Source organism: Pan troglodytes, chromosome 5, assembly GCF_028858775.2.
Source record: "Pan troglodytes isolate AG18354 chromosome 5, NHGRI_mPanTro3-v2.0_pri, whole genome shotgun sequence".
NCBI classification, from domain to species: domain Eukaryota; kingdom Metazoa; phylum Chordata; class Mammalia; order Primates; family Hominidae; genus Pan; species Pan troglodytes.
In genome coordinates, this window is record NC_072403.2 from 78,457,133 (window position 1) to 78,529,221 (window position 72,089).

Consider the following 72,089-nt stretch of genomic DNA (forward strand, 5'->3'; position numbering starts at 1 on the left):
GCAGTCAAAAATGCCCACCCCACTCCGCTGGCAAAAACTCGCTTCTACTCAGTGCTCTGTGCTTCCAGCTGCTTCAGCGCCTTCTCCATGCTCATGAGGGACCCATCTACTGCTGCCTGGGTTTCCACCAGAACCCATCCTCGCAGCACAGCTGCCACTGGGGTGCCACAACCCATGTTGTGGCCACATGGTTACTCCGGAATCAGTGGGGAACGAAGGCTCACCCAGCTTGGGATCCTGTCAACTATGTCAAATGTCATGCCAAGTGTCAGGTTCCAGCTCAAGCTGAGGACTGAGGGGAGTGGGTGGACGAGTTGTGGGCAGCTGAATGAACACTCAAGGAATTGAAGGGAGTTTTGACATGGGGCTTTACTCTTTTCCTGGGCTCGCATGCAGAGAAAAAAGTGAGTTAAAAAAAGAGCAGGAAAAAAAAAAAAAAGGTAAAGCCATGTCAAAACTCCCTAGGATTCCTTGAGTGTTCTTTCAGCTGCCCGCCACTCAGCCACCCACTACCCTTGGTCCTCAGCTTGGGCTGGATCCTGATAGTGACACTGTCTTGTAAGTAGATGTTATTTTTTAGAACAGTTTTACATATACAATAAATTCAGAGTATCTGTATGTCCCACACCCAGTTTCACCTTGTCATTAACATTATACATCAGTATAATGCATTTGTAACATTTAATAAAATAATATTGATGCATTATTATTATTACTAAGGAGGAATCTATTTTTGGTTAGATTCTACTCATCCTTCAAGACTCAGCCCATGCCCAATCTGCTTTATAATTTTGTCCTCACTCATTCACTTAAAATTCAACAATTTTTAAAGCACTTAATATGTACACCGAGAATTATTTTCATTGTTGAAGATAAGGCAGCAAGACATAGATACCAAGTGTTGCTTATCATAAAAATTAAATTTTAATAGAGAGGGTCAAATCACAAAGAAGAAAATAAATGCATATAAATATAATTTTACAGAGTAACAAAAGCTACAAAGATCTAAAAATAGTAAAATATAAAGGTCATTAGAAAACTGATAAACTTTGAAGAGGATGGTCTATTGCGGGATCTGGCCAGCAGCCCATAATGCAACGGGGCTCTCTCTTTGTTCCCAGGCAGATCGGCAGGTTGAGAAATAATAGACACACACAAGATAGTGAAAGCTGGGTCCAGGGGGGGTCACTGCCTTCTGGTCCTGTGGTGCCAACAATGCACTGGATGTACCAGCATTTATTATTAAGTTTAGTGAGGGCGGGGGTAGGTTAGTGAGAGCTTTAGGGTCATTTAATTATGAGGTGAGATGGTCACATGGGGATGAAGTAATTCTTTAACATAACATTTGTATGTAGAAGCACAGTACATTTGTATGTAGAAGTACAGTATAATTTACAATATAGTGTGTGTGTCAGTAATTTCTAACAGGGCCTTAAAACAGAAACACAATCTTTCCATAACCTATGATTAGCAAGATATTAATCAGCCTTAACAATTGCAACAAAAGCAGGTTACAAATAATCCATGGAAACAGGACGTGAAGCTAGACAACCGGTTAGACCAGAAATTCTCAGAAGGGAGTATGCCTTAACCCTAAAGAGGCCTAGAAGAGCCCTGGCAAGATGAGGGTGTTTATAGTCCTATCTTATCCATATGGACAGGCGCCTCCCATGCATCCGTTTATGGGCTCTCCACAAGGGTTGCATTCCATTCCCAGAGCTATGAACATCTGCTTTTCTGGGATAAGAATCTTGGTGATGTGAAACCTCCCTGACTGCACGTCCATTCATAGGCTCTCTGCAGGGGGAAGCACATCATGTGCTGTTGGCTCGTTCTGGCAGTCCAAACTGGCATTGTCTTTACACAATCCTGCATGCAATTTTGTATTTACAATAATCAGGAGCATTTCATCTTTTATTCCGTAGCAATAGTTTCAGGGGGTCTCCCTACAATGGTCTATATAATAGTTCTGTGCAGCATCACTGGAACTGACATCTTAATGGTTAGAGTTAAAGGGCCAATTGGCCATACAAAGATCTGAGAAATGGAAAGCCCAGGCAGAGGAAATAGCAGTTCCTAAGAGCATAAGGTATATTTGATGTATGTGAAAACAGAAAGAAACTCAAAACGTCTAGAGGGAAAAAGGGAGAATAGTGTTAGATAAGGAGGGGAGCTTATGCAGAAGCAATCTCATAAGGCTGTCAGGAGAGAGAAAGCAGTGCTGAAACCATTTTAAGCCCAGTGAGAAATCAGTAGGTACTAATAATTAGGGGATGTAATTCAGGGCATGAAATAAGGTGATTAACTTCTAAAAATATCATTCTGAAGAATAAAGTGGGTTATGCAGGAATGGCAGGAAGGTAGAGAGAAGAGATGACTGCCTGATGCTTATCTTTTAAACTGTCTTTAGCCCCTGTTTCTATTGTATAGACTTATTTTATTTCTTCTTATAATGAGAGCTGTTTATGACAGGGGCCAAGTCTAATAATTTTTGTTCTCCAACTGATAAGCATAATGTTTGATACATAGCAGGTACTAATTATTGAAAGAAAAAAATTAATGATTTCTAAAACCCAAAAGCTAGTTAACACCAAGTCCAACTGTTTTTATTTTTAAATGCAGAATACTCAGCAAATCAAATTTCTCATAATTTCCATTTAAATCATCAACTACTATATAAACAATCATGTTCATCAAATCTGTTATGTAATTTAATATTATGTTATATTCTCTCTCAAGCCATTTTTTCCCTAATGAGTTAGAACAAAATTTAATTATTTAAGCATTTTCTGCTTGTTTTTATTTCTAAGCTATTAAATTATTTGCAGATTTTCTTACATTTCTGCTAATTCATCACATTCTTTTTAATATGTACATCTCAGAAGGAAACTAACAAATGTACAGAACGGAAAAGTGTGCATATTTTATTATGATGTAGTTTTTGTGTATTGACAGATTGTAATAATTTAAATTTAAAAAATGATATAAAACGGTATATGGCACTAATGTTTAATAAGTGATATAATTACATCAAGAAGGTGCTAGTGCTTGTCATGAATATAAAATAATAGAATAACGCTATATTTTGGCATTGTACAGATAATTGCCAGCTGAATTTTCTTTTACGTAATGAACTATCTCAAGGTATGTATAATCTAAAGGGAAGTAGGGATTGAAGGGGAAACATTTTGAAATAATTAATTTTAAACTTCATTCTGTTAATGATTGTTGCTAAAATAATCACTATCACAGAACAAAATGGCAGTAGTTTAGTAACAAGAAAAGTCTACTTCATAGTTAACAATACAATGTCAGTGTCTTGTTGGCAGGCTGCCTTTATCCACACGATGATCCAGGATCCCAGCTCCTTTCATTGTGTGGTCCATCTTCCCTTAGGGCCTTGTCAGTCTCTTCATCTAGCCAGCAGAGAAGAGAAAATTTGGAGAAAGCGCAACAGATACTTAAAATCTGGTTCCACAAATACAATATTTCACTTTCCCTCAAAGGAAAGTTACTTCCATAGCTAACCTCGATATCAGGAGACTGGAGAATTTGGTCCCGAAACTGGATATTTTACTTTTGAGTGACAGTTGTATACTATAGAATATCAACCACAGTACTCACATGGAAACTTTCACTATTCTAACCATACTCAAAGCCTTCTTTTTATGATATTTAGAATCAACAAACTATCATTTGTCTGAACATGTGGATGTATTTTTTTGTATTCATATCTTATTATGGATTATCCTTCCCCTGCCAGACCTTTCTTGAAAGACGACATACTGTCTTGGTTGAAACACTCATTTTATTAAAGAGAAGATTGAAATCTAGAGAAATTAAGTGGCTGCCCAAGGCCACATATTTAGTTAGTAACAAACTCATAATTAAAATCCTTTTTTGGGCTGGGAGCGGTGGCTCATGCCTGTAATCCCAGCACTTTGGGAGGCCAAGGCTGGCAGATCACTTGAGGCCAGAAATTCAAGACCAGCCTGGGCAACATGACAAATACCCATCTCTAGTTTGTAATCCTAGCTACTCTGGTGGCTGAAGCATAACTATCATCAGAGAGGCAGAGGTTGCAGTGAGCTGAGATCACTGCCATTGCACCCCAGACTGGACAATAGTGAGACTCTGTCTCAAAAAAACAAAAACAAAACTGATTTTTGTTGTTTTCTCAGTACCTCACCAATCCTAATAATTAATTTCAGCAGAGTAGTAAATAGCTAATACATTGATTTTCAAGTACTTAGCAGCAGATGTCCCATATTGGAGAATAATACTTATTATTATAATAAAACTATTGCTTTATTGGTCAGTTTCCATACATTTTGGAAGAAAACTACTTCATTAGTTTAGTATTTCTGGGGCAACTGCATGTTACTGCAGGCCCTATAGAGTTTGTACTCTAAAGGACTAGATCACTCTAAAATATATATTATTTGAATTATACATACTAAGACTATGTAAAGGAATGTACAAAAATGGTGAGTCTTTTGTTTGACTTCTTGGGAAACAACCTAGGAGATGGATGTTAGTACGCAGGCAGTTTATTAGAGAGTGTTCTAGGTATAAATACTTGTGGAAGGGACAGGAGGAAGCAAGACTCAGTATGGGCTTCAGTCCACCCATACAAGGGCCTCAGCTGTGCTTATTGGTAGCTCCGATGCTGGGATGATACTCCAAAGTTGTCTCAAGTTGAAGTAAGGGTTGGGCTTTTATATCTCAATATTAATCACTCATTGGAAGAAAGGCACCTCATGAAGAAATTACCACCTTGGGAAAGGTGTCTTTCTTCATCTATATTTGAAGGAGGCTAGAAGCTGAGAGCTGTCCTTGCAGAAACTGGGTATACCAGTCATGAATTTCAATCTGGGTGTTACCTCACGTTGTCCACTACAGAAGTTTATGTAGTGGAGCTCCCTGGAGGAAAAAAGGGTAGGAGAAGAGCCCAGATAGCTTTGTCTAAATCTTAAAATTGTTGACGCATTTTTATTCCAGAGACTAAACTAAAAACAATATTTATTTTGGATAGATTTCAGAAGAAATATTCATCCATTACAAAGTCAATCTTACTTTTATAACTATTCATTTGTTTATGTATATATTTGCAATTTCATTCTATAAAGGGTATGAATAGTTTATCTTACTCTTAATTTTTACCTAATTTACATTTTTGGCCTACTGTGTTGTTTCACAGATTAAAAACTATAGTAGTATATTTGCCCCTAACAGACAGATGCTACAGAACAGTTTATTTTTCATTTATGGAACTTAGACATGAGTCTCTAAAGGAAAATAATGCAAAATGCCTTGCACTATATAATTCAACAAAAACGTATTTTCTTCGTTTAGCAGTTGGAACTACTTTACTGGCCATTACAGTCTGTTCTAGGTTTTCTAAAATATTCAAATATTATTTTACGTATAGTAAATTCAATTGCTTTAGAAATTTACCAATGTATCATTGCTATTGCACCTGTGTATGTAGGAAAAGGTATTGCACAGTAAATCTAATATTAATTATTTCCTTCTAAATTCCTTTAAATTCTTGTTTATATTTAGCATAACACAGGAGGCATAAATGTATTTTATCTAAATCTGAATAATGTAATGTAACAAGTAATTACACCAATAACTCTATGTGGTGTTTTTATTCAATGTTGATTTATCTAATATTTAATATAAAATTTTAGTTTTCTGTTTTTACTGAACTATTTTTTTCTAAGTCATATAAAATGAATAGTTTGAATTAACTTTAGGTATACGGCTTGTCCATTAAAACTTGTTGGAAAAAAAAGGCATTTCATGAAAAGAATTATAGCACTACTGATATTAGAGGAGGAAGTATATATATTATATATTATGTGTATACGTGTGTGTGTGTGTGTGTGTGTGTATAGATATATTCTGCTTAACATTCAATCTGTTTTTAAGGGCATAACAGACATATTTTCAGATTTTGGGGGAATGGTTGGATTTTATTGTATCAATTATGAACATCTATTGAATTGAAATTTGAGGAAAATTATTGTTTCTGAAATGTGAAGAATAGACTAAAGAAGGATAGAGGAAAACACTATCAGCACAGTTAGCAGGACATTACAGCAATGTAAATATGATGATAGAACAAGATAAGTGGAACTGGGGATGAAATATGCAGCCCTAACAGCCACTTGGGAGGCAAAATGAAAAAGAAAAGTGGAGAAAGAAAAAGTCAATATACTTTACTTATCTATACCTGAAATCATGCAAGAGATGCATTATGTTAGTGGTTTATATTCTTGATTCTCCTTTGCAACACTAAAAAATGAGAAGATCACTCAACACTTATACCAGAAAATAAAAAAATAATAATTCTAGGTCCTGCTTTATTTACCCTTAGCTTGTGTTAGTAGGTCAGAACACAAGTTAATTTCGATATACCACTTAATCATGGCCCAAAATTTTAAGCTTCCTGACTCACAACATTGTGAAGAGCCTCAAAGAAATGATGTCTGTGAACTATATACTAGTTGAATATAAAAATATAAATTGTTGTCTTTCTCAGGATAGTAGAAAAAGTGTTAAAATAAATGAAAAATCGAATCGCATTCTGAAAGCTACCAAGGAGTAGAGGCTGTGACAGTTTTTAAGAATTAAATTCTAATCTTCCTCACAAACAGAATGTTCCTTATTGTATTCTCTCTGTTTTTCTTCTTCTAACGTATGCTAATTTCTCGTGAAGCTTTATTCTGTGAAAAATGATACCAATTGATCAGCATTTTTGTTACAAGCATATGTTATAAAAAATAGTGATGACCAAGGGAAGATAAATTTGGATAAAATGCTTGAAATATACCCATGGAATATATATTACTAATTACATACAATATTTACTGTAGCAGAAATGTGCTCACACTATTGATGTATAAAATTGGTATTTACCTCGATAACTAGGTATATGTCTACTTATGTAAATGAAACTTAAAGTGCACTCAAAATTGGTTTAGAAAGTAAAATTAATTCATGATTGAGTCATCTATGTCATATATCATTTATTCTTTTAAAACCTAGTTATATTCTATGTATTCAACATATATATCAGCATAATGTAGAAAATAATTTGTAAAAAAAGAAAATAGTGTATACCAAAGTTGGATAGTTGGGATTAGGCATTTATTTGTTTTATTTATAATATGAAGTATAATGTAGAAAAATATCAGAAATAAATTCCTTTCACCTTGACAGATACTATACCAGAAGGCTTGGTTTCATAGTTAGATGTAAGTTCACCACAGTCTCAAAGTTAACAGAGTTGATCAGTGTTTCCTACCATGATTTTCTATGTATGTTTCATTTTAAAAGCCATAGACTTATAGCTGAAAGAAATTCTAAGTGAGATTTCAAATTATTTTTAAACTCTGCCTTTGGAAAATTGTAAGACAAATGAAAGACCTTTGTTTGAAAAGCTCATAAGATAATACATTCAGAATGTGATAATTAGGAAAAAGTGGGCAACTAGCTACCTAGTGTGTGGGACAGGAAAACAAATAGTAAGTCCATTTGGTTCTCTGTATCCACAGGATCCATATCTGTAGACTCAAACAATTATGGATAAAAAATATTTTTTAAAAAAGAGGGGTTGGGCAAGATGGCCAAATAGGAACAGCTCTGGTCTGCAGCTCCCGGCGAGATCAACGCAGAAGACAGGTGATTTCTGCATCTCCAGCTGAGGTACCTGGTTCATCTCATTGGGACGGGTTGGACAGTGGGTGCAGCCCATGGAGGGCGAGCCAAACCAGTGTGAGGCATCGCCTCATTCGGGAAGCCAAGGGGCTGGAGATTTCATTTCCCTAGGCAAGGGAAGCTGTGAGAAACTGTACCAGGAGGAACGGGGAACTCTGGTCCAGATACTGCACTTTTCCCAGGGTCTTCACAACCAGCAGACCAGGAGATACCCTCCAGTGCCTGGCTCAGTAGGTCCAACCGCCACGGAGACCAGCAAGATAAGATCCACTGGCTTGAAATTCTCACTGCCAGCACAGCAACAGTCTGGGATCCACCTGGGATGCTCGAACTTGGCAGGCGGAGGGGCGTCCACCATTGCTGAGGGTTGAGTAGGCAGTTTTATCCTCACAGTGTAAACAAAGCCGCTGGGAACTTTGAACTGGGCAGAACCCACCACAGCTCAGCAAGGCCGCTGTGGCCAGACTGCCAGATTTCTCCTCTCTGGGCAGGGCATCCTGAAAACAAGGCGGCAGAACCAGTCAGGGACTTATAGGTAGAACCCCCATTTCCCTGGGACAGAGCATCTGGGGAAAGGGGAGGCTGTGGGTGCAGCTTCAGCAGACTTAAATGTCCCTGCCTGATGACTCTGAAGAGAGCTGCAGACCTTCTAGCACAGCGTTTGGGCTCTGCTAAGGGTCAGACTGCCTCCTTAAGTGGGTCTTTGACCCGTGTGTATCCTGACTGGGAGAAACCTCCCAGTAGGGGTTGACAGACACCTCATACAGGAGAGCTCTGGCTGGCATCTGGCAGGTGCCCCTCTGGGATGAAGCTCCCAGAGGAAACAATAGGCAGCAATCTTTGCTGTTCTGCAGCCTCCACTGATGATAACCAGGCAAACAGCGTTTGGAGTGGACCTCCAGCAAACTCCAGCAGACCTGCAGGAGAGGGGCCTGACTGTTAGAAGGAAAACTAACAAATAAAAAGGAATACCACATCCACTCAGATACCACATCCAAACGTCACCAACATCAAAGACCAAAGGTAGATAAATGCACAAAGATGGAGAGAAACCAGCACAAAACGGCTGAAAATTCCAAAATCCACAATGATTCTTCTCCTCCAAAGGATCACAACTCCTTGCCAGCAAGGGAACAAAACTGAACAATGAGATTGACAAATTGACAGAAGTAGGTTTCAGAAGGTGGGCAATAACAAACTCCTCTGAGCTGAAAGAGCTTGTTCTAACCCAATACAGGGAAGCTAAAAACCTTGAAAAAAGGTTAGACAAATTGCTAACTAGAATAAGCAGTTTTGAGAAGAAAATAAATGACTTGATAGCGCTGAAAAACATGGCACGAGAACTTCGTGAAGCATACACAAGTATCAATAGCCAAATTGATCGAGCTGAAGAAAGGATATCATAGATTGAAAATCAACTTAATGAAATAAAGCGAGATGACAAGATTAGAGAAAAAAGAATAAAAAGGAACGAACAAAGCCTCCAAGAAATATAGGACCAAATCTATGTTTGATTGGTGTACCTGAAAGTGATGGGGACAATGGAACCAAGTTGGAAAACACTTTTTAGGATATTATCCAGGAGAATTTCCCCAACCTAGCAAGACAGGCCAACATTCAAATTCAGGAAATACAGAGAACACCACAAAGATACTCCTCGAGAAGAGCAACCCCAAGACTCATAATTGTCAGATTCACCAAGGTTGAAATGAAGGAAAAAATATTAAGGGCAGCCAGAGAGAAAGGGTGGGTTACTCACAAAGTGAAGCCCATCAGACTAACAGTGGATCTCTCGGCAGAAGCCCTACAAGCCAGAAGAGAATGGGGGCCAATATTTAATATTCTTAAGAAAAGAATTTTCAACGCAGAATTTCATATCCAGTCAAACTAAGCCTCATAAGTGAAGGAAAAGTAAAATCTTTTACAGACAAGCAAATGATGATTTTGTCACCTAGGCCTGCCTTACAAGAGCTCCTGAAGGAAGCACTAAACATGGAAAAGAACAACTGGTGCCAGCCACTGCAAAAACATACCAAATTGCAAAGAGCATCGACACTATGAAGAAACTGCAAGTAATGGGCAAAATAACCAGCTATCATCATAATGACAGATTCAAATTCACACATAACAATATTAAGCTTATATGTAAATGGGCTAAATGCCCCAACTAAAAGACACAGACTGGCAAATTGGATAAAGAGTCAAGACCCATCAGTGTGCTGTATTTGGGAGACCCATTTCATGTGGCAAACATAGGCTCAAAATAAAGGAATGGAGGAATATTTACCACACAAATGGAAAGCCAAAAAAAAAAAAAGGAAGGAACTGCAATCCTAATCTGTGATAAAACAGACTTTAAACCAACAAAGATCAAAAGAAACAAAGAAGGGCATTACATAATGGTAAAGGAATTGATGCATCAAGAAGAACTAACTATCCTAAATATATATGCACCCAATACAGGAGCACCCACATTCAAAAAGCAAGTTCTTAGAAACCTGCAAAGAGACTTAGACTCCCACACAATAATAGTGGGAGACTTTAACACTCCACTGTCAATATTAGACAGATCAATGAGATAGAAAATTAACAAGGATATTCAGTGCTTGAACTCAACTCTGGACCAAACAGACCTAAAAGACATCTAGAGAACTCTCCACCCTAAATCAACAGAATATACATTCTTCTCAGGACATCATCACACTTAGTCTAAAATTGACCACATAATTGGAAGTAAAGCACTTCTCAGCAAATGCCAAAGAATGGAAATCATAACAAACAGTCTCTCAGACCACAGTGCAATCAAATTGGAACTCAGGATCAAGAAACTCACTTAAAACCCCACAACTACATGGAAAGTGAGCAACCTGCTCCTGAATGACTACTTGGTAAATAACGAAATGCAGGCGGAAATAAAGATGTTCTTTGAAACCAGTGAGAACAAAGATACAACGTACCAGAATCTCTGGGACACATTTAAAGCAGTATTTAGAGGGAAATTTATAGCACTAAATCCCCACAAGAAAAAGCAGGAAAGATCTAAAATCGACACCCTAACCTCAAAATTAAAAGAACTAGAGAAGCAAGAGCAAACAAATTCAAAAGCTCGCAGAAGACAAGAAATAACTAAGGTCAGAGCAGAGCTGAAGGAGATAGAGACACGAAAAACAGTCCAAAAAAATCAATGAATCCAGGAGCTGGTCTTTTGAAAAAAATCAACAAAATAGGTAGACTGCTAGCCAGAAGAATAAAGAAGAAAAGGGAAAAGAATCAAATAGATGCAATAAAAAAATGATATGGGGGATATCACCACTGATCCCACAGAAATAAAAACTACCGTCAGAGAATACTATAAACACCTCTATGCAAATAAACTAGAAAATCTAGAAGAAATGGATAAATTCCTGGACACATACACCCTCCCAAGACTAAACCAGGAAGAAATCAAATCCTTAAATAGACAAATAGCAAGATCTGAAATTGAGGCAGTAATTAATAGCCTACCAACCAAAAAAAGTCCAGGACTAGAAGAGTTCACAGGTGAATTCTATGAGAGGTACAAAGAGGAGCTGGTACCATTCCTTCTGAAATGATTCCAAACAATAGAAAAGAGGGAATCCTCCCTAACTCATTTTATGAGGCCAGCATGATCCTGATACCAAAACCTTGCAGAGAGACAACAAAGAAAATTTCAGGCCAGTATCACTGATGAACATCTTTGCGAAAATCCTCCAAAAATTTCTGGCAAACCAAATCCAGAAGCACATCAAAAAGCTTATCCAACAAGAACAAGTCAGCTTCATCCCTGGGATGCAAGTCTGGATCAACATACATACACAAATCAATAAACATAATCCATCACATAAACAGAACCAGTGACAAAAACTACATGATTATCTCAATATATGTAGAAAAGGCCTTTGACAAAATTCAACACCCCTTCATGCTATAAACTCTCAATAAGCTAGGTATCGATGGAACATATCTCAAAATAATAAGAGCTATCTATGACAAACACACAGCCAATATCATACTGAATGGGCAAAAACTGGAAGCATTCCCTTTGAAAACCAGCAAAGTAAAGGATGCCCTCTCTCACCACTCCTATTCAACATAGTATTGGAAGTTCTGGTCAGGGCAATCAGGCAAGGGAAAGAAATAAAGGGTATTCAAAAAGGAAAAGAGGAAGTCAAATTGTCTCCATTTGCAGATGACATGATTGTATATTTTGAAAACCCCATAGTTTCAGCCCAAAGTCTCCTTAAGCTGATAAGCAACTTTAGCAAAGTCTCAGGATACAAAATCAACATACAAAAATCACAACCATTCCTATAAACCAATAACAGACAAACAGAGAGCCAAATCATGAGTGAACTCCCATTCACAATTGCCTCAAAGGGAATAAAATACTTAGAAATCCAAGTTAAAAGGAATGTGAAGGACCTCTTCAAGGAGAAGTACAAACCACTGCTCAAGGAAATAAGTGAGAACACAAACAAATGGAAAAACATTCCATGCTCATGGATAGGAAGAATCAATATCGTGAAAATGGCCATACTTCCCAAAGTAGTTTATAGATTAAATGCTATCCCCATTAAGTTACCATTGACTTTCTTCACAGAATTGGAAAAAAACTACTTTAAACTTCATATGGAACCAGAAAATAGCCTGCATAGCCAAGATAATCCTAAGCAAAAATAACAAAGCTGGAGGCATCATGCTACCTGACTTCAAACTGTTTTACAAAGCTACAGTAACCAGAACAGCATGATACTGGTACCAAAACACATATATAGACCAAATAGAACAGAACAGAGACCTCAGAAATAACACCACACATCTACAACCATTTTATCTTTGACAAAGTTGACTCAAAGAAGCAATGGGTAAAGGATTCCCTATTTAATAAATGATATTGGGAAAACTGGCAAGCCATATGCAGAAAACTGAAACTGGATCCCTTCCTCACATCTTAAACAAAAATTAACTCAACATGGATTAAAGACTTAAATGAAAGACCTAAAACCATAAAAACCTTAGAAGAAAACCTAGGCAATACCATTCAGGACATACACATGGGCAAAGACTTCATGTCTCAAACACCAAAAGCAATGGCAACAAAAGCCAAAATTGACATATGGGATCTAATTAAACTAAAGAGCTTCTGCACAACAAAAGAAACTATCATCAGAGTAAACAGGCAACCTACAAAATGGGAGAAAATTTTTGCAATCTATCTATCTGACAAAGGGCTAATATCCAGAATCTACAAAGAATCTACAAATTTACAAGAAAAAAAAACATCAAAAAGAGGGCGAAGGATATGAACAGACACTTCTCAAAAGAAGACATTTATGTGGCCAACAAACATATGAAAAAATTCTCATCATCACTGGTCATTAGAGAAATGCAAATCAAAACCACAATGAGCTACCATTAGTTAGAATGGCAATCATTAACAAGTCAGGAAACAACAGATGCTGGAGAAGATGTGGAGAAATAGGAATGCTTTTAGACTGTTGGTGGGAGTGTAAATTAGTTCAACCATTGTGGAAGACAGTATGGCGATTCCTCAAGGATCTAGAACTAGAAATACCATTTGATCCAGCAATCCCATTACTGGGTATATACCCAAAGGATTATAAATCATTCTACTATAAGACACATGCACATGTATGTTTATTGTGGCACTATTCACAATAGAAAAGACTTGGAACCAACCCAAATGTCCATCAATGATAGAATGGATAAAGAAAATGTGGCACATATACACCATGGAGTACTATACAGCCATGAAAAGGATGAGTTCATGTCCTTTGAAGAGACATGGATGAAGCTGGAAGCCATCATTCTCAGCAAACTAACACAGAAACAGAAAACCAAACACTGCATGTTCTCACTCATTAAGTGGGACTTGAACAATGAGGACACATGGACACAGGGAGAGGAACATCACACACTAGGGCCTTTTTGGATTTGGGGGGCTAGGGGAGGGATAGTAGATGTCAGGTTGATGGGTACAGCAAGCCACAGTGGCATGTGTATAACTATGTATCAAAACTGCACATTCTGCACATGTATCCCAGAACTTAAATTATAATAACATATATATGTATATATGTATATATGTGTATATATGTATATATGTGTATATATGTATATATAAAGAAAACCATTAAAAATAACTCAAATTTAAAAACCAATACAGTATAAGTATTAACATAGCATTTGCATTGTATTAGGTATTATAAGTAATATAGAGATGATTAAAGTATGTGAGAGAATATGCATGAGTTATATGCATATACCATGATATTTTATGTAAGGGCATGAGCATCCATGGATTGTGGTATGCATGAGGGTTCCTGGAACCAATCCCTTTTGGATATCAAAGGACACTATTCTGAAGCAAGGTTAAAATATATATGTGTGTGTGTGTGTGAGTGTGTGTGTGTGTGTGTATGTAATGTCAACTTAAAATAATCAAAAGAAGCAGAATCTAATTCAAAGAGAGTTTATTCAAGTGAAGTGTGAGGATGGACCAGCTGGAAACACTACTCCAAGAGTCAGTGTTTCAAAGTAGAAAGGTAAAATTTCATTTTATATAGTCAGAAACAAGTATTCAGCAGGGCTACATTATTCATACAAGGTTGGAACATATGTGTAGCAATTTGATTTGTTACAGGCAGTGTTTCTTTTTGGGAAGGGTACATTTAACCTATTTAACAGAAGGTGTAATAATCATAGATTTTCTGTTATCTGGTCTAAGCTAAGTAAAATAACAAAGGGAAAGTTAATCTATAACAAGGGTTACTAACTAAGAAGATGGGAAGTTTTTGTCCCTGACTTCCTTTAATTCCCTGTAGTCATTGTACAGAACAAAACAAATGAGAAAACAACTTAATCTATAATCTGAGAATAGAAGTTTTAAATATATGTGACACAGATTGCAGTAACATTTCTCTCAAAGCTTAAAGTGATTATTGTGGTTCCCACAGCTTATAAATTTTATTTTTTTCACATCATATATATACATGTTTAACCAATGTTTGTAACCATGATGAAGCAGAAAAAATATTTTAAAGTATGTAATTTATACAATATATTAAATGTTTTCATTTTTCTTGAAAAATGTGTAGATTAAATAAAAGAGAAATATTTACTTTTTTGAAGTGGAAACAATATTACACTTATTAACTTAAATTTTGTTTTTATTTTATTTCAGTTGAACCATGTTTTCATTTAGGGTATACAGCTTTCATTTTCAGAATGGAATTACGTCAATGGAGAAATGCAGATGTAGGAAAATTTGGATCATGGGGGAAATGTACAAGGATAACTAGAAGAAGCTGATTGGATAGTTATACATTTAATTCAATTTGGTAATCTAATTTTGGAAAAAGGGCATATAAACACAGAGCATTAAAAGCGTTAACTGAACACACACTTCTGTCTTCCAACTTGTTTTAACAAAATCTCTAAGGTGGATGGGGCAGAAATAAAAAGTACCTCTTTTGACATCTAAGTTAGAATAAATGATCCAATATATTTGAGGATTTCAGCTATATATACAGCTAAAATATGGTTCATTTATATATATATAAATATGTGTACCAGAAACTAAAAGGAAAATATTATGAGCAGTTCCTTTCTTGGACAAAAAATACTGTCTTTTATCTAACCAATTCACACTTCACTTACCCTGAAATATCACTAACTTAAACTCATGATAGACATGGTCAGGAGAGCAGTTGGCTAAATGTGATGCTCCATTTGTTCACTGCTGCCCCCTGTCTATTATTCCAGTCATTTACCCAAGTCTTATCTTGCTTGACATTTAAATAGTCTGTTCTAGTGGCTGCTACTTAATCTCTCATACCCTAGGCTGAAGAACTTGATTCAGCCTTTCATTCACCATATGGTTAAAGCTCCTTATAATGAACAACGATGTGTTCCCATGGAATCTGTAAAACCATTGTGAATGACAGATTTTTAATAAATATGTACATATATGTGGAATTATATTTCCACCCTCTTTTTCTAGCATTTTAACTTCAGTAGCGGATCTCACAGCTTTTCCTTCTTTTTAAAAATCTGCTTGTTTCAAGAATTTCAACCTGACCCCATCATGATCTCTAACTTTGGCTTTAAATGACTGATTTCTTAAAATAGACCAGGCTTTAATTTTGGTATACTTTAAAAATATTTCTTTAGGTAACCAAGGTTCTGACCTTGACCTTAATTGTCTTTTTCCATCTTGTCTCTTGAATACTGAGGAGAGGCTGTCTAATCTCAAGTAGTCAATTTCCCATATCCATGGGTTCTATATCTATGGATTCAACTAACAGCAGATAGAAAATGTTTTTAAAAAATATATCAATATTGAACATGTGCAGATGTTTTCCCCTTGTCATTATTCCCTAAAAAATACAGTGTAACAACTATTTACATACCACTTAGAGTGTATGAGGCATTATAAGTGATCTAAAGATGATTTAAAGTATGCAAGAGGATGTCCATAGGGTATATGCAAATACTACACCATTTTATAACAGAGACTTTAGCATTCCTGGATTTGGGTATCTGCAGAAATTCCTAGAACCCATCCCAGATGCATACTGAGACATCACTGTATGTGTGTAACAAGCCCTTGATAATTACGTAGCTATCAATGATTTTTCAACTTTGAACATGTGTGGGAAAGGGAGAATGTGAGTCACAGAACATAAAAGTAACTGATACAATATCACTAATAAGAGGCAGATTCTGGATTAAAAGCCAAAGGAGTCTTGAAAAACCCATACTCGTTGGTTCTCTTTTATTATGATATCTTAAGAAATTTAGAACTTGAGTTAAAAGGTAAAAAGGCACAGTTTAAAACAGGTTAATGTAATTGCCTAAATAAAGTTATCAAATTTGGTGTCATGAATAAACTATTACAAACAACAATCACTAATTTTATTAAGAACACAACAATACATTTGGTACTTTATAAAACAAAACTTTGAGTAATAAATTAGTACCTTATAAGAATAAAGTACATTAAAATGTTAAGGTGATATGAAATAATCCTTTAAGTTTTACTTTGTGCTATACATAAAATCATGAGATTTGGAACTTTACTTTTTATTGGAAATAATTTAAATTGATCCAATGAAATATCATTTTCATTCAATGTAAAAATATGCAGGTAAAATATAATCAATATAACATTACATTTGTATACTCAATGATAAAACATATTCTCTGGGTATAATTTGAGTGCTTTAGAATGAAAATTTTAATTTTTGTGTGTAGAAAAATAACACATTTCTTCATTTATTATTTAACACATGGAAAATGACATAATTAAAATATATAAGAAGTAGGAGGAGAAAGAGGAGATGAAGGAAGAGGAGGCGGAGGAGGAGAGAAATAAAATAAAGGTAATTGTTTTTAAATAATGGAGTTCATATTTTCTATTTGCTGTAGGCACATACACACATTGCCATGAATGCTAGAATTCAAGTCTTATATATTAACACTTTTTAAAAATGATGTACTATTAACTATAGTCACCATGCTATAAAATAGATCTTCAGACTATATTCATCCCCTCACTGAAACCCTGTGTTATTTGAACAATCATTCCCAGCTTTCCTTCAACTCATATCCCCACTTCAACACTTGGAATTCACCTCTCTATTCTCTTATTCTACGAGTTCAACATTCCTAAATTCCACAAGTAAGTGAAGTCATGCAGTATTTGTCTTTCAGTGGTTGGTATATTTCACTTAGTATAGTATCTTCTAGGTTTACCTATGTTGTTACAAATGACAGAATTTCATTCTTCAGTAAGGTTTAATAACATTCCATTGTGTGTGTGTGATATATACGATGTATAAATATGATATATATATGATATATATATGATATATATATACACACACACTAGTTTTCAGTGGATGCATGGAAAACCCTGGATCTCCAGGCAGAACCCTACTTCAGGGGTGGAGCCCTCACAGAGAACTTCTACTAAGGCAGTGAGGATGGGAAATGTGGGGTGGGAACCCCCACACAGAATCCCTGCTGGGGCACTGCCTAGTGAGAAAAGGGCCACAGTCCTTCAGACTCTGGAGTGGTAGATCCATTAGCAGCTTGCACCCTGTGCCTGGAAAAGCCAAAGGCACTCAACACCTGCCCTTGAGAAGAGCTGTGGGGATTGAACCCTGGAAGGCCAGAGAAGCAGAGATGACCACGGTTTTGGGAGCCCACCACTTGTATAGGTGTGCTCTGGATGTGGGACATAGAGTCAAAGATTATTTTGGAGCTTTAAGATTTAATGACTGCCCTGCTGGGTTTTGGACTCGCATGAGGCCTGTAATCCTTTTCTTTTGGCGGATTTCTCCCTTTTGCGATAGATGTATCTACCAAATGCCTATACCCCTATTGTATGTTGGAAGTAACTAATTTGTTTTTAATTTTACAGGCTGATAGGCAAAAGGAACTTGCCTTGTCTCAGATGAGACTTTGGACTTTGAAATTTGAGTTAATGCTGAAGTAAGTTAAGACTTTGGGGGACTGTCAGGAAGGTATGATTGGATTTTGCAATGTGAAAAGGACATGAGTTTTGGGAAGGTCCATGGGCAGAATCATATCACTTGAATCTGTATATCCACCCAAATTTCACATTCAGTTGTAATCCCCAGTGTGGAAGTGGGGCATGGTGGAAGGTGATTGAGTCAAGGGGGAAGAATTCTTATGAATGATTTAGCCCCATCCTCTTGATGCTGTTCTCATGATAGTGAGTGAGTGAGTTATCATGAGATCTGGTTGTTTAAAAGTATGTAGCACCTCCTTCCTCTCTCTCTTCCTTCTGCTCTGGCCATGTGAGACATTTTGCTTATCCTTTGCCTTCCACCATGATTGTAAGGTTCCTGATGACTCCTCAGAAGCAAAAGCCACTATGCTTCCTGTACAGCCTGAGGAACCATGAGTCAATTAATCCTCTTTTCTTATAAATACCCACTTTCATACATCTTAGCAATGCAAAAACAGACTAATACAGACACTTAAATTGATTCCATATGTTGGCTATTGTGAATTATGCAATGAACATGGGGGTGTAGGTATTTCTTTGACATAATGATTTCATTTCTTTGGATATATATACACAGAAGTGGGAATATTGGATCAAATGTTAGTTCGATTGTTAATTTTTTGAGGAACCTCCATGCTGTTTTTTATAATGGCTGTACTAATTTACATTCCAAGCAAAAATATAAAAGAGTTCTCTTTTGTCCACATCCTTACCAACACTTATCTTTTGTGTTTTTGATTATTACCATTATAGCAGATGCAAAGTGATATCTCAATGTAGTTTTGACTTGCATTACTGATGTTAAACATTTTGTCATACACCTATTAGCTATTTGTATGTATTATTTGGAAAAAATGTCTATTCAGGTATCTTCCCTATGTTTAAATCAGTTTGTTTCTTGATATTGAGTTGTGTGAGCTTCTTATATATTTTGAATATTAACTTCTTATACGATGTATAGTTTGAAAATATTTTCTCCCATTTCTTAGACTACTCTTCTTTCTGCTGATTGTTTCCTTCACTGTACAGAAGCTTTTTAGTTTCATATACTCTCATTTGTCTATCTTTGCTTTTGTTGCCTGTGCTTCTTGAATCATAGCCAAAAAATCAGTTGCCTACGTCAAGTCAAGAAGTTTTTTTTCTCAATGTTTCTTCTGGTAGTTTTATACTTTGGGTTCTTACCTTTAAGTCTTTATACACTTTGAGTTGATTTTTGTATATGGTGAGATAGGGGTTCAGTTTCGTTCTTCTGTATGCAATTATCCAGTTTTCCCAACACCATTTACTGAAGATACTGTCCTATATTTATTGTGAGTTTTGGGTACTTTTGTCAAGGATCAATTGACCATAAATGTGTAAACCTATATCTGGGCTCTCTCTGTTAGGTCCTTGATGTACTTTTCAGTTATTTTAATAAAAAATATAAGCTAACAGCCAATTTAATTATTTTGTATGTAGATACCCAGTTTTCTCAAGAAAATTTGTTGTAGAAACTATTTCTTACAGAATAATCTTGGCATCCTTGTGGAAAACATTTGACAATATATATGAAGCTTTATATTTAGTCTTTAAATTCTTGGCACCATCTTGGCTCATTACAGCCTCCAACTCATGGATTCAAACAATTCTCGTGCTTCAGCCTCCCAAGTAGCTGGGAGTACAGGTGCATGCCACCACACCCAACTAATTTTTGTATTTTTAGTAGAGAGAGGGTTTCACCATATTAGTCGGGCTGGTCTCAAATTCCTGACCTCAGGTGATCTGCCCATCTCAGCCTTCCTAAGTGTTTGGATTACAGGCATGAGCCACCTTACCCAGCCTACTGGTCTTTCAATTCTATTCTATTGATCTATGTGTCTATCTTTATACCAGTACCACATAGTTTTCATTACTGTACTTTTATAGTAAGTTTTGAAGTAAGAAAATACGAGATTTTCAACTTTCTCTTGTTTTTCAAAGTTGTTTTGGATATTCAGGATCCTTGATTTAAAATGTTAAATGCCACAAGGACGTAGCTGTACAAATCTGAGAAATATGTATAATATATCTAAAATATACATTAATTTATGTACATTGCAGTGCTCCTAGAAGTTAAATTTCATTGTTTATTATTGTTTTCTTTCAAAATTATTGTTTTTAATGTAATATATTACATTTAATAGGGCTAAAATAGGAATATATTTTTATAGTTTATTTGTATTTTATAAAGTAATTCATCAGTAGATGACCAGCATAACACACTTCTCTAATAATAGATCCCACACCTGAACATACAACGCTCTTAAGAGCTTTAGAAATAATAACCTGGGTCCTATCTCTAGGGCACCTACCATAGTAAGTAGAGTAGACTCAGTGGTGAGTCTTGGAAATCTGAGCTCTCTATCTATTCCTTAATGAATTTGAATCAGAGGTATTTGCAAATCACTAATTGGAATAAAGATAATGAAAGACTGATAATTTAAACTTGTTTCTAGTTGCATAGAAGAGAAGTGTGGAGAATGAAGTATGAAAGAGATAATTTGTGAATTGAATGATGATCAAGACAAGCAAAACACCTAGTGATTAATTGTTAGAGTCTTTACCGAAGGCCAATATGATGCCTAAACCTTTAAGCCATACAAGAAATTTATTGATGTTTACTGTCATCACAACTTTAAATCGTGTGAACAATGAGTTATATAATTTTCTCATTATTTTAGTGACCAACACTGAATTCTCTCAATGATTAAACAAAATATTTTGCTGTATTATTTTGTCTACATTTTTGGTATATAATTTTGTGTTTGGCCTGGAAAATACTGGTGAAAAAAAAGAAGGAAGGAATGAAGAGAGAAAGAATAAAAGGAAAAAGAAGAAAAAAGAAGGGGAAATAAAAAAGAAAATGAATGAAAAGCAAAGGAAAAGAAAACAATAGTCAGCATTTAGAATCTAGAAACGCTATATAAAATTTTAAATTTCTGTCTCTTCTTGAAAATATTGAAACAACTGATCATACCAAGAACAAGTAGAAGAAAGTAGCTAGCTCGTCCTTCAGTCTGACAAGCACCATTCATGATTCTGTAGATGCTAGCTATTTCTGCCTCACATGTACTTGTTCAATTTCCTCAATATAGGGCACACTTGGCCTCAATAGATATTTGTGTTTATAAATTATGATATCAATAAAATCCACAGAGAATATTGCTATTTGTACTGGTTTATGAAACACAAAGGCACAAGTAAATCCTTTCTTCTGCTTTCACCCAAAGGATAATTTGTTCTTAGGTTTATTCTCTACATTCAGCAAAGAAGTCAAGTCGTGCTTATTTGATTTTTCCTGCTTTTTTTCAGTGTTGATAAAACTTTAAATCTACCAGTGATGTGCTTAAAACAAATTCAGTTAAAAACACAGTGACAAGACTACAGTAAAAAAACTACAGAAACAAAACAAAAACTCAGTATTATCAGTTGAAAACAAGATTCTGGATAAAGTAATGAAATATGAAAATTTTATTAACTCTTCCAAGCCAGAAGTGATACAATAAATTGTTTTCTGAGCTCTTTTTTTTTTTTTTTTTTTTTGATTGATGGGTTTTTTTTCTGTCACCTAGGCTGGAGTACAGAGGCACAATCAGGTTCAATATAGCCTCAAACCCCCGGGCTCAAGCAATTCTCCTGCCTCAACCTCCTCAGTAGCTTGGACTACAGTAACACACCACCACGCTTCACTAATTTTTATTTTTTTCTTTTGTAGAGATGGGGGTCTAACTATGTTGACCAGGCTGGTTTTGAACTCTATGCCTCAAGAGAGGCCTCAGCCTCCCGTAATGCTAGGATTACAGTCGTGAGCCACCACACTCAGCATGCTTTGCTCTTCTAGAATATAAGGGTTAATTTGACTTTGCAGAGTATAACTTTGACTGCAGAAAGCCAATTATGTCAAATCTGTATTTTTTTTTAAATAGAGCAAAGTTTGATATAATCTAAACAAAACAGCTAATTCAGCTAGTGAAACATTTCAATACATTTGATGTGCATGGTGAAACTAAAACTTTCAACAACGTAGTACTTCTTTAACTAGGACATCTGAAAAAATATATATGGCAGGTGATTATAAAATTGTGTTATCAACATGCACAGAGCATGTTGTTTTATGAAAGTTAGTTTTATGAAAAAAGTTAGTTTTATGAAAGCTGAAAAATTTCTGGTGTTAGCACTAGATTTATGCACTATAATTTATGAATTATTGATCTATGCATGGGCATAAAATAATGCAAATAAAAGTGATGAGAGAAAAAGAGTGCCAAAGATCCAGCTTGCAAAATTACTACTCAGAATTTGCACTAATTAATTTCTCTTGAAAACTCCTGACATACATCTTTCATTTTTTCTTATAAAGTAATAACTGCAAAGTACATCCCATACAAATCTTTTTAGGATTAAAAAATATACTATTATATAATTCTGGTATTATTGGTTACACGCATAATAAATTTTATTTTTATTTGCAGGTTTGATAACATGTTTGAACATAAGTAGAATCGGACACAGTTGTCTAAATGTCCTAAATCAAGTTTTAAAAATATTTTCATAAAATAAATGTAAGAGTTCACATCTCACAATCAGTCTTCACTTATTTTGGAAGAAAAACATACGTTAATATTTAATGTAATAGATACAATATTTTGTGCTTGTTTAAATAAAATGATATTCTATTTCTGACATATTGGACTATTAGAGGCTTATTTTTGAATGTTTCCCCAGAAAAGGATGACTTTTTTTCCCCCTGAGAAATGTATTTCTCCTATCTCCATACCCACTCCTTCCAAAATGGGAAGCCTCAGAAGTCCTGTTATACTACAGAACCTAGTCTACAGTTGACTGCATCAGGTAAGAACAACTGACTGAAGCTAAGGATAGAGTCCTTCTCCTTTCAAGGAAGAATTGAGCGTCAGAGGTGCTATGCAATCGATTTCGATTATCTATTCTGAGGGAGCATGTGAATGCATGTGCAATCGTACGTAAGAACTCCATGTAGCTGGTTTGTGCCTTCATGGAAGTTGTCACTTCATTCCTAATAGGGATAAGAGAGAAGTTTGGCCATGATGATCTGAAATGATACAAAACAGGGGTCTGATAGACAACATTGAAAAATATATTATTAACTACACTCGTTATTGATTTCTATCAAATGGATCAACTAGGGAAATCCTGGGCATTATATAGGGAAGATGTCATACGAATTAACTGGTTTTGTGGCATTACATTCACATACAATATATAGAAATGACATTAGAGAAGGGAGAGTGTGTTTTTCATGGTACAAGATGTAATTCAGTTATCTGAAGTTCAAATTATCTCTAGAAATAAAAAGTTGATTGGGCAGACAGTGGAGAATATTATAGTGGATAATTTGTGAAACCTACTCAACCCAGAATCTTTCCTTATTAGACCTACATTTACATCAATGGGTGTGAGCTGCAGCAATTATGTGTTGTCTATATGACCCAGCCATTCTAGCCACAGTTGATTAGGTGAGGAGTAAGTAAGTTATTCACAATTAGCTAGTCAAATTGTCTTTCCTAAAAATTTGAGTTTGAAGTTTACAGATACTAAAATTTTTGTCATATTAACAATTTAAACTATAGACATAAAAACTTAAGAGCTGTGGGGACAGCAATCAAAAGTTTGTTTAAATAGAAGCAAAATTAAATGCTCTTATAAATTTCTAGATATTTGGATTAATTAAGTTTATGAAGATGGGTAAATTTCTGTCTCTTGAAATCAAAAAAGCTATAACTTAATTAAGTTGAATTATTCATATCAGGATTATCCCAAGTGTCCTGCACAAAATTTTATTTTGTTTTATTTTCCATCTGTCCAAGTTTTCAGGAGAAGCACATGAGCAGGCCAACTTACCTTGAAGCTGATATTCAAGTTTCCTGGAATTCTTGGTTTAGGAAACATCAGCACCAGCTGTCCAGCTGCTCAAGTGAAAAACGTGGAAGTCATTCCTTCTCCCTTAGCCCCTGATCCAATCACTCTGTACCTTCTTAAATATCTTTTCAATCTGACCATTTTCCTCCACCTCCACTAGTACTAATTTTGAATTTATCTATTTTTAGTTATTACACACATTAGTGCAACACGCTATAATATTTCTGTGCTATATCTCCCTCTGCTGTAATCCATTTCCCATATTAGTCAAAGTAATTGTTTCAAAATGTGATTATCACTATGTCACTTCTTTACATACAATTCTTCAATGTTTTCCCATTGCACTGACTATACATTCTAAAATTATGTGTGTATTAGTCTGTTCTCACACTGCTATAAATAACTGTCTGAGACTAGGTCATTAATAAAGGAAAGATGTTAAATTGACTCACAACTCTGCAGGGCTGGGGAGGTCTCAGAAAACTTACAACCACGGTTAAAGGGAAGAAAACATGTCTTTCTTCACATGGTGGCAGGAAGGAGACGTGCAGACTGAAATGGAGAAAAGCTCCTTATAAAACCATCAGATCTCATGAGAACTCGCTCACTATCATGAGAACAGCATGAGGAAACTGCCCCCATGATCTAATCACCTCCCGTAAGCTCCCTCCACCAACGCATGGGGATTACAATTCAGATTACCATTCAAGATAAGATTTGGGTGGGGACAGAGAGCCAGATCATATCAATATGATTGTTACTTAACTCTCCAACCACATTTCCTATTCATATTTTTCTAGTTCTCAACTTTCTGGATCACGGTTTTACCACCTCAGAAATACTGATGTTTTGAACCAGATAATTCTTTGTTGTGGGGGCTTATCTTGTGCATCATAGAATATTTAAGAGTATCTCTGCCTCTCCTCACCTGTAGCATCCCCACTAGGTGTGACAAATGTTCCCAGTCATTGGCCAGTGTCCCCTGAGGAGCATATCATTTTGATTGGGAGTCACTGTTCTAGGTACATACTCATTCTTTCATGTATTCAGTGTTCTTAGACCTCAAATCTTTTGAAAATTATTTCTTCTTCCTGGAGTGTTCTTTTGGTGTTTCTATTTATTTTCTCACTAATTTAAAGCTACTCCCTCTCAATGTCATACACCAAGCTAGTTTTACACTCTGATACCTTTGACACTTACTTTTAAAATTATTTACCCCCACATCCCATGCCATTTTACAACTTTCTTTAATGTGCTATGTTCCTGCTCATCAGGAGGACTTTGCTCACAGTCTTTCAAATTTCATGCTAATGGCCCTACCTTTGTCTCATTAAAATCTAATCATAGAGCCTGTGTCACTTCCTTCAGGAAAACTTCCTGAGCACCACAGACTATCATTCTCCTTTTGTTGCCATTAATATACTTTCATAAATTATGTTTCATTAAGTCATAACAACTCAGTTTGCATTTGTGTATTTATTTGTGTAATGAGCTGGTTAATATAGTTCAAATTCACTAGTCTTTGTCTTCAATGAAAATGAGAACCATGTTTGATTTGGCTTAACATTTTGTCTCTAGCACTGACCAAGTGTCTGATACAAAATAGACATTTAATATATACTCATTGAATGAGAATGAATGAGGAACATTTCCCATAATTATAATTGGATAATAAGCTATGTAATTATGCTTGCAACCCGGAATGTGAGCTTCCTGAAATCTAGGACCTTATCTTTGCCTGGAACGACTATATCCACATTGCCTAAATCCTCAATAATTATTTTTCTCAAGGGAATGAGGGCTTCCTAGAAATAACTCATTTTTCTTGGAAGTTAAACATAAACATTTATATCACAAAATTTTAGATTTTAATAGACCTTAGACATCTTCAGGACCTTTAAAATTTTTTTAGATGACCATGCATATAATACTCATGATCATATACTCATATAATACTGCACATAATCTCAGTGCAGTGTAATACTAGAATCTGCTCTCCTGACACTTAAACATTACTTTTCTCATTTGATTAGTATCACCCGCCAGGTATTTTTGAAAACTACAAAATACTCTATGATGTAAGTGTTCACAATTCTTGCACACCTACAAATACCCTGAACTGTTAATGTTCATTACTTTTCTATTTATCTTATTCCAATTATTTTTCTCTCCTACTCAGTCTTTGTGTAGTTTCAAATGTAATTTCTTTAATAACTCCTGTTGCAATAGTTGATGCCACATTAATACATTAGTAGTCACATAATTTTAATTCTAGTACAACTTTTGTTGTCATTATCATGTTCATGAAACTTATTTAGACAACGTAAACATAGACTCAGATCTATAAACTCCACAAAAGGTCACATATTTTTAAATAATTCCACTGATATCCAGAGTCCCTTATTACCTTGCAACAATTTGAACTATGTGGAATAAGCAATAGTGTTTATAGTTAATAAAATTGTATTTTATTATTGAAAATTGTTGAGAGAGTAGATTTTAATTGTTCTCACTACAAAAAATGAGCTTACGAGGTAAAAGATATGTTAATTACTTCAATTTAGCCATTCCACAGTGTATACCTACTTCAAAACATAATGTTGCACGTAATAAATGTAATTTTTATTGTCAACTAAAATAAATAAATAAAAAAGAAACAGAGTGCTATCAAGCTATGTATTTTGGACCACACAATAATAACTAATTTCCTAAAATAGTGGAGAGCCCTGTATAAGCTGCAACTCAGTCAATCTCAAGTATTGTGGACAATGAGAGTCACATTTATTAAATAAAGACTGTAACTCATTAATAAAAAACATTAACATAATACTGACTTACATGCTAAGGAAAATACTATTCCAGGAATGATTAATTACTCTATCTCTGCTGTATTGACTATTTAAAAGTAGAATTGACAAAACATGCTCGTAATTCCCCTTGTACACAAAAGACTGCATGGATAAACAGTTTCAGTACTTATATATGCAGTGCTTGACAAGCTGAGGTAGGCAAGCCTTTCTAGAAAATAACTCAATAGTTTTGACAGGATGAATCACTTCCTACATTCCTAACCATGAAAATTATGTGCAGGCTTTGTGGGGTGAAGTAAGTCTGAGAAAATTCTGCCTTCTAGGTTTCATAGAGTTAGGATAAAAATCTTTCTTACATCAACATTGCGTTCTTAGGAGGTTGCTGTTTGCTTCAGCAAAACCTTTGTATGAATCCCATCCTGTGGGCCTTAGATACATAAATCATTTCACAAAGTACTGATGAATGTTAAATACAGAATAAAGAATAGCAGTTTTCAAAAGAGAAGTATTTTTCAAATAAAAATCAAAAGTGCCCTCTCGTAATTGATTTATTTTAGTACCTACCCACACAAAAAGATGTCTTGGAAGATATATGCTTCACTTAAAAATACCAGCACATTAAAAAAAAGTTTTAAAAATAAAACCATAATAAATAGATTGTTAGTAAATTATGGCACTGTTAAGGCACTCATTTTATCAAAGTACCATTTTCAAAGTTAAATATTAACCTTTAATCAAAGAAAACCTCTTTTATATGACTTATTGCTTCATATAAATGGATTATTTTAATAAAAATAAGATAAATCATGTATAAACTAATATTAATGAGTGATTCATATAAATACATTTTTTATAAAGGGCATAAGCAAATTTCTCTTCTTCCCAATTTTTCCTGTATTTAAAAGGTCCTAGTACAAACAGTCACAATATGGTGAATTAGGAGTTCTAAAATAAAATTTTCCACTAAGTAGGTATGTGGCTTTAATACAGCTATTGCCTTGAACCTGATCTATTTAAGAAAATGAAGGTGTTTCAATGAATTACCTCACACATTCCAAACTTCTTTATTTATAATTGAGAAGCGAAATCAGGTTGATGTAAATAAGTGGCCATGAGAAAGAAATAATGTTGTCTTAAATGTTAATTTAAGGAATGAAAGGTATTGATTTAAGCTTGAAAAAAGTAACAGAGTTTTTAGTGTAGGTGTCCTTTCTACAAATGTGAACTAATTCTTCCATAAATGGCTCACATGGTTCTTTCTGTTAAGATCCAGGGTGACTTCCTCTGTCTCCTTACCCATTTTAAGAGAGAAAATAGGCATCTTTAGTAGGAAGATGCATCTGTCTAAAACAGTAGCTTTATGTCTGACTTTGTAAATCATTTTTATTTGGTCTCTTCTTGAATTTGTTTCTTTTATTTGTTGGAGTTGGTTGTATACCACTCTAATTTAAACTTGAACATATTTATTCTGGCCAAGAAACAGTTCCTTTACCACTTCATGTTCAGTCTTTAAGTTTATTTTAGGTATTTTAGTTCTGAGTTCTATCTTATTTTCCCAGATATCTAAGCTGTGTTCATGCATCATTACCGCGTCTGCCCTATATTTCACTTCTCTGCAATGGAGCTCTTGCAATATATATTTTTTCCTCATGTTTATTTAAAATGCTTTTACAGTAGAGATCCTCACATCTTGATCACAATCGTCTCTCTTTTGTTGCTCATTGATGTTCTTCCCCTAGGCCACCTCACCTAGTAAAATATCTGCCAATGTTTTTCCGGTTTTTACAGCTCTCATTTTTCTTTTGATGTCTAAAGAAATCACAAACCGAATATAGCTCAAACAGAAGTTTACTTCCTCCTGAATTTACTCCTCTTCCTTGTCATCATATCTCATTTAATGGCACAACAATGTACCAAACTGCTCAAGACCACAACTTAGAAGTTATTTATCACTTCTCCTTTCCTTATCACTCACATTCAAAATCCCTGTGTCCTCGAATTCTAAAACTGACATCGGCACCATTCACATTTTGCTGTCTCTTTTTCTACTCCCCAATTCACTCTACTGTCTTCTCTTGCCCAGACTAAAATAGTTCAGATGTTTTTCTTTTCTGTTCCAATAGATCCCCATTGTACCTGGACTTAAAACCAAATGTATATTATGGACAATAGGTTATATATGAACTGGTTCTTGGTTATTTATCTTGACTCATTTTCTGCCATTTCTCTCTTTTTTAGCCAAATGAGTTTTGTTTTTCATTTGTTTGTTTGTTTTGTTTTTGTTGTTTTACAAAATATATTAAAATTCTTTCCAAGGTGGAGCTTTTAATCCTGATGATCTTTCTGTCAGGAATGATGTATTTTTAACTGTTTTGCTGAATTTTTCTTGCCATGTAAGTTTCAGTCCACATTTTTTCTCCATTGTAATAGCTTCTTTGACTGCCCAAATTATCATATAAATGATATGATATCAATCAACATCCGTACCCTTGTCCCAATTAAGCACAATTATATCAAACTGAATTTACTATATTTTAAAATATGACATTTTAATGTATTTGGAAAAAAAACACTTTTACTTATTTCTTTCCTCCAAGATCCAGAAGAAGACATGGATATTTACTCTTACAACTTCCATTCAAGGTAATATTGGAAGTCATTGTCAGAGCAATTGTCAAGATAAGGAAATAAAGGCATGTAAATAGAAAAGAAAGTGAAATTGTTGTTGTTTGCAGAGGACATGATCCTGTATATAGAAAACCCTAAATATTCCACAAAAAAACCTGTCAGAACTAATAAATAGATACAGCAAATGTAAGGGATACCAAATCAACATGTGAAAATCACTAGTATTTCTCACAAAAAAAATTCTGAAAAAGAAATCAAGAAAACAATCTAATCTATAATAGCTACAAGAAGAATAAAATAGGAATAAATTTAATCACGAAGGTAAAGTATCTGTAGACTGAAAATTATAAAACAGTAACGAAAATAATTGAAGAAGGCCGGGCACGGTGGCTGACTCCTGTAATCCCAGCACTTTAGGAGGCTGAAGTGGGCAGATTACATGAGGTCAGGAGTTCAAGACCAGCCTGGCCAACATGGTAAAACCCCGTCTCTACTAAAAGTACAAAAAATTAGCCAGTATGGTGGTGGGCACCTGTAATCCCACCTGCTCCAGAGGCTGAGGCAGGAGAATCTCTTGAGCCTGGGAGGCAAAAGTTTCAGTGAGCCGAGATGGCACCATTGCACTCCAGCCTAGGAAACAAGAGCAAAACTCCTTAAAATAATAATAATAATAATTAATTAATTAAAAAATAAAATAATTGAAGAAGACACAAATAAATGGAAAGATATTCCATGTTCATAGATTGAAAAAATTATGGTTAAAATATCCATACTACCAAAGTGATCGACAGATTAAATACAATCCTTATCAAAATTCCAATGTCATTTTTTACAGATATAGAATAAATAATTCCAAAATTTATATGGAATCACACAAAATCCCAAATAAACCTGGACAATTATGAGCAAGAAAAAAAAAAAAAACACAAAGGTGAAGGAATCACATTGCTTGATTTCAAACTGTAATATAAAGCTGTAGAAAATAAAACAGTGTGGTGCTGCCATAAACATAGATTCATTGACCAAACAAAAAAACAGATATCATAGAAATGAACATATATTTGTATGGTCAATTGAGCTTTGATGAAGATACCCAGGATATACAATGGGAAAAGGACACTCTTATGAATGATGTTGAAGAAACTGGATATCTATATTCAGAAGAGTGAAGGACCCTTCTCTAACATCATAAAAGAAACAAACTCAAAATAGATTAAACATTGAAATGTAAGACCTGAAATTGTAAAACTATAATAAGAAAACATAGAAAAATGACACGACATTGGTTTGGGCAATAATTTATTTAGATTTTACACTGAAAGTGCAGGCAATAAAAGCAAAAATAGACAAATGGGATTACATGAAACTAAAAAGCTTTGCACAGCAAGCAAACAACAGAGTGGAGAAACAAATGACAGATCAGGAGAAAATATTTGCAAGCCATACATTTGATAAGGGGTTAATATATAAAATAAGTAAGGAACACAAGCAACTCTATATAATGGAAACTAATTATCCAGTCAAAAAACAGGCAAGGGACCTGAATAAATACTTTACAAAAGAAGACATACATGCGGCCAACAGACATATGAAAAAATGCTCAACATCACTAATCATTAAAAAAATTCAAATTAAAATAACAATGAAATAATACACCACACCTGTCAGAATGGCTATTACCAAAAAGGCAAAAAAAAAAAAAAAAAAATCACAACTTTTGGTGAGAATGTATAGAAGAGGGAGACTTGTACACTGTTGGTGGGATTGTAAATTAGTATAGCCATTAAGGAAAACAGTATGAAGATATCTCAAAAAACTAAAATTGAAATTACCGTCTAATACAGCAACCCCGCTTCTGGGTATTTAAAGATTTGAAGTTAGTATGTAAAAGAAATATCTGCACTCCCAAATTATTTGCAGCATTATTTACAATAGCCAAGATATGGAATGAACCTAAGTGTCCATCAACAGATGAATGGATAAAGATAATATGGTGTGTGTGTGTATAAAATATAGTGTTATGTATATATACACATACAATAGTACTCCATCGTATGTGTGTGTTTATACATATATGTATATGTTGTATGTATGTGTATACAATGTGTGTGTGTGTATATATATGTCTTGAAAAAGTATTTTAAAACTGTTAAAAAAGAAGATATTCTTCTTTGCAACAAACAACATGGATGGAATTGGAGAATATTATACTAAGTAACATAAGATACATGTTCTCATTTTTTGTAAAATCTAAAACCATCAAACTCAAAAGAATACAGAGTGGAATGGTGACTATGAGAGGCAGGAGGCAAAGGGAATAGGGAGATGATGGTCAAAGGATACAAAGCCTCAAATAGAAAAAGTACATTTCTTTTCTTGGATATATATTGTATAGCATGATGAATATAGTAAGTCATATTGTATTGTGCATTTCAAAATCTCCAAGAGGGTAAATTTCAAATATTTTTCAAATATTTTCCCCACAAAAAAGTTATGTATTTGATATGATGGATATGTTAATTCACTTGATTTCATTACTTCACATTAAATTCATAAGTATTAACAACATTTTGTACCCCATGAATATATACAAACTAACTTCTCATTTTACAATTAAAAATAAAAATTAGGCCTGGCGTGGTGGATCATGCCTGTAATCCCAGCACTTTGGGAGGCTGAGGTGGGCAGATCACGAGGTCAGAAGTTCAAGACCAGCCTGGCCAAAGAGACCAGCCAGGCCAACATGGTGAAACCTCAACTTTACTAAAAATACAAAAATTAGCTGGGTGTGGTGACGGGCGCCTGTAATCCCAGCTACTCGGGAGACTGAGGCATGAGAATTGCTTGAGCCTGGGAAGTGGAGGTTACAGTGAGCCGAGATCACGCCATTGCACTCCAGCCTGGGTGACAGAGTGAGACTCTGACTCAATAAATAAATAAATAAATAAATAAATAAATAAAAATTAAAAGTGTTTTTAAAGTAAATCAAAGATTTCTTAAGCTCCCTCCCAATGTTTTTCTTTTTACTTCTTTATGTGCTGCCTCTTTGCAATATAATATGCATTATAAGTAAACATGGTTCTTCATGATGATGTTTAACTTAGCCCAGATTTAAAAATCAATTAATATGCATTAAATACAAGAATGAAGAAAGAAATAAATCAATATCGCCAGTGATGGCCCTTTTATATATCAAATAAGCTAAAAATTTATAGCTAGAAAACATTTTAGAATTATCTCATCTAAGTGACTCATTTTATAAATGAGAAAACAGAGATCAGGATATATTTTGTAACTTGCTGAAATTCACACAGATAACCAGTAGAAAAACTAAGACTGGAATTCACATTTCCCATAACATGCAGGACAAACTGAAGCAAAAAATAAATTATCGATCTTTTTTCATATGACTTTCTTTCTCCTAACATATGTCACATCATCTGTTTATCCTGCAGTTACATTTATCCTCTTTCAAATGTATTCTTACAAAGAAAATTATAACAGATAAGGTAATCTAAAAGTATAAAAAGTTATTTTAAGACTTGGGATTTCTGCTGTTTAAAGAGCTTGAGAGTTATTAATACCATACATACAACAATAAAAACAGAACATAGCAAAAATCAATGACTTTTGTATCCACCAGAAAACTGAAATCTCAAGTTAAAATCACCACTCCAAAATTTGGAAGGACAAGTGAATATAGAGAGTCAGAGTCAACATCTGTGAGCATGCACAACTGGGGCCATAAAGTGGTAGAAACACTTGAATGGTAATTTTGACAAATTGCTGGAGACTAAGGTCTTATGAGAGAATAAGAATCGGAAGGAAGCGGTAGTCACAGGGATCCCCATGCATTCACGGATTTATATCTGGCAGCCTCACAGTTTCTTATGTTGAAGAGCCAAGTGAGATACCTCTTGTGGTACTAGCAGAGAAAGAAAGAAAGAAAGAGAGAGAGAGAGAGAGAGAGAGAGGGAGGGAGGGAGGGAGGGAGGCAGGGAGAGAGAGAGAGAGAAGGAAGGAAGGAAGGAAGGAAGGAAGGAAAGAAAGAAAGAAAAGAAAAGAAAAGAAAGAGAAAGAAAGAAAGACTGTGAAATACACCCAGAGAGCTATTAAATAACAAAGGCTTACACTCCAGAGAAAAGTCTCTACCAAAACTTTATCCTCTCTAGAGGGAAGTTACAAGACTTTAGCCCCTGTAACCTCCTGTGTCACCAGGGAAGGATAAAAAGCTAAAAAAAAAAAAAAAAAAAAAAAATCACTTATGAAGGACACTGCCCAGGTAGACAAGTCTTCTATAAAACTGAGATTTTACCTAAAATAATAAATCACTGTTTTTTTTTTCTCCCCCAACACCATACTCCCACATCAATAGGGCTCTATAGCAGTGGATTACAGGTGGGTTGCGGTGGCTCATGCCTGTAATTCCAGCAGTTTGGGAGGCCCAGGCGGATGGATCACCTGAGGTCAGGAGTTCAAGAACAGCCTAACCAACATGGTGAAACCCCGTATCTACTAAAAATACAAAAATTAGCCTAGTGAAGTGGTGCGCACTTGTTGTTTCAGCTACTTGGGAGGCTGAGGCAGGAGAATCACTTGAACCTGGGAGGTGGAGGTTGCAGTGAGCCGAGATTGTGCCACTGCACCCCAGCCTGGGCAGCAGAGTGATACTCTGTCTCTAAACAACAACAACAAAACAAAACAAAACACCCCAGTAGATTACAACTTAAAAACCTGTGAGATAGACCCTAAGTAAGGTGGAGTTCTTAGGAAATCCCAAAGAAGGTACTGAAGACAAAAATAAGGGTACTAGAGTAATTTAAAGGGTCGAACTGTCTGGCACCTATTACTATGGCAAATATTAAATGCTGCCAATTTGTTGCCAAGTAAACATAAAACCTAACACTAAAGGCCTATTTACTTAAGCTCCTATTTTCCGATATATCATGTCTGGAAGTCAACAAAAAAATTAGAAGGCATATCAAAAGGGAGGCAAAAGCATATAGAACACTCACCAACATAGACCAATTTTAGGCCATATAACAAACCTCAACAAATTTAAAAGAATAGAAATCATAAAAATATATTGTTAGTCTACAATATAATTAAACTAGAAATCAAAAATTAAAAAAAACTCGAAAAACTCCCCAATTGGAAATTAAATATCACATTTCTAAATAATACATGGGTCAAACAAAAAGTTTTAGGAAAAGATGTTTAATTATTTTGAACGAAATGAAGATCCAATTTATTAGAACCTGTGAGACTCATTAAAAAAGTGCTTAGAGGAAGATTTACAGTTTTAAATGTATATATTAGAGAATAAAAGAAAATAATCCAAAACCAATAATCTAAGCTTTCACTTTAGGAAATTATAGAAAGAAGAACAATTTAAAGCAAAAGTGAGCAAAATAAAATAAATAATAAAATTAGAACAGAAACCAATGGAGTGGTAAACAAAAAAATAAAAATAAGAAAATCAACAGACCAAAAGCTTGTTCTTTGAAAAAAGATCAATAAAATCTATCAACTTTCATTAGCCAGGTGTAAGAACAAAAAGAGAGAACAAAAACAGCCAATATCAGAAAAAATGTGGTCATCACTCTGATTTTAGAGACATTAAAATGATAATAAAGGAATACTATCAACAATTCTATGCTCACAATTTTGATGACATAGATAAAATGGATCAATACCTCAAAAAACACAAACTATTGCAATTCACATGAGGATAAATAGTTGATATGAATAGGCTTATTTCTATCAGGAAAATTTAATTTATAACAAATAGCTTTTCAAAAAAGAAATCACTAAGCCTACATAGTTTCAATGGTGAATTTTACCAAAAAGTAAGGATACCAATTCTATGTGATTTTTTTTCCCAGGAAATGAAAACTAGAGAAAAACTTCGTGACTCAATTCATAAATCCAGATTATTCTTATTGTAAAACCTGATAAAAACTCACTGGAAAGGAAAAGATCAATATCTCTCATGAATAGAGATGAAGAAATCTTCAAAAAATAGCAAATTAGATATGAATATGTAATTTAAAAGTATATACTATGAGCAACTAGGATTTATTACATGTATATTACAGCTAGCCTGGTACAAAATTTGAAAATCGATCATTGTAATTCATCACATCGACGGACAAATGAAGAAAATTATATATTCATATCAATTGATGAAAAAATACACCTACAAAATCCAGCACACATTCAAAATAAAAACCCTCATTAAACTAGGAGTTAAGATAGTTTCTTTAACTTAAAGAACTATAGACTTTCATAGACTTATGAAAAATCCACAATTAACATCATACTTAATAGTGAAAAACTAAATGCTTTCTCTCTAACATTAGCAACAAGGCAAGGAAGGATATCCTCTCTCACCACTCTATTCAACATTGTACTATAAATCATACTTAGTGCAATAAGAAAAGGAAATAGGAAGTACGCAATTTAATAAGGAGAAATAAAGCTGTGTTTGTTCACAGATGACGTGATTATCTATTTGGATTTCAAAGAATTAAAAAAAAATCTCCCGTGAGTATAACAAAGTTTCAGAATGTAGGTTCCTATACAAAAATCAATTGCTTTCCCATACACCAGCAATAAAAATTGAAATTAAAATTTGAAATTTAAGAAAGAAACATACAGTGATGTCTACAAAATGCACCACAAAATGAAACAGGCATAAATCTTACAAAACACATGCAAAATTTATATATGGAAAATGATAAAACTCTGATAAAATACATCAAAGAAGATCTAAATAAATCAAGAAATATTGTATATTCATAGATTAGAAGAATCAATATTGTCAAGACATCAGTTATTTCCAACTTAATCCAAAGATTCAATGCATTCTAAGCAAAAACCCTAGCAAGCTATTTTATAAATACCAATAAAATTATTATATTGTTTATATGGAAAGATAAACAACTTTGATTAATCAATACAATACCATAAAAAGAAACAAAGTAGAAGGACTCATGCTTGTTGATGTCAAGATTTTTACACAGCTACAGTAATAAAGACAGTGTGGTATTGGTGAAAGAATATACACAGGTCAATGAAAAGTTGTAGTATATAAATCATACCTTCTTCACTCATTATCTCTATCCAACTCCTTTAGATATTTATGATTTTATTGTTTGAGTCATTATCCCCATGGGTCTAGATAATATGATTATGCTTCTCTTTCTTGATTTTTCAAGTTTAGATGTTTGTTGGTGTTTTTTAACTTTCCACACAAATAACTCAAAATTGTAAAAGAATGATATAACTATGGAAAAATAAAAATCTTCTATCTACCTCTTCCCTTTAAAGAAAGCAATTGCCATTCTGCTTCTTAAGTGATACATGGATCTACTTCATGTTTGTATTTCTTTTTATACTGTATTTTTTAGCAGTGATTTTTTTTCTATCTCTACCCATGTGAATGAATGCATAGGCCTCACAGCTGTATTTTGAATAAAATCAATAATATGAATCCATCAGATCAAGGAGGCTTAGATCAAACCACTAACTTAAAAGCTACATAATCAAGCTAAAACAAATACCCAGGAAAGTATAGGTTACTTTTTGTGTGGAAGGCTAACCAACCAGAAGTGAAATTTCCTTCTTTCTCCCTCATGTTTCCAGGAGGGTAATCTTTACAACATAACAGAACAAGGAGGATTTTCTGGAAGCCCCAGAGAGCTAAATTAAACAATGCCCGTCACAGCAAAACCCAGCTTTCTCTTGCCTGATTCGTTTCTTGCCACTGAAAACAATCTTTCAATCACATTAAAACTCTGCCAGCCTAGCAGTCTTTGGTAATTAGTGATCTAAAAGAGAGATGAATTTTTAGTAAATACGTCAGAAATTGAAGACCTTAAATAAGCCAAGAAGGAAGTGTGATCTGAATTTTAATTACTATTGTCCATGATATTCACTTTCTCAGAGAAGGATGAGATGTCATGATATTGTTTTGGATTAAGGACTGGAAAAATAAAAGCCTAATAAAAATACTGTTTTCTGCAAGTTAACAGATGGATAACTTGGTACAAATTCATAACTCTTCCATCTCTGACAGTCACCTAAATAAATTACAAGTACAGAATCTATAAAGTAATTATTTATTCAAAATTTTTAACATCAGGGAGTTTTTGACAGCATTAGCAAAAGGGTTCAGAAAAGACAAGGTGTTTTAACAAAGAGAATGCTGATTTAGTGTAGCTGTGTGCTTAATCTATAGCATCTGGCTTTGCCACTTAACAGTCTTTTCAGTTAAAAAAAGAAAAGCTTCTCTTTGTGCCTGTCTTGATTATTACTTCAGATCTTAATTGACAACATTTTTTCACTTTCAGTTATTACTAAAAGATCTCAGAAGATCAAGAGAATGCATCAGGAACCCGTGTCTACCATATCAACAGCCTTCCAATGTCCCTGAAAGTTGTGTTAGCATACCCTAATGGACTGATATGATCACACTCACATCAGAATCAACATTTTCTGCCTGGCACGATGGCTCACGCCTGTAATCCCAGCACTTTGGGGAGCCAAGGCGGGTGGATCACCAGAGGTCAGGAGTTCAAGACCAGCCTGGCCAACATGGTGAAGTCCCGTCTCTACTAAAAATACAAATATTAGCCAGGCATGATGGCGGGTGCCTGTAATCCCAGCTACGCGGGAGGCTGAAGTGGAAGAATCGCTTGAACCTGGGAGGAGGAGGTTGCAGTCAACCGGGATAGCGCCACTGCACTCCAGCCTGGGCAACAGAGAGAGACTCCATCTCAAAAAAAAAAAAAAAAATCAACATTTTCATCTAATATTCATAGCGGCCCCTTTCTACCCCACCCTTTCATGTATTCAGAACATTTGCAGATAAAACAGCTGAAATCCATTGAAATATTTTCTCTATATTGATGTGTTAAATAAAACTAGTAAAGTATTACATTCATCCGGTCAGCAGAGAAGAAATGCATTTAATATTCTTCCTTCCAAGATGAATCAGCATTGCTGTGTCTAAAGCGCACAGAGTAAAACAGAGACTTGGTAGATATGTGGCCAATATGATCAGTCCAACAAATGGTTTATTTAAAGCATGAATTTCCTATTTGCTAGTTCAATTTGTTGAGGTGCGTTTATAGATAATTTACTAAAGCTTACTGATTTAAACATTGTCATAAAATAGGCAAAAAAGTATTACTTTGAAAAATCGTCACCATATATTAAAAAAAAGTTTTGAATTAAATGAACTCGAGCTATGAGCTATGAACATACAGCTCATGATGAGTGTGAATGATTTATTTCCTTTTATATAGTCATGAAACCTAAATCCAATTACATAATCTTCAAAGCATAAATTAAAGCAAATGAACTTATAAAGAAGGAAAATCATAAATGGAGTATTAATACAACACTAAATAAATATCAGAAAAAATTTTAAACTTTGAAAGGAAAATAATATAAAAGGATAAATTATAGGTATTATTCTCATATGTTACCACTGGTTTGTTTTAGAATTTAAAGTTTTATTGCTAAAGCTTAAAAAATTAGAAACTATAATAAGTATTCAACAACTTAAATATAGCAACAGATAAACTTATTGCATTAATCAGAATAGAAATCAAGTTAAACAATTCTAAATGTAAACTTCTATATTTGGGGTAAATTTTGAACATAGTGTGAAACTCATTAAATTTGTTTCATTTTTAATATCTTTTTATATTTATATACAATCTATATAAACATTTTCACAAAAAAATTTGACAAGACTAGAAATTGCATACTATATAAATATACTTTCTACCCTCCAGGAAAATATGGCTATTTCACATGTAAACACAAGTATAATAATTTTAGAGTAGTATTCATTATTTCACACGTTATACTCTCATAACATAGAAAATCAAGCAAACATTACTAAAAAGAAATACTGGTCTACACATTTCTCTTACCAGTCTATGATCCTAAATAAACACGTTAAATGAACTTGACTGCAGTTGACTGAAAAGATTTTTCTCAGAAATGAGGTATTATTTAGCCAAATTCTGTCTTTGGATTGGGAAGAGCATTCTCTCTGGTGGTGAGGGAAAAATAACCACTCGTTTTTCCTTTTCTTGTTTTAATCAGGAAGAGTTTTCTCCTCTGTAGTCAACGTAATTATTGCATTCTGAAAAAAAAAAAAACAGTAGGAAAAATGTCCATATAAACCAGTGGCAGTGTTTTCAGCATACCGAAAAAAAAAATATATGTCTCTTCTCTAAGTGGAATAAAGGATAGTAAGCTGCTGGTGATACATTCTCGTATTTTATTGGATATCACAGATGCAGAATCTTGTTTTGACATCTACTCCAAAGGATTTCATAGAGATGTTTTCAAGCTTCCTTTATTTCTGATAGAAAAACAGTAATCATTATTATTCCTGCTTTCTTGTGAAAATATGCCCTTCTCCCAATCTCGCTACTTTGAAGATTGTCTTCTTATCTTTAATTTTCAGAAGTTTGCTTTTAATTTGTCTAGGCTTGATGCATTTTATTTTTATTCTGTTTGAAGTTTGCTGACTTTCTTGGGTCTTTGGGTTAGTGTTTTTCATCAAATTTGGGCACTCTGGATATTATTTATTCAGACATTTATGTTTTCTTAAACATAGTTTTCTTTTCTTTCTAGGATACTATTTTGTCTATGTTAGAAAGTTTGATATTGTAAACAGATGCATGTGGCTTCACATCTTCCTGTTCAATTTGTTGTTCAAATTGGATAATTTATGTTGATCTTCCTTCAAATGCTTTATATGTCACCTTCAATAAGTTTTTAAGCCTATCAAATACTGTCATTATAGTTTTCTAGACATTTTATATTTCTAGAGTTTCTTTTTTTGTAGTTGAAGTTTCCAACTCTATGCTAAAATTTCCCATCTGCACTAATTAAAAACATGTACTTTTATTTTTTTTTGTTTTTTGTTTTTTTGTTTTTTTGAGACGGAGTCTCACTCTGTCTCCCAGGCTGGAGTGCAGTGGCGCGATCTCGGCTCACTGCAAGCTCCGCCGGCCGGGTTCACGCCATTCTCCTGTCTCAGCCAACTGAGTAGCTGGGACTGCAGGCGCCCGCCACCACGCCAGGCTAATTATTATTTTTTTATTTTTAGTACAGACAGGGTTTCACCGTGTTAGCCAGGATCGTCTCGATCTCTTGACCTCGAGCCTGCCTTGGCCTCTCAAAGTGCTGTGATTACAGGCATGAGCCACCACGCCCGGCCTGAAAACATATTTTTTAACAATTAACAAATTTTTATTATTACTTTGAATACACTTTTACTATGTATGCATATATACATATAAATATATTTAGTAATAATAGAGTGTGTGTTTCTGTGTGTCTACATAGATATGCATATATATGTATATATTCTAATTTGTCTAGGCTTGATTCATTACGATCCTGTTCGGGGTTTTATTCTGTTTGGAGTGTATATATGCATGTGCATACTCGGAGTGTATATATATATATATGCATATACACACACAGACACGCAGACACACGCACACACTCTCTCTCTCTCTCTCTGTCTTGCCACAAAATTTTCCTGGAGTTCTTATCTGTTAAATTCAACATTAGGCCTTTTGCCATTAGTCATATTGTCCTACATTTTTTCTTGCCTATAAATCTCATAGTTTCCAGTTGCTTTCTATGTATAGTGATTTTTGATCGAACACTGGAAATTATAGTTAATACACCATAGAGATTAGATTATGTTATTGTCTTCTGAAGATTCTTAACTTTTCAGTAAATAGTTAAATTGTTGGATGATTACCTTGGAAGTTTGTAGTCTTAGTTTTAAGCCTAGTGCTCCTTAGTGAAGATCTAAGGAAAGCAATGTGTTCTTAAATCCTTCCAATTTGGCAGGACTAATCTCTAACCTTTTGTTTATGTATGTTGTCAAGGCTTGGTTTTAGCTTATGTTGGGGCCAGCATTGTTTAAGTTCTATTCTAGGGTGTGGTTATTATCCCTAAGACCAGACTTGCTGTTATCTCAGATGGATGCCAGAGGTATTTTGTGATATTGAGAATATTTCTCCACCTCAAAATACCCTGAGCTACGAAGTGCCCCAGCTCTCTTCTTCCTCCAAGACCGTGTGCAACTGTCACACATATTTCAGTTCCATTTTCAACCCCATAGCCTCACACATCTGATAAGCTTTGGGAGGTCTCATGCTGGGCATGCACACCTCAGTTCATTGCCAAAGATTTGTAGAGATACCTTTCATAGCTATCTGGGGTGCTCTTATTACCAGGTCTTTCCATTTCAATTATCTGCTCTACAGAGACTGGTCATTTCATTTGCTTCTTATTCTGAACACTTCTGCTTCACGTCAGTGTGGCCAATGTGTTCTACTCAGGCACCAGTTCTCTACACCTTGAATGGCGGAGAACAGGCAATCTTAGGGCTTGTCACATGAAATTTATTTCTCTAAGGAATTTCGGTGTAGTCCACAGCCTGAAAAGAGTGGTATCATTGTTTTATCTGATTTCATAGTTGTTTACAGTGGAAAGCCATTTGGGTATTGAAAAGAAAATGTTGAAAACCATAAATAACGTTTATTTTAATAAATAATTACATTTTAATCCTATTAGGCAAAGAGAGCAAATGATAATGTCTTAGTGAAATTTCTATTTATTCATTTTTATATATTTCAAATTATAAGCAATATGCATGGTACCCTTAAGTATATGTCAGGCTCCTTGATTTATACTCCTCACATTTACTCCTTCACTACATATAAAATATAAAGGCCAATGGTTCTGAAATTTATTGGTTTCAGAATCTCTTTATATTGTTTAAAAAACATAGATCATCCAAGAGCTTTTGTTTATGAGGATCATATATTAATATTTAGAAAACAAAAATGACAAAATTATAAATGTCATAATTAATTCATTTAAAGATAGCAGGACAGGTGCAGTGGCCCACGACTGTAATCCTAGCACTTTGGGAAGCCAAGGCCAGCAGGTTGCTTGATCCCAGGAGTTCAAGATCAGCCTGGGTAACATGATGAAACCCTGTCTCTATAAAAAAAATACAAAAAATTAGCCAGGGGTGGTGGCACACTCCTGTTGTCCCATCTATGTGTGTGGCTGAGGTGGGAGAATCACCTGAGTCTGGTAAGTTGAGGCTGCAGTGAGCTGTGATCCTGACACTGCACTCCAGTCTGGGCATTGAAGTGAGACTCTGTCTCTAAATAAATAAATAAATAAATAAATAAAGCAATAATAACTCCACTTCATGTTAACATAAATAATATAGGCTTTATATTTTATGTTTTATGGCATTGTTTTAGGTTTTTACAAATCTCTTTAATTTGTGGCTTAATAATAACAGCTAGATTCTCATATTTCTTCTGCATTCAGTGTGTTGCAATATGATATTTGGTTAGATAGTATAAAGAAAATTCAGTATTACACAGGTACAAAAAAGAGAGAAGTGTTTTGAGAATATTTTTACATAACTGTGGATATTCTGATTTTATATTATGCTGACTTTGACAAATGATATTTTCCTAAAGATTGGTTGCAATGTGGAATCTGAAATCACATCCATAATTCTTTCATACTCTTATTATATCTTTTTACCTGTATTGCATTTTGATTACATCTTTCACCCATGCATGCTATGACATCATGTGATTGTCTTCTAGAAATTTTTTATGTTCACTTATTTATGTAGGTATTTTAAATATTGCATTTTATGAATCAAATTAAAATTATTGAAAATTAAATTCTCAGAAGTTATTAATATGCTAAAACTTAGATAACAAGGTCTATATTAGGCTTATTTTAATTAAAATATAATTATTGTCTTATTGACTTGACACTAGATATTTCCTTCTAGTGCTTAAGTATTATGTGTAGTACTTTTTAGCCTTTAGTTTTTTAAGTCAGAAAAGGAAAATTGCTTCTTTAAATAATGCAGAACATAATAAATTATTTCTGAGTTTCTATCACTATAGCAGCATCAGAGAATGAAGAAACTTAGAATCTTTATGACTGAAACAAAATAAATATGACACATAATCAAAACCTCCTGCACTTTAGCCAGTTATACCGTGGATTTGGATGAGATGCCAGGAAACAACACTTGTATTCTTCGCAGTGCCCTTCATGTATTGATGGTACTATTACATCCAGGACATTTAAGTCAATATATTCATAGTATAGTAGACCTGAAAAAGACTAGAGTGATTTTCCATGTAACTTTCTGATTTTGTTCATAAAAAAAAAAGAGTTCTCTAGAGATCATTTGACTTAAGGTAATAGCTGGTTGGTCATTCAGCTGAGAACAGAATATGGATCCTGGATCTCTGTAAAAGCCACTATTCTACAAATAGTAGTTATGGTTGGTTTCAACGTCCTTTAAAAATAGCATGATAATTTTTTTACCTAATTCTATAAATAAATCAAATTGAAAATAAAGCCATATAAAACTGGATCAACAAATATCTATCTAAATTTACTCTACTTAAAGTAACACTAGTCTGAGAATATTGTTTTCTTTTATTTATAAATAATGCATGACTGATAATTATAAATAATTATCTGGTGATTCAGTAAGATCATCCAAAGACCAGTATGAACAAAATAATGTAAAACTAAAATTGCGTTTTCTATAATTTAAAGGGCAAATCTCTGACTTCTGTGTTTGTATTTTGGTAAGCTAAATGTGTCTGTTTGCTTTCATTCACTATTGCATTGAAATATGCAATAACGAAGAAAAAAAGTATAAATTTGGAACAACAATTAAATGCGTTTCCTTACCTTGCACGAAGTAACTCTAAATATGATTAATTAAAGCCAGATTTGAGAAAAAATGTTGGATCACCTAACAAGAGACTATTCCAGCTGAATGTTTCTCTTGACTCCATAAGAGGATCAAGGCCTGAGACATTGGTTATCATCTGGAGTGGCTCAATGGGGTGGCTGATTCATATCTACTACTTCTTCTTGCTTCATCTCCAAAATTATATTTCTTTTGTAACCATTTACAAGAAATAAGATGGGTAATGCACATGGAATTCTAAATTGCGTATTCAACTTTATGTAAGAGAAGAGAGAGTAAGATTACTGTTAGCAGTATATTGTGTATACTTCATTTCCATATTTCAATTCTAACACATGAACTGCAAGCTGTTTCACATCATCCATAGAAACATGATTTCAATTTCCTCACAGATTACCTTTAAAGTAGAGTAGCAAAAGCCTACTGAGCAGAAGATGGTTAGCAGTGAGTCTGAAAAATTGATATTTTTCTGTGCATACAAAGATGGACATTAAAGGATAACATTATTATTCCTAATTTTCTCCATATTATAGAAAGCACAGTTGTCTGCTGTGAATGGTAGAGTGGAGATAAGATATGGCACTTATGAAGATTTACTAAGGTTTAGGATTTAGGATGATTATCATAGGGAAAGCATATCATAGGTGACCAAGGAAAAGTAAATAGGTTGATAATTGGCATTGAAGCCTTTGCTGATGTTTGAAACTGTATCTCTATGAAAAATCAATCTATTTATCTATTTGACTGCATTTCTACATCATATAGGAATAGAGGAGACAAATAGCAGGGTTTAGCATAGGTACAGGGCCCTTGAGGTAGAGACTAGGAAAGAAAATGGCTCCAGGATGCCGCTGTAGTGCAGAATCATGTCAGAAGATAGAGCAAAATTTAGGCTGAATGTAAGGGAAAATGTGATAGAAGCAGATACCAGCAAAGAATATAGAAAAGAAAATTTCAATGACTTTGAAAAGTAAGTGCAGAGAGAACACCATTGTATTAGTCTGTTCTCACACTACTATAAAGTTACTACCTGAGACTGGGTAATTTATAAAGAACGGAGTTTTAATTGACTCACAGTTCCACATAGCTGGAGAAGCCTCAGGAAACTTACAATCATGGCAGAACATGAAGGGGAAGCAAAGCACATCTTACATGGCAGCGAGAGAGACAGAGTGAGAGGAGAACTGACAAACACTTTTAAACCACCATATCTTGTGAGAACTCACTTACTATCATTAGGACAGAATGGGGGAACTAGCTCCCATGATCCAATCACCTCTCACCATGTTCCTCCCCTGACACGTGAGGATTAAAATTCAATACTAGATTTGGGTAGAGACACAGAGTCAAACCATATCATTCATCAATAGAGAACTGTATGGAGAAGTTGTAGACATAATTCTGTAGATCCACACTTGTATCTATATTTTTTAAATGTTCATAATGTGGCCATAAAGAGGTAAGTCATTGGAGTTCAAGAAATAACATGAGAATAGAGTTTTAAATAGGTTACCTACATGAGCAGTAAAATCACTCAAGCCCTTGAAGGTGAGCTGAATATGATGGAGAATAAATGCAGATCCCAAATTCTATAGTGAATGCTGCAGTGTAAATGAGCTGCTATTAAGTTACCGATCAAAGCAACAAGAAACCATATATTTCAGAGGATCGGAAAAATTGCAAATAAGTAGAAGACCAATGTTAAGAAAGTGACCATGGAGGATAACAAGAATGCTGATGCGAATTCTTGAATCAGATAAATCAGGGTTTAGAAAGTGGTTATCCTCCAGTGTAGAGAACCTCAAGAGTTGAGAGTTCAGACATTTGCTTTCTTGTTTTATGTTCACATCCCAACTCTTTTCTCAAGATCTCATAGTTGATTTGAATATTCATAATGACCATTTTTCTTCCATGCATCCTTAAGCTTAACCTTCAAATAGAGTCAGCAGTCTCACCAATTTTGAAATGGATATCTGACACTATGCAATGCAGCCAGGAATGAGTTGAAAATGGTGAAAAACATATAATGTAGTTGGTAAAGTATATGGTTAATTGTACAAAATGTCCAAGAGTGACTTGAGTCTGCTTTAGTTTAATATTAACAAGGAATTACAAATAAAATATGTGCTATTTGTCTAAGAATTATGGGAAACAATCAAAATTACCTCATGCATTGTAAAGAAAAAAGAGGCTTTTTAGTATGTAAATGGCAATTTTAAAAGGCTAGTTACTAGATTAATAAGTAGAGTGGATATATTTATGCTTTACTTGATACCTAATACTAAAGCTAAGTTCAGAATGGTCTTATGAGCAAAATGTATTACCAATATTAAAAAATACAAACAAACAAATACATAAAAATAATTAATTATGAGCTAAATCTATTGGAATGTACATTTAGGTAACTGAAACAATAGGAAAAGTCATAAAAGAATAATATATATTATTGCATAATGTATGTATACTTCTGAGCCAAAAATAAAATGAGTAAAGTCAAAAGAAGTTAAAAACAATAAATTATTTATAGCAAATATACACTCTGAATGTTTTTAACAAATTAATGAGATATTTTTGGACTGGAGAAATATGTCAAAATATCAAAGAGAAAAAATGTCATGGAAAACATGAATTTATCTATCTATCTATCTATCTATCTATCCATCATCTATCTATTAATGGCCAGCATAAACAATAGAAACAATTGTAAACAATTAGATGTTTTTATGCCCCAAAATGCTGAAGGTATTTTTTGTTTTTTTTCTTTATATTTTAATAAACATAAATCTTGGGCAATTTAGAAAGTTCAAAGTTTTAGGTAGTGACTTAGCATGTAAGAATTTATCCTAAGAAATAAACAGACATGAAAGTTATGAATTATGTGAAAGAATGTTGGTTTGTAGCATTATTATGCTAATAAAATGTGGACATAGTTTTAAAAATTATGTAGTAGTATGAAGGTGAATATATTTTTTCTGTATATACTTGTAATCAAGGAATAAAATGATTGCACCAAAGCTATAAATGTATTTCTCACTAGAGGGTGGAATTATAGATGCCATTCTTGTTTCTATATTCTTGTTTCTATGTGTCTTCTCTTTTTCCAAAACTCATATGGGTCAAACCAAAAAGAGGAAGATGGTAAATTTAACCTAACTTTACTAATAATTACAACAAATACAAATGATCTAAACATTCTATTAGAAGATCTATATTTTCAGTTTGGTAAAAAAAGAAACATCAGCTATACGTTGCCTACATGTGGTTTAAATATAAAAACGCAAATAAGTTAAAAGTGAAGGATGGGAAAAGATATTACCATACTAACATTAAGCAATGGAAAACTAGAATACCTGTATTAATATCAATCAAAGTAGACTTCACAGGTAAGACTATTACCAGTAACAAAGAAAATAATTTCATGACAGTATAAGGAGTAATTGATTAAAAAGATACAACAATTCTAAATATTTACAGTTCTCATAACAGAATATCAAGAAAATGATAAAGGAACAATGAAGAGAGCTGCAAAAGGAAATAGACAAATCAAATAATCTTATGAAATTATAGCCAATATGTTTTCTTCAATAATTAATAGGACAAATAATCAGAATATCAATAAATACAATACAGATGACTTTGAAAACACTATTAATTTGATTCAATTGTTATATATGGAACACATCACTCAAATATAGCATGATATATATTTATTTTTAATGCACATGGAACATTTACCTTGATAAGATATATTTGGGGTCATAATGCAAGTCTCAGCAAATTTTATAAGACTCAAATTATACAAATTTGTTCTCTGATTGAGATAAAATTCAGTTAAATACATTTAAAATATTCATAAAAAATAATGAAATATTTGGAAACCAAATGACACTCTTTTAAATGACCTAAGGAAAAAACCCTAGAAATTTAAAAGAGAATTAGTGAGTATGTTGAAGTGAATGAAAATTAAACCTCAATATATCACAATTTGTGGAGTGCTATTAAAGCCCTACCTTATGGGAATGTTTATACCACTTAATATCTTTACCAGAAAATAAGAAAGCTATCAAATCAATAACATCAGGATTCACCTAAGAAACTAGAAAAATAAGTGCATATAAAGTCAGCTGCATAAGTGCATAAGCTAGAAAAATAAGTGTATATAAAGTCTGCTGCTGCAGCAGCAGAATTAAGATCATAACAGAAATATTTGAAATAGAAAACAAAAAGTAATTAAGAAAATTCAATGAAAGCCAAAAGTCATACAACGAAAATATAAATAAAACTGATTGCATGTCAATTTCTAGTGAGACTGAGAGAGAGAGAATGAAAAAGAGAATATTTTCCAAATATTCCTTATTTCAGGAATAAGAGAGGTAAAATCATTACAGTGTTTTCAGATATTAAAATAATGATATGACAATATTTTGTACAACTTTATGACATTTAACAACTTAGAATAAATGAAGAGATACTTTGAAAGACACAAAAGCAAGTAAAGCTCACTAAAAGGTAAACATAACCTTTAGCAAAATATGTACTAAAAAATAGCCAAATATGTGCTTAAAAAATTTGTAGTTTAAAGCTTCCTAATAAAAAAACTCTATACACACAAAATTTCACTGGTGAGTTCTTCCAAATATGTGTAAGACTAATACCACAAATTATACACAAACTTTTCCATTAGTGTAAAGATGATTAAATACTTCCCAACAAATTTTAAGGGGCCACTTTTATCTTGATGTGTAAAGCAGACAAAGTTTTTAGAAGAGGCCAAACTACAGATCAATATTTCTCCTAAATATAGATGCAAAGGTTCTTAACAGAATTTTAGATACTTTAATCCAAAAATAAATGTAATATAATATATTGTGATCAAGAGGCCTTTATTATAAGAATGCAAAGTTGTTATAAATTTAGAAATTAATGTAAGTCACCATATTACAAAACTAAAAATAAGAACGTTATTATAGATGAAGACATTTTAGAGAATCCAACATTTAGGAATAAAAGAAAATTGTCTTTACCCTGTAAATCACATTAATAAATATTCTATAGTTAAGATCATATTTAGTTGTAAAAGACTGAGTATATACTAAGGTTAAAAGAAGCACAGCGATGTTTACTGATGCTGCTTCTATTCAACATTATACTTGGATAGTTATATCCTACAATGAAGAAAGAAGAAATAAAAGGCATTCAGATTCAAAAAGAAGACTGAGAAAATCAAGTCTTTATTTGCCAACAATATAATCTTCTATGTAAAAAAACTGTAAAAATCTACAAAATAGCTTCCAGAATTAATAAATGAGTTTAACAATGTTGGAGGATACAAGATAAATATAAAAAAAAAGAAACAAGAAAATAACATTTTAAAACCAGTACTATTTACAATAGCCAGAAACAATAGGAATATGCAAAAATATGACAAAAGACATAAAAGATCTCTACAGTGCAAAATAGTACTGAGTAAAATGAAAGACAACAAGTAAATACACAGATAGACCACAAGTCAGAAGATGTAATATCTCTATATGTCAATTCCCTAAAAATAGATCAATACATTCAAACCTTGTCTCTACGAAATAAAGAGAGATATATTTTTTGGTGAAATAATGAGGAATGGATTATAAGAGTGGAATGATCCCAGTTTAGTTCACCTGTAGGGTTCGAATAAGATAACTGGGACAGTAGAAATAAAATGTTATTGCTTTTGTTGAGAACTAACTTAGTCATTCATAATTTTGAGTTAAATCATAATTTACATGACTTACTTTTTATTACTCAATAAAATATTAATATCATTGACAAATAGTAAAAAATAAAAATATAATAAATCATGTAGACAAATATAAAATCTAATAAAAATTGCTGAAACAATTATAAGTTGTGAAATATATGATTAAAACTATTAGGGTGTTTTCATATTAAATGTTTTCATCCAACAAAAATTTCTTGAGCATATGTTATGAGCTGAGTACATTCTAGGCTCCCAGAGCATATTCAGATGTCTATCTATCTATCTATCTATCTAGATATAAAGACAACTAAATATTCAATTATAAGATGATACAGTGAGGTTGGGGTATGCCAAGGTTTACACAGATACTAAAGAATCATACTAATTTATATTTTAGAAATGTTTTCCATTAAATTCTAATGATAGAAAATTTATTCAGAAATAGAAGTGCTCAGATGAATAACTTGAAAAACACAATAAAAAATTATGATTTGGGCCAGGCATGGCAGCTCACGCCTGTAATCCCAACAATTTGGGAAGCCAAGGCATGTGGATCACTTGAGGTCAGGAGTTCAAGAGCAGCCTGGACAACAGGGTGAAACCTCTTCTCTACTAAAAATACAAAAAATTAGCCAGCTGTGGTGATGTGCACCCCTGTAATCCCTGTTACTAGGGAGGCTGAGGTAGGAGAATAGCTTGAACCCAGGAGGTGGAGGTTGCAGTGAGCTGAGATCATGCCACTGCATTCCAGCCTGGGTGACAAAGTGAGACTCCATCTCAAAAAAAAAAAAAAAAAAAAAAGGAAAGAAAAATCATAATTTTCACACACCTTAATAAAAAAAGTGTGGTGGGGTAGACTTTGGAGAACAAACATAAATAATTCAGTTCTGATCCAGTTGAGTTTTAGGTAACATGGACCCTTCAGATAAATGTGTACATTGGGCCATGTACACATTTGGTATGGTGGCATAAAATGCAAGGGTGAGACTTCAACTGGATCATAAATTCAGGAGTTATCAATATTAAGATATTAAGAAAAAATCAGTAAAAAGTAGCAATCCTCTACCTTACTCAAAAGGATCAGCTAGATAAAAAAATAGAAGAGAGCATAGGACAACTCTAAGAATAGAAATGTAAAGAAGGGACACAACAGGTAAAGATAGCAACAGAGACTGAGAAAGGTGGTTAGACTGGTAGAAGAGAATGCATGTATTTCAAAACCCTATTGTATTAGTCCATTCTCACACTGCTATGAGGAAATACACAAGACTGGGTTATTTATAAAGGAAAGAGGTTTCATTGATTCACATTTCCACGTAGCTGGGGAGGCCTCAGGAAACTTACAATTACAGATGAAGGCAAAGGACAAGCAGGCACCTTCTTCACAGGGCAGCAGGACAGTGTGAGTGCAATCAGGGGAAATAGCAGACGCTTATAAAACCATCAGATCTCATAAGACTCACTCACTATCACGAGAACAACATGGGGAAAACCAGCCCCATGATCCAATTACTTCTACCTGGTCCCACCCTTGACACTTAGGGATTATAATTCAAGAAGAGATTGTAGGTGGGGGACACAGTGTAACCTTATCAACGATATAATCTCAAATTATTTACATGTAAAAGTATGCTACACACAGTTCTCAAAGTCAACATAAATATCTAATTAAGTATTTTAACTAACGTATGTTTATTCATATAAAAACTAACTTCCATGGATATATTTATGGCATTTGATTTGTGCAAAATACTGAACTTCAATAGAAAGTAAAAAATATTTATTTTATAAATTATTATTTGTATTCATATTTGTTTCTACATGATCCTAAATGTGAAATATAATTTTCCGGAGAAAAAAATAAGAAAAATTTTCAAAGTAAACTAAACAATGCTAGGGTCAACCCATAGTTTTTCAAAAGGACTGTAATACTTTGAGCAAGTCACAGTTTTTAGAGAGAGATACTTAATATTACATTTTATTTTTGTAGTTCTGGATGTCTTAAATTATAATTATTGTTGCAGTGCTGCAAATTTCGTTCTGAAATATGCTCCACTGACTGAAATCAGAAGGTGGTTTTTAACTAAATTGCCCTACAACACTCCACATACTCATTTTGTCCAGCACGGATTTTTAAAAGGATTCTTATATGACAATCATTATCTGCTTCCTGTTGGCAGCTGCCCTTTTGCAGAAACATAGAATTTGTGATATCCCATGTGACTTTTGTGTGTGTGTGTTTCCCCGGTTGATAGAAAAAAAAGAAAAGCTAACCTTATGTTAATTAAACTTGAGGAAATAATGGTTCAGAGTTTAAGAACCTATATGCCAAGTTTCAGGGAAAAGCAAATAAAAAAGCAGTGTTATAAATCATTCAAAAAGGGGGATTTACGGTGGAAACAACAAGCTAACTTTAACCACGGTTTCTCTGTTGGGTGCTTCTCTATAGAACGGTTATAATAAATCATGCAATGAATGAATGGAAAATAGAATTCTTTTAACTTCCTCAGGATAAGCTCCTGAGACTCCTTTCTAACTTTGTGTACTTATGCATGCACATCTCTTTTTTTATTACAGATATTTTACACTGTATTGACTGCATCATACTTACCATATTCCAGCAAACAAATTTTTCATCTGTGTATAATCAGATGGATATTCAAATCCTATTTTTCATTTTAATTTGTTAGATTATACATTTCTACACTCAGTGCCAGGGTTTCACCACTCCTTGCTGTAAGAAAACTTACTGTTACCAAGCCATCTTTAAATAAGCTACTGAGAGCGGGTTTCAAATAGCTTTAAATGCTATTTTAAATTTTATTTAAAAACTGAAATACTATTTAAAATACATGTTTTTCCAAAATGTTAGAATGCATTTCTTGGCTTATTAGAAATATTCTACATATTTAATTATTGTTGCTAAATTCTCTTACAAAATAACTTTGCTTAAGAGATGATCTAAAATGAACTTGTACATTTTTTCAGTACCATTGCAGTTTTTTCCACTCCTATTTGTATTCATCAAAAGTTTGTATATTTTTAGGAAAAAAGTAACCAAGCAAATAAAGGAAGTGATTAGAGGGACTGGACAAATAAAATAAGGAAATAAGGTGAAAACAGCGAGGAGACAAGAAGAAGGATATACAGTGGCAGAGAGAAAGATAATAAATTGGAAGAACTATAAAGAAAAAAAACATGATAAATTGTCTTGCCAGTAAAAGAATCTTGCTATTTAATCTTCTGGATATGTTGTATACCATTACCACCTGATAAACTAGAACAGATATAAGAAGCATCAGAAAGGGAAGACAAAAGAGTAACTAAAAGGAAGGAAAAAAATTTAAAAGTTCATATATCTGAGATTTCCCAAGAGACTTGAAAATTACTCAGTGGTATGAGCTACCTTACTATAATTAAAATTACTTCGGAAGGTAACTTCTTGCTTATGCAGCACGTCAGATGCAGAAAAGTATGACAACCTCGCCACCTACTTTTCAATTTAGAGACCTTTTTATTAGGTACCCAGACATAACTGTTTTCTAGGGAAAAGTAATTTTATAATTTTTTTCAAATTTTCAGCCAAAGAATGATTTTGCACTAGCTAAAGTGGAACATAAATGAGCCTTTAAGCAGGAGATGTGCTCATCTTTAAAATGGAGGATGAAGGGCATAGTGTGTAAAAGCGCCTTGTATTTTCTGGGAGTATAGCCTTCTCAACTTAAGAGGTCAGGAAAGGACATTACTCTGGCTGTATGCGTCTCTCAAGTTTGCAGTGGGTAAACAGGAAGAGCCTTGGGAAGTTCACCAGTTTATAATTCTCTTCCAGTGCTTACTCCAGAACAGGAGGATAAAAGGTAGAGAGAAATGCTAGGGAGGCAGCAAGATTAAAGAAAAGAATTCTTTGTAACAAAGGGAAAATGCCACATTATTCTCTACTTCAACATGCTATGAAATTTAGCAAAGAGTGGAGTATAGCAGGAGGGAGAGAGAGGAGCATCCCGCATTAGGCTGTTGTATTCAGTTCATTGACATATTTGAGTAGATTGGTAGGCAATTATGTATTCTTGAAGTGACAAGATTTGATTTTATGTACAACTTAACAGCCTACATAATTAGAAAAGACTGTCCCCAATCTTTCTATGTGATTTAGTTTGTAAACAACATCCAAAACTTTGTTTTGCTTTAATGATGTTTATACCTAAAAAATAAATAAAACCGGAAAGAAATACTCATGGTTAATTGTAACGTGTTACTTCACACAGCAAGACTTAACTTCTTCTCATCCATTTTCAACAGAACATGCAGCAAGTGAAGTGGAAAGAGCAACTGACTGAGAATCAGGAGACCAGGGATTTCATCTTGCTGTTGCCACTAATTAGCTGTCTGACCAAGAGTATCTCAGTGTCTCCGAATCTGAATTTTCTCATCTGTAAAATGAGGAAGTTGTTGATATATAAAGCTCTTTCTGGTGCTAAAAATCTATATGCACTGCATTGTCTCCTGGCAGCATAGGTAGATTTACATTGAGCTATCCATGTGTACTTTCTGTTCCTTTCATGAGTACTGCTATTTATATATTCCGGTAATGTTAACTGGCAATGGTTATGTGTATAGTCTGTATGACAGAAGGAATCAAAGTGATCTGTTCAAGAATCAGAATCCTCACCATAGCCAATGAGCAAAAGCCCCAGTCGACCAAGCTCCCTGGTGATACTGTGATGCCAATGCTTCCTTAGGGATGTGTTTCCATATATGTCTATTTCACTGAGAATCAACTGCATACACACTGAAATAATCAATTAGACTTACCATTGCAATTAGACAAAATATAGTCTCTTCAAGGCATAATGATAGCTTATATTGCTTTCTCAATGGTGTCTTTATGATACAAATAGGAAGGATGGAAAAGGATCAGTGAATTAAGGAGATAAATCAGCACACATGGCATCGAAAGTACTTGTGTGAGCTAAATTAACATGCATAAACATACTTATTAATGCCCTATCTAAAACAAACAAAAGAAAACAGACACCCCCCCTACAAAAAAAAAAACAAAGAGAATAACAGAAATGTTTATAATACATATGAACAATGAATACATTATAGAATACTGGGAGCATTATAATTGTTATTGATATTACACTGACTATGTAATTCCAAGTCATTGTTTAGGTCTTATCTCTTAAAATCACCAGTATGTCTGTGTTATAATATCTTGTTTAAATGTTGATGTATTGCAGATAGATTTTATAATGTGTGTTTAATTTGTGTTGCATTTAACAAACTGAAAACAAAATTCTGAGTGACAAACATACTTGTTAATAAAGCCTTTAAAATATATTACAAATAATGGAGTTTGGCCGTCTGTCTATTGACTCATTTATTTGAGACACATTGCGTAGGAGAACAAAGTTATGAGTTTGAAACCAACGTGAATTTTATATTCTGTTTTATGATTATAAACTTGATTAGTGGTGATTTCAAAAGGTCTTTCTCAAGTGGCTTTCTTTTGTTTAAAAAAAAGAACATGAGAGAATGTGGATAAATCAATAGACATTCACATAATTTATTATGCATGAAAGGGTAATAATGGATCAGTAGTGACGTGAAATTCTAGTTTATATTTATAAAATGCTGAACAGACTATGTAGTTTAGTCCTTCTTTACCCATTGTCTGTGGACCAAAGAAAGCAAATGTTTCTTCTTTTTTAATCTCCATTTTTTTCTATTAATACTTCTCTCCTAGGATCTCTGGTATGTAATTTAAATCATTTACCACACTAAAATAAAATTTGACTTGAAAAATACTGCTCGAACCCAACCTCATTACAGATGAGATCACTGAGCTCTAGAGAGTTAAAGTGACTTTCTAGCATCAAACAGTTCATTAATAACAGAGCCACTGTTGTAACCTAGGTCTTGTGACTTCAAATGCAGCAATTTATCTTTTAGCCTTCAGACATTTATCTTTTGGCCTTTGTAGAGTCCAAAATCAAGACCAATTATTTATAATGTAATTCTCTTTTGTTATTCAAAATTTTGAGTTTATTCTGGGAGCTAGAACTCATTTTTTTTTATAAATTAGGAGATAAATTAGCACCCATGGCTAATTTATCTACGCTATTTCTATTTATCTGGCTATTTCTAAAATGGAATCACTCAAGTAAGAAAGAAGCAGCCAGATATTTCAGCAATAAGAAAGGCAGATCCAACATTCTAAAACTTTGGCTGGTTAGCCATGGAGAAAGGAATAAATGACAGGCTCATGTGTTAGTATCCACCTGATCCTAAGTGTAAATTGTGGCACATTGAAGTAGCATAACCCGAGAGAAGGGTCTCTATATAATTACTCGCCTGAATCTCCAAAAAAAAAAAAAATGCTGTCAAGATTTTTCAAGTAGAGAGAGACAGAGTCACTAGTAAATTTTACAAAAGCAAATGTCAACTAACAGAGCCATTTCCATCCCTGAACCCAATGTACAATGGAGACATAAGGAATGGGCCTATGGACTTCCAAATTTCTAGTAGGGCAGGTTATATAAAATTCACAATTTGAAGGAATAATGAGAGACCTGGTATTAGAAAATTTTAAATGAAATAGTCATATTAATAAACTCAGTACATTAGATCTGACAAAGAAACACTGGCTAACTCCCAAGAAGCCTCTCATGTTGGCCTTTGACTAGTTAAGCACAATCTAGAATCTGGCCCAGTGCTTCTCAGAATTTGTACCCTGAAACTGTGGCATGTACAGAGTGAACTCATATAAACTATATTTAATAAAACCACTTACAGTAAAATCTCTGCCTCCTGTAGTAGATCAACATGAAAGTAAACACAATTAAAAGCTTGATTTATGAGTGTATAATCAGTACTAAGTATGTGATAATGTGTACTTTCCGATTTGTGCTTTATTTTAAAATCATCTCACACAAAAGGCATAAAAGAGATAAAATGAATTTTTAATGGCATCAGGATAAAGGAATGTGATCTATCCTCACACTGGGGACATTATTATCAATGTGAGTGGACTAGCCAGCATCTGATGGCTTAAAAGAAACATGCCAATTTTTGCCTCTGACTCTCATTTTCCTTTTAAGCCCAGTCCATTCATAAAGTGCCAGCTGTCACAATGACATGCTGTGTGTCATTTGGATTGTCTCCATTTTCAGCCTCTGAGTTGATCCATGCTTTAATCCCATGGAGATATAAGGTTATATGTAAAAATGGAATAATATGCTTCCCTAAACCCTCTTTGTAAGATGCTGGAACAAAAGAGGCACCGTTTGGTACTTAAATAAGAGAATATAGTAGTAGGAATATTTTTTTTTCTTATCCCCCATTTCAAATATGGTGGAAGGTGCCAGCATTTGGAATTGTATGGGTCATATAAATGGAATATTTGGTATCAAGCATGTGGCTAGGGTGCACCAGTCATGCCCTGTTGGAAGCTGTACTAGCCAGGAGGACATTATAGTTGATCCTGACTTATTTTCTGCCATGATAGACCAGAGTTCTTCATTAGCAGGTGTACAAAATCTCTAAGCATCCCTGGAAGCATGTTGAGAGTGTTGTGTTGAGGATAACCAGTTGGAACAACAGCCTATAAAATTAGATTATCATTGGTAATGTAACTTCATTGTATCCACTATTAAAAATAAGGGAAATTAATTACAAGGAATTTAATGTTCAAAAGAAAACTTTATATCTTCTAGTATCAAACAGAAACTTACATGATATCTTGCTATTCCCATTTGTATGTGACAACACGTTCTGCAGCTGACTCCTTACCCCAAGCCCTGGAGAAATCATCAGTGTTGAGCAGTTCATGAGAGCATGGCAGTGTAAAGGCTTATGTGGGATTTGGGGCAACAGTCTGAAATGTAGCACCCTGCTTACTCTGGGCTTTTAGGCTAGGGAATTAATCCCCCAGAGTCTTTTGGCCCTAGCAGAATCAAATATGCTTCCTGGAACTGTTCACCAAGTATTTCAGTCAATATCAATTGCTAGGAATAAAACAAGGTCACATTCCTGCAACTACTGACATAGTGGAATATATTTACTAAATTTGGTTATCCATGATGAAATTTTTAAACAGTTTGAAACAAAAATGCTAATTCCATTAAATATTGATGACTGGGAAAAAATTGCCATTCATGAACCTAGAAATACAATTTTTAAAAAATTGAGTACTATATTCAAAAAATATTTATTAACCTTATTTAATACCCTTCCCATTATCATATAGTTTAAGTCCCTATGAAACACACTGACAATGCTCAAGGACAATGCAGTGTTGTAGCTAGTGGAATATTACAGTTCTTTTATGAATTCATATAGTCACAAGAACCAGATTTCAGATTACCAAAAATCAGTTATATTTATACCCAAATTTGTTTATGCTAGTTGAAATTATTATAGCACTTAAATGTAATTGTTATAGCATTTAATATAAAAATGATAAAATATGAAGGGAAATCACACTTTAATAGAAAATGTTTTAAGTATAATAAAAGTGAATAGCTCAAAAATCTCCTGAATGAGAATAAGATAGCTTTAAAAAATTAAAAAAAAAAATAAAGGGACTACGGATAATTTGTTTCATAAATTATATAAGTTTTCATTTATTTTTTAGACATTGCGACCAGAAGTCATAAGTCTCATTTATTCCAACTATGGGCTTTGTAAGAAAAATGATAGAATCCTATTCATGCAAAATATATTCTAAGTGAAGACTAAATTTCACACCATTAGGCTGGTTAATTAATTACTATTTATGCATCTTTTAATTCTAAATGAAAATGTCAGGCATTCTCATATTATTTGTCATGTTTTCTTGCTTAGAAGAGCTTTTAAGTTTACTGGTAAAATAACTACTTGGACCACTCATGTCAGGTAGAAAAGCCTCTGAATAATTATTCTACTATGGCTTGTGAAATCTTATCTGAAGTATTTTGCCTACTGTTTTTGGTTATTTTTTCATACATTAATATAGATATAAAGTAGGAAGATATGCTAGTCTATATTCAACAATTATTGCTCTAGGGAGCAACAATTCTTGCTCTACGGAGCAACAATTTATATTAAAAACATTAATTTTCACCAAGATGGCCGAATAGGAACAGCTCCGGTCTGTACCTCCCAGCGTGATCAATACAGAAGATGGGTGATTTCTTCATTACCAACTGAGTTACTTGGTTCATCTCATTGGGACTGGTTGGACAGTGGGTGCAGCCCATGGAGGGTGAGCCAAAGCAGGTCGGGACGTCGCCTCACCTGGCAAGCTGAAGGGGTCAGGGGGTTTCCCTTTCCTAGCCAAGAGAAGCCCTGACAGACTGTACCAGGAAAATCGGGACACCCCCACCTTAATACTGCACTTTTCCAAAGGTCTTTGCAATCAGCACACCAGGAGATTATATCCGGCACCTGGCTAGGCAGGTCCCACACCCACGGAGCCTTGCTCACTGCTAGTGCAGCAGTCTGAGATTGAACTGCAAGGCAGCAGCCTGGCAGGGGGAGGGGTGTCCACCATTGCTGAGGCTTGAGTAGATAAACAAAGCAGCTAGGGAAGGTCAAACTGGGTGGAACCCACCACAGCTCAGCAAGGCCTGTTGCCTCTGTACAGTCCACCTCTGGGAGCAGGGCATAGATTAACAAAAGGCAGCAGAAACTTCTGCAGACTTAAATATCCCTGTATGACAGCTCTGAAGAGAGAGCAGTGGTTCTCTCAGCACAGTGTTTGAGCTAAGAGAACAGACAGACTGCCTCCTTAAGTGGATCTCTGACCACCCCCATGTAGCCTAACAGGGAGACACCTCCCAGTAGGGGCCTACTGACACCTCATACAGGCAGGTGTCCCTCTGGGATGAAGTTTCCAGAGGAAGGATCAGGCAGCAATATTTGCCGTTCTGCAGCCTCTGCTGGTGACACCCAGGCAAACAGGGTATGGAGTGGACCTCCAGCAAACTCCAACAGACCTGCAGCTGAGGGCCTTGACTGTTATAAAAAAAACTAGCAAACAGGAGGGAATAGCATCAACATCAACAAAAAGGACATCCACATCAAAGGATGTCTGTAGGTCACCAACATCAAAGACCAAAGGTAGATAAAAACCACAAAGATGGGGAGAAACCAGAACAGAAAAGTGAAAATTCTAAAAACCAGAATGCCTCTTCTCCTCCAAAGGGTTGGAGCTTCTTGCCAGCAATGGAACAAAGCTGGATGGAGAATGACTTTGATGAGCTGACACAAGTAGGCTTCAGGAGGTTGGTAATAACGAACTTCTCCAAACTAAAGGAGGATGTTCAAACCTATTGCAAGGAAGCTAAAAACCTTGAAAAAAGATTAGATGAATGGCTAACTATAATGAACAGTGTAGAGAAGACCTTAAATGACCTGATGGAGCTGAAAACTATGGCTTGAGAACTACGTGACACATACACAAGCTTCGATAGCTGATTCAATCAAGTGGAAGAAAGGGTATCGGTGACCGAAGATCAAATTAATGAATAAAGTGAGAAGAAAAGTTTAGAAAAAAGGGTAAAAAGAAATAAACAAAGCCTCCAAGAAATATAAGACTATGTGAAAAGACCAAATCTATGTTTGATTGGTATACCTGAAAGTGACTGGGAGAATGGAACCAAGTTGGAAAACACTCTGCAGGATACTATCCAGGAGAACTTCCCCAACCTAGCAAGGCAGGTGAACATTCAAATTGAGGAAAAAGAGAGAACACAACAAAGATACTCCTCAAGAAGAGCAACCCCAAGACACATAATTGTCAGATCCACCAAGGTAGAAATGAAGGAAAAAATGTTAAGGGCAGCCAGAGAGAAAAAGGTTGGGTTACCCACAAAGGGGAGCCCATCAGAATAACAGTGGATCTCTCAGTAGAAAATCTACAAGCCAGAAGAAAGTGGGGGCCAATATTCAACACTCTTAAAGAAAATAATTTTCAACCCAGAATTTCATATCCAGCCAAACTAAGCTTCATAAGTGAAAGAGAAATAAAATCCTTTACAGGTAAGCAAATGCTGAGAGATTTTGTCACCACCAGGCTTGCCGTACAAAAGTTCCTGAAGGAAGCATTAAACATGGAAAGGAACAACTGGTACCAGCTACTGCAAAAACATGCCAAATTGTAAAGAGTATTGATGCTAGGAAGAAACTGCATCAACTAAAGGACAAAATAACCAGCTAACATCATAATGACAAGATCAAATTCACACATAATAATATTAACCTTAAATGTAAATGGGCTAAATCCCCAATTAAACACACAGATTGGCAAATTGGATGAAGAGTCAAGACCGATCAGTGTGCTGTATTCAGGAGACCCATTTCACGTGCAGAGACACACATAGGCTCAAAGTAAATGGATGGAGGAAGATCTACCAAGCAAATATACAGCAAAAAAAAGTAGGGGTTGCAATTCTAGTCTCTGACAAAACAGGCGTTAAACCAATAAAGATCAAAAGAGACAAAGAAGGCCATTACGTAATAGTAACGGGATCATTTCAACAAGAAGAGCTAACTATCCTAAATATATATGCACCCAATACAGGAGCACCCAGATTCATAAAGCAAGTCCTTAGAGACCTACAAAGAGACTTAGACTCCCACACAATAATAATGGGAGACATTAACACCCCACTATCAATATTAGACAGATCAACAAGACAGAAGGTTAACAAGGATATCCAGGACTTGAACTCAGTTCTGCACCAAGCAGACCTAATAGACATCTACAGAACTGTCCACCTCAAATCAACAGAATATAGATTCTTCTCAGCACCACATTGCACTTATTCCAAAATTGACCACATAGTTGTAAGTAAAGCACTCCTCAGCAAATGTAAAAAACAGAAATCATAACAATCTGTCTCTCAGACCACAGTACAATCAAATTAGAACTCAGGATTAAGAAACTTACTCAAAACCACGCAATTACATGGAGACTGAACAACCTGCTCCTGAATGACTACTGGGTAAATAATGAAATGAAGGCAGAAATAAAGATATTTTTTGAAACCAATGAGAACAAAGACACAATGTACCAGAATCTCTGAACACATTTAAAGCAGTGTGTAGAAGAAAATGCACAGCACTAAAAGCCCACAAGAGAAAGCAGGAAAGATCTAAAATTGACACCCTAACATCACAATTAAAGAAGTAAAGAAGCAAGAGCAAACAAATTCAAAAGCAAGCAGAAAGCAAGAAATAACTAAGATCAGAGCAGAACTGAAGGAGATAGCGACACAAAAACCCTTCAAAAAATCAATGAATCCAGGAGCTGGTTTTATGAAAAGATCAACAAAATTGATAGACCTCTAGCAAGACTAATAAAGAAGAAAAGAGAGAAGAATGAAATAGATGCAATAAAGAATGATAAGGGGGATATTAACACCGATCCCACAGAAATACAAACTACCGTCAGAGAATACTATAAACACCTCTATGCAAACAAACTAGAAAATCTAGAAAAAATGGATAAATTCCTGTGCACATACACCCTCTGACGACTAAAGCAGGAAGAAGTTGAATCTCTGAATAGATCAGTAACAGGATCTGAAGTTGAGGCAATAATTCATAGCCTACCAACCAAAAAAAGTCCCAGACCAGATGGATTCAAAGCTGAATTTTACCACAGGTACAAAGAGGAGCTGGTTCCATTCCTTCTGAAACTATTCCAATCAATAGAAAAAGAGGGAATCCTCCCTAACTCATTTTATGAGGCCAGCATCATCCTGATAACAATGCCTGGCAGAGACACAACAAAAAAAGAAAATTTTAGACCAGTATCCCTGACAAACGTCAATGTGAAAATCCTCAATAAAATACTGGCAAACTGAATCCAGCAGCACATTAAAAAGCCTATCCACCACAATCAAGTCAGCTTCATCCCTGGGATGCAAGACTTCCACAAATCAATAAACATACATAAATCATACACAATCAATACACAAATCAATAAACATAACCCATCACATAAACAGAACCAATGACAAAAACCACATGATTATCTCAATAGGTATAGAAAAGGCCTTTGGCAAAATTCAACAGCCCTTCATGCTAAAAACTCTCAATAAACTAGATATTGATGGAGTGTATCTCAAAATAATAAGAGCTATTTATGACAAACTCACAGCCAATATCTTATTGAATGGACAAAAACTGGAAGCATTCGCTTTGAAAACTGGCACAAGACAGGGCTGCCCTCTCTCACCACTCCTATTCAACATAGTATTGGAAGTTCTGGCCAGGACAATCAGGCAAGAGAAAGAAACAAAGGGTATTCAATTAGGAAAAGAGGAAGTCAAATTGTCCCTGCTTGCAGATGACATGATTGTATATTTAGAAAACCCCATCGTCTCAGCCCCAAATCTCCTTAAGCCGAAAAGCAACTTCAACAGTCTCAGGATACAAAATCGATGTGCAAATATCACAAGCATTCCTATACACCGAAAACAACAGAGAGCCAAATCATGAGTGAAGTCCCATTCACAATTGCTTCAAAGAGAATAAAATACCTTGGAATACAACTTACAAGGGATGTGAAGGACCTCTTCAAGGAGAACTACAGACCACTGATCAAGGAAATAAGAGAGGACACAAACAAATGGAAGAACATTCCATGCTCATGGATAGGAAGAATCAATATCGTGAAAATGACCATACTGCCCAAGGTAATTTACAGATTTGATGCCATCCCATCAAGCTACCAATGACTTTCTTCACAGAGTTAGAAAAAACTACTTTAAAGTTCATATGGAACAAAAAAGGCCTGCATTGCCAAGACAATCCTAAGCCAAAGGAACAAAGCTGGAGGCATCACACTATCTGACTTCAAACTACACTACAAGGCTACAGTAAACAAAATGGCATGGTACTGGTACCAAAACAGAGATATAGACCAATGGAACAGAACAAAGGCCTCAGAAATAACACCACACATCTACAACCATCTGATCATTGACAAATCTGACAAAAACAAGAAATGGGGAAAGGATTCCCTATTTAATAAATGGTGCTGGGAAAATTGGCTAGCTGTATATAGAAAGCTGAAACTGGATCCCTTCGTTACACCTTGTACAAAAGTGAATTCAAGATGGATTAAAGACTTAAACGTTAGACCTAAAACCATCAAAACCCTAGAGGAAAACCTAGGCAATACCATTCAGGACATAGGCATGGGCAAAGACTTCATGACTAAAACACCAAAAGCAATGGCAACAAAAGCCAAAATAGACAAATGGGATCTAATTAAACTAAAGAGCTTCTGCACAGCAAAAGAAACTACCATCAGAGTGAACAGGCAACCTACAGAACGGGAGAAAATTTTTGCAATCTACCCATCTGACAAAGGGCTAACATCCAGACTCTACAAAGAACTTAAACAAATTTACAAGGAAAAAAAAAACATCAAAAATTGCTTGAAAGATATGAACAGACACTTCTCAAAAGAAGATATTTATGCAGCCAACAGACACATGAAAAAAGGCTCATCATCGCTGGTCATCAGAGAAATGCAAATCAAAACCACAATGAGATACCATCTCACACCAGTTAGAATAGTGATCATTAAAAAGTCAGGAAATGGCAGATGCTGGAGAAGATGTGGAGAAATAGGAATGCCTTTACACTGTTGGTGGGAGTATAAACTAGTTCAACCACTGTGGAAGACACTGTGGTGATTCCTCAAGGATCTAGAACTAGAAATACAATTTGACCCAGCAATCACATTACTGGGGATATACCCAAAGGATTATACATCATGTTACTATAAAGACACATGCACACGTATGTTTATTGCAGCACTATTCACAATAGCAAAGACTTGGAACCAACCCAAATGCCCATCAATGATAGACTGGATTAGGAAAATGTGGCACATATACACCACGGAATACTATGTAGCCATAAAAAAGGGTGAGTTCATGTCCTTTGCAGGGAAATGGATGCAGCTGGAAACCATCATTCTGTGCAAACGATCACAAAGACAGAAAACCAAACACTGCATGTTCTCACTCATAGGTGGGAATTGAACAATAGGAACACTTGGATACAGGGCGGGGAACATCACACCCTGAGGCCTGTCATGGGTTGGGGGCAGAGGGAGGGATAGCATTAGGAGAAATACCTAGTGTAAATGATGAGTTAAAAGGTGCAGCCAACCACCATTGCACATGTGTACCTATGTAACAAACCTGCACGTTGTGCACATGTACACTAGAACTTAAAGTGTAATAATAAAAATAATAATTTTCTTATTTTTAAACTAAAATTACTGAACCAAAGAACATGGAAATGTTGACTCATTGTTTAAAATATGTAAAATATTAAACAAGCAAATAATAAATTCCCACTATGATATTCAATTTATCTTTTTCAGTATGTATAATATTATTTTGAAGAAAATTAATGGATGTATCATTACTTAAATAGAAGCATACAGAAATTATGCTTACTAAAAAATAACCAAAAACACAGTCAGTGGTGCAACAGTAAAAAAAAAAAAAAAAAAAAACACAGCAACAGAACAGAACAATTGCCTATTGTAAGATTAAATTTTATATTATATATTAATTTTATTATTATAACGATTATTATAAAAGTCTTTTGTTTTAAAATTCAGGAACATATGAATAATTATTATAATAATGAATTGGAAACACTTAAATTTGTATAATAAAGTTGAAACAAAATTTAAATATATGCAGTTTATAATACATCCCTGTAGAAATGACACCAGCTAAAATGTCCTCTTTGACCTCCTCCTATGGAAAGTTGCACAGATAACTGTTCTACAATAATGAAGAAATAGCATATGCCCTTTGCATTCAACTATTTTGTGTTCCAAAACATGATGGTGAAAGTCATCTGGAAAGTTCTGGAATGAGTGTCCTATAACCACATGACAACTCTATAGACAGTGAAATGACAAAGTAGTTTGAGATGGTTACCCAAGGACTTGGAGGACAAATCTCATCAATATTTTAGCAATGGATTTTTAACACCCTGGAATATGTGGCTTTAACTCGACAGCACAAAACACACTGCAGAATATCGAATTTCTTTTGTCCGAAACCACTGAGGCCACATTGTCACGTTTTGGTTGACTGAGTCTCAAGTTGTAATTCAGTTTGATCTCGACTTTTGCAGGAAACCTGGGACATGGCAGAAGATGGCAATAATGAGGTTCTTGAAAGGATGAAAATCTAGCATAACCCTGAGGATTAAAGGGTCTTTATAAGTAACTTTTCAAGCAAAACCTTGACACAAGAAACAAAACTGTAATCTCCACAGTCACAGCATATTACTTTTTCCTCTCACAGGCAGATAACATATTTCTCTTTAGTCAATGTTCTAGAATACTTTATTATTACTGTTTTCAAATCGTTACATATGTGTTAGAGAAGAACGGATAAATTGAGGAATTGTACTCACATTTGACCTATTTCCTTTCATCTATTTTACAAAGAATTGTATTTGCCAAACAGTATAATATTTTAAATATTAGGACAATTTCACAAAAATCACTTTTACACATTTATAAGTGACTTAAGTTTCAATAATTAAAATGAATCATATTTTTAATTTGTTTATATTCTGTGAAGCTTTATGTACCAATGTGGCAAATAGGTCATAAGTTAATTCTCTATTAAAAGAATTGTAGTATCTGCTTCAATAAAACTCAAGCACTCACAAAGGTATTTAAAACATCTAGGAACGCATTGAAGAAAATGCTTATATAGTCCACACATAGGGGACATGAAAAAGTTAAGTAGAAAAGCTCCAGGTTACAGCTGGGTTGTCGGTAGGGTGCATGCCCTATAGTTTCATAAAACAACTAATACAGAATCAATTACCACCCAGTAGGGAAGGCTTTTTTTCCAGGTAACCTCTAAACTATTTTCTTCCCACAACTGCTAATGCAGAGCCCTCCTACTACCGCTACAGACCTGATCATAGACAGGATGTGGAGCAGAGTTAGTACACAATGAATTCATTCCTGTGCATCCAGGAGCTATTGTTGAAATTTTGATGAAAATGCCCTGAAAACAAGCAAAACTCATAATTCTACTTTGCATGGATCTTTTCAATAGCAGGAAAAGCAGTGAATAGGCATTTGGGGTTTGTTAAATAAAGGCTGCACTTTAATCCTTGTTAAAAGATAACATCTGACTTTTAGCATAGGTTTCTCATAAAATGAAGATAATTAATATCAACAGTGTATAAAGAATTCTGACAAATCCCTAAAAATAAATCATTCAATAGACAAATATAAAATAATATGACCTAAATATATACAGGAAAATAATTAGGAACAGAAAATAAGCATATTAAAGGTGGCAAATCTTCTCAGTCATTAGAAAAGTGGTGTGGAAAAACATGTTGAGATAGATACAATTTTACTCCCATTAGGTAGAGCAATAGTAAGACACCAAACAAAATAGTAAGTATTGGAAAGTTTTTGTCTTTGTTTTCTTTTCTTAAATTTTATTTAAAAATTTCAAGATAGGGTCTTGCTCTGTCGCCCTGCCTGAAAGAATGGTGGCGCCATCATAGCTCACTGCAGCTTTGCACTCCTGAGATCAAGCAGATCCTCCTGCCTCAGCCTCTGGAGTAGATGGGACTACAGGTGCACACCACAGTGCCCACCTTGGAAAGCTTTTGGGAAAATGGAAACTCTAATTCCCTGTTGGTGAAAGAGTAAATTGGTACAACCACTGTGCAGTACGTTAGAGGTATCAAAAATAATTTAAAATGTTTTAATGTTTGAATCAATTTATAGTTCTAAATATATAACCCAGATAAACTTCTATAAATATGCAGTAGAAAATTTTTATAGAGATGTTTATTGGAGCACTCTTTGTAAGGATAAAAAATTAAAAAAAATTTAGAAGTTCATTAGATGGAATATGGAAATATGAAGAGAGACCCAGTAAAATAAATTGTAATAAATCCAAAAGATGAAATAAAATTCATCTGTGTTAATATAGATGCAAAAACATAAATACAGATTGATTAAGTAATATAAATTATTATTCTGTAATATATATAAGCTTAAAGAAGAATCTTACAAAATAATACTATATCATTAGATAAATTAATAATACAGTTAGGAAGGAATGAAAATGAACCAAGGTAGGTTATAAAAAATGTCTATTTTTTCTGTTTATTATAAAATCTGAAATTAATATGATAAATAAATACGTATATATATTCTCTAATTTTGACCATTTATGTGATTGTTGGATTATATTCTTTATACTTGTTTCAAAGTTAAGATAGATAATATTTAAAATAATTATAATTAGGATAAATATTGTAAGTTGTTGAAGAATGATGAAAATATGAAGAAAATAAAGTAAACGTGAAGATATTTTTAGTTACACACATTCACGAATGAAGGGTTGTGGAGAAAGAGAGATTTAGTGCATGAATAGATAGGTACAATGTTGTAGAAAAATAGTAGCAAAACATCCTCCAAACTATTAAACATTCAATATACACTGTGAATTAGGAAACTAATGTCCTCTATCATTTTACAACTCATCCCTTTGGTCCACTGATGAACAGAACAGATTTTACGTAGTGTCAACTGTTAATTAATTAAAATGCTATTTGTTTAATGACAATTACAGCTTTTAAGTCTCTAATATAAAAATATGGTTATGGAGTTACTAAAGAAATATCTTAATCAAATTTTTCTTTGATTTTAGACATTAACATTAAAAATGATTACAATAAGTATATATATTTGAGTAAGAAATACATATGTGTATATTTAGTCAAATTATTTGTTCTATTCCACTTCTTTTATAGGACTTCTGTTAATTATCTTAAGCAAAGGATATATTTTAACTGCCTGAAACATAACATGCACGCTATTTGGTTATTTAATAACATAAGTTGCAATCTAAAATGTATAACCCCAGTTTCATGGTAAATTTCAGTTTACCCACAATTTTTGAGATTCAATACTGTGGAGTAAGACAAAGTTTGCTGAATTACATGATATTTGCCGTAATAGAAAAAGAAAATATTTCCTACAATTCCCTTCTTGCTACTCGACACTGTCATTAATTTATTTATGACATATAAATCTTTGAAGAACAACTGAGCAAGAACACTGTTAACTCTTTTTCTAAACTTGCTTGGTTTTTGAAGCCATCTATTATCGTGATAAAATGACAAAAGAAAAAAATATGTAAAGTAGTAAAATGCTTTACTTTACTACCCTGCTGCTCAGCTCACAATAAAGCAATTAAGTAACTAAGGAAATGTGAAAAGACTAGAATTATAGAAAATCAAAGTTGCAGTTAAGAATAGATCTAGAATATATCTCAGCAAATGTAGTGGACAAGGCAAGGTTCCAAAATGTTGTGAGCAGATGCTGGAGAGGATGTGGAGAAACAGGAACACTTTTACACTGTTGGTGGGGGTGTAAATTTGTTTATCCATTGTGGAAGATAGTGTGGCAATTACTCAAGGATTTAGAACCAGAAGTAACATTTGACCCAGCAATCCCATTACTGGGTGTATACCCAAAGGATTATAAATCATTTTACTATAAAGACAAATGCACACATATGTTTATTGAAGCACTATTTACAGTAGCAAAGACTTGGAACCAACCGAAATGCCCATCAATGCTAGATTGGATAAAGAAAAATGTGGCACAAATACACCATGGAATACTACGCAGTCATAAAAAAGAATGAGTTAACGTCCTTTGCAGGGACATGGATGAAGCTGGAAACCATCGTTCTGAGCAAACTATCACAAGGACAGAAAAAAAGAAACACCGTGTGTTCTCAGTTATAAGTGGGAGTTGAACAACGAGAACACATGGACACAGGGAGGGAAACATCACACATTGGGGCCTGTCAGATCACGAGGTCAGGAGATTGAGACCATCCTGACTAACATGGTGAAACCCCGTCTCTACTAAAAATACGAAAAAATTAGCCGGGCATGGCGGCGGGTGCCTATAGTCCCAGCTACTCGGGAGGCTGAGGCAGAATGGCGTGAACCTGGGAGGTGGAGCTTGCAGTGAGATGAGATTGTGCCACTGCACTCCATCCTGGGTGTCAGAGCAAGACTCCATTAAAAAAAAAAAAAAGTGAGATGTCAGCAACCTCAGGGATGATTTATCAAACACACGGGAAGTCACATTTTAAACCCTTTTTATTTGCATCAGTTCATCTTTTTCCACCTCAAGTTCCTTTGAAAATACGTATTTTCTATACTAGTTTTATTATTTTCTCATTCGTTGAGGATCAACTACATTATTCTAGACAACTGAAAAATTCTTTTTTATGGTACAAAAGACATGTGACAACATATTTAGTTCAGATATTTTGTCTGGAAAACAAATAATGAAAATTTACTTTCACATATTTTGATGTTGAGAAGTTTATATCAAAGTGAAACAAAAAAACTCCACAAAACTGCGTTTTATTAACCATAACCTCACTTGCTTAGATGCTAAGGATGGAATATCTGTAACCATCTTTGTAACTTTATCTAATTTTCTTTTTCATTTGACTATTTTGACATTTAATATCATGTAGGCATTACCAAGGTAGAAAATATTATGATACATGCAATTTTTACTTATTTTTTCTGGCAAGTTATTTGCATAGGATTAGGATAGAATAATTTTTATTATTACTATTATTATTATTAAATTAAGCATTGAACGGAGTGCACATTGAATTATAGATACAAGGTCTCCATGAGGGTGGAGGGTGGGAGGAAGGTAAGGGTCAAAAAACTACCTATCAGGTACTATGTTTGTTACCTGTATGACAAAAATCATCTGTACACCAAAACCCTGTGACACAAAAATTACTCACGTAACAAACCTGCACATGTACCCCCGAACCTAAAATAAAAGTTAGAAAAAAATGTTTTAATAAATTGTTCTCAATGTGGGCTTAAGAAATGTAAGAGTTGAGAAATATCTTTATGTATTGGGAGAGGTTGCATTTGAAGTCTGTGAAGTTCCAGAGAGCCATGTCTGTCACACACATAGTGATCTTTGAAAAAAAAAATTGGCTTAAAATGATTCACTCCTCACTAGAAGTCATAGCTCATGCCATGACTTTTATTTTCTGAGTTTTTTGTTGTATTAGTATTTTATTTTCATTTTAATAGATTTAGGATTACAAGTGCAGGTTTTTACATTGACATATAGTACAGTGGTGAAATCTAGGCTTTTACTCTACTCATAACCTGAATAGTGCACATTGCACTCAATAGGTAGTATATCATCTCTCACCCCCTCCCACACTCCCAACTCTTGGGATGTCCAATGTCTATTATTTCACTTTGCATGTTCATGAGTACCCATTGTTTAACTGCCACTTATAAGTGAGAACATGTGGTTTTTGATCTTCTGAGTTATTTCACTAAAGATAATGGTTTTCAGTTCCATTCATGTTTTTTCTTTTTAACGGCTGAGTAGAATTCCGTGTGTGTTTTTGTGTGTGTACATATATAAACACTTTTGGAATCTAATCATCTGTTGATAGCCAAAGGTTGATTCCATGACTTTTTTATTGTGAATATTGCTGGAAAAAACAAAAAAGTGAAGATGTTTTTGGTAAAACGATTTCTTTTCTTTTGGATATATACACAAATGATTTATTTTCTTTTGAGATTAATGGATTGAAGGTTAGTTCCACTTTTGGTTATTTGAGAAATCTCCATACCGTTTTTCATAGAGATTGTACTAATTCACATACCCAACATCAGTGCTTATATTGTTTCTTTTCGTGCATTCCTTTTCCTCCACATCCTTGCCAACATATGTTGTTTTTTTTCACTTTCTATTAATAGCCATTTTGAGTAATG